Raw genomic sequence first — 60948 nt, 5'->3', positions numbered from 1 at the left:
ACCTCACAATAAGGGCTTTTGTAATGTAAGCATGAGGCAAGGCTTGTTGATTGCTTAGCAACGGTGGTTGGTACATAGTCAATGCTCAATATTGCAGTCATTATTAATACTTTAAAGAATAACCTTATAACCTAGAGAATTACTTGTTACATTGCCTAGATGGGATGAGATGCCCCTTTGTCTGGGTTTGAACCCAGACCCAGGCCTAAATTTGAACTAAACTGAACTTCTGGGTTTGGTGGCATGGCAACGGGGCGGGGTGGGGGCGAGTAGCAGGGTGGGAGGCTCTGGTGCAAGGTGTTGTGGCCATAGGAATATTAACTTCCATGTCAGCTTTCGGTTTAATTTGGCACCGACTGTTATTCAAACAAAGCAGCGCTGTGAGTGGCAGAGGAAGGGAGAGGAGGAAAATCAACACATTTTTGGAAATAAGATGTGGCTTTTGCTTTGACTATTTTGTTTTTTCTTCAGCCACAGAAGTATTTACTTGCTCTCAGGCTCACAATGAAAATCCCTTTCAGGACATGGTACAAACCTAAGCTTCAGATAAAACTCCCATTTAAGATGACAAGAATTTAGCAAGACTTCCCTTGATACTTTTTTGTTTTAATATGAGAACCCCTCAGATAGTGCTATTTAGTTTAGGGAGACAGCTTTAATTATACTTAGAGCCCCCCTCAACCTCATTTCCTGTAGCTATGGCATATGTGGTACTTTAAAAGTTGATGTCTGCTTTATGCCTGATGACCTTGGCTTAGTGTTTACAAGATGTATAGATGTATCATTTACCCATTCTCTCCAAGCATTTATGTGTTAGGCTTTTCTAATTTTAGGATAAGATTTTAGTATAAAGTGTGGCAGTGCAATAATTCTCCAGTAGTTGCTCTCTTGGACCTCAGACATCTGGCATGGTGCTATAGGAGCTGGTCCTAGGTCAATATTTGAAGCACAGGGAAGCTCTGTGTGACCAAGTTAATGGAACTTTCCTGTTTTCTGGTTCTGTGGTATATGTTTAAAGCAAGGTGTTTTTTTTTTTTTTTTTTTTTTTTTTTTTGCGGTACGCGGGCCTCTCACTGTTGTGGCCTCTCCCGCTGCGGAGCACAGGCTCCGGACGCGCAGGCTCAGCTGCCGTGGCTCACGGGCCCAGCCGCTCGGCGGCATGTGGGATCTTCCCGGACCGGGTCACGAACCCGTGTCCCCTGCATGGGCAGGCGGACTCTCTATCACTGCGCCACCAGGGAAGCCCTAAAGCAAGGTTTTGAGCAAAAAGTTTAGGTATCCATCTCTGCTTCACTAATGCAGGACTTATTGTCATAGCAATACAGTAAATGCCCATTTGTAATGTTAAGCTTGTGTCAATGATGATGTAAATTGGTTGGTTAGGAAACTGATACTGTCTTCTAATCCCACGCCTCTAGAAATAACACACACACACACACACACACACACACACACACACACACACACACGACACAGTTTCTTTCCTCAAAGAGCTTATACTTTAGTTGAGAAACCAGACCTTAATAGATTTAAAAAAAAAATCCCTCTCCTGAGGTTTCCAGTATTTAGGAGACCGTGAAGAGGGCTGTTTTTTTTTTTTTTATTCCACTTTATCCCAAAGTCTGACTTCGGGCTGCCTGTGGATATAAGGGACTGGAAACTTTCTGGTGATTCATTCTCATCCTGTTAGCAGTTTAAGTCCTTAGGAACACATGGTCTCAAGTTCTAGGAAGATCTAAGCAATTGGGAGAATTTCTTGGGGATAAGCAGACACCAAATACCATACACAGCTTGTATAATAGGGGAGATGATTGCAAAGCACAGTTATCTCTAGTTTTGGCTTTGCTATTAGTTGTATGACCTATGATTTCAGCCTCTTTGTGATCAGCTGGTTCTTGATCTGACAAACCAGAAGGCTGGCATAATACAGTGCCTTTCAGTTTTAACATTTAAAAGGGGGTCACATTTACCTTGTATTCTCTGTAGTGCCTTCCCTTTTTGAAGTTTGTAGCTAATAGCTGAACTTGCATTTCAGGATTAAGTACTTTAAAACACTTTTCCTCAACTCCCAAGTTACTCAGAGGATAAGGGAGGAGAGGGATAAAGGAGCTTGGCAAATTCTTGTAGAGAAATTCTAAAATTCATTATCTTTCATACCTACCTTTGGAATTCGTACAAGTGATTATTTCTTATTATTCTTATGCCCCCTCCCCACCTCATAAAACAATGTTCAAAAATCGAAAAGCACAAAACAGGAGAAAGAAATCAGCGTAATTCTACCATTCAGGTAAATTGCACTTTTCCTTTCGGTTTTTATCTAAAAACATGTGACTGGACGTATCGCTCTGCGATCTGCTTTTGTTTCTCTTTGGAAATATATATCTTGAGAGTATTTTGCTATGTCATAAAATATTCTTAGGTCACTTTAAACCTCTTTCCATTTCTGTTTCTCCTTCTAGGGTTCCAGGGGTCGGCGAGGCCGAATCTCAGAGCGCTGCTGGTGCTGCTGGTGCTAGAAACAATATGATAGTTATAAGGTCAGCGGGAGGGGTGGCGGGCGGGAAAGATTCCTTGAGCGAAAAAATGAAGCAAGCTCCCCTTTGAAGATCTAAGAAATTTCCGACACTAGAACCTTTTGTGTCGAGTTTTCGGCAACCTTCGGCAGGGGGCGCTCGGAAATTGCCGTCACTTTCCGGACAGCCTCCCGGACCTTGCCCTCTAGAAAACTGTACAGTGTTTCCGGCTCTTCTCAGTCGCAGACGCTCGTAACTTTTCGGCACTTTCCGGGGAGACTCGGGGGCTCCGCGCCTCGCTCACTCTGTTCCGATCGCCTGGCGCGGCGGGGCAGGGTCTTGGGCTAGTCATGGCGTCCCCGTCTCGGAGGCTGCAGACCAAACCGGTCATCACTTGTTTCAAGAGCGTCCTCTTGATCTACACATTCATCTTCTGGGTGAGACACGGAGACGCCCGGGGACGGGAGGGGATCCCGGGCTGGGGTCGTGCGGAAGGAGCTCGGATCGGGAGTGGGGAGGGGAGGCGCTGGTGGGGCTGGGGCGGCGGTCGCTGCTGGGACCCCGGCGCTGGTGACGACGTGCTGGGGCTCGAGCTCGGGTTCGGGCATCTCGCCCGCGCGGGTCGGGGTGTCGGGCGACGGCAGCCGAGAGGCTGAGCCGGGACCCAGACGTGCCTAGCTTTGGAATTCGATGCGGGGGGCGAGTAAGGGAGTGAATCCCCCCAGAGCAAACAGAGGGTGTCCCCGGACCATTGGAGAGGCAAGGCTTGCCCGGCCCCGGTGAGGGCTCGCTTGCATAATAGTCTTTTTCTTTCCACTGCTTCATAAGAGGGGAGTATTTCGCAGGTAAGTATGGTAATGGCTCCACTCCCGCCAGTCTGTCCTTGGGCTTGCTTTGTGTGCCATCCCGTTGTACCCTGTGCTCATCTCTGAACTGGGAGGAAGGGGAAAGTTTCTGGAACTCTTAGAAACACTCCCCCCGCCCCCCACCCCCACCTGCGGAAAGGTTTTCTTCCTAAGGCGGGTGTAAAACAGTTAAGTTTTGATCCCTAGGGCAAAAAAACAGATAAAGTTTAAGAATTTTGTCAAGGTGCCTTCTCTAGCTGCCCCTTGGTTTTGTCCTGGCCACAGTGATCCAGCGTGTGGATTTATCAAGGCCTGTTCTTGTGTACAGCCCCACCCTGCTTGTCTACCATATCCCAGCCACAGCTCTTTGGCCACAGACTGCTACATCAATTCTCACACCTATTGTTTCTTAAACACCTAGTGGTTTGTGGTTTGAAGATGTAGCTGTATACAGTGTGTAACTCTCAATTCTCTGATTTCCCACATAGATCACTGGTGTTATCCTTCTTGCTGTTGGCATTTGGGGCAAGGTGAGCCTAGAGAATTATTTTTCCCTTTTAAATGAAAAGGCCACCAATGTCCCCTTCGTGCTCATTGGCACTGGCACTGTCATTATTCTTTTGGGCACCTTCGGCTGTTTTGCTACCTGCCGAGCTTCTGCATGGATGCTAAAACTGGTGAGTCCTTGCTTTCTTAGAATTGGTTGTTGGTTTTTGAAAAGGCTTATATGTTGTAGGCTTTGTTTCTTGGAACTAGGCATGGCCCTTTTTGATTTTTCCTCTTCCTTATGAAAACTTAGCAAGTAACAGTGTAGCTGCCAATTCCCACCTTTGTGTTTTCCCTCCCCTTTTCCATAAAAATGTGAACATTGACTCCCTTTGCAGCTGTGATGTATAAACTGACTTGGACTTTTCTTTTTATCCTGCAGTATGCAATGTTTCTGACTCTCATTTTTTTGGTTGAACTGGTCGCTGCCATCGTAGGATTTGTTTTCAGACATGAGGTAAGCCTGAGTTTGGGAACCTTAATATGTGAAAATTTATCCTCTAAGAGATAAAGCTGGATAAATTTAAGTAATAGAGTTAAGCGACAGCTTTCACTAGTTTAAAAAATCACTTACAGCTGTGTTTAAAGCTGACCTTTTTCAACCTGTAGCTGACAGTAATGACTTTCTGGTAAAAAAAAAAAAAAAAAACCTAGCCCACTTTTTTGGTAAAGACTGACAGTCACCAGAAGAAAATTGAAGATACCCATAATTATTTGTATTTGCAGTCATTTTTCTGTGTATAAGTACCTATTAAAGTGTAGATAGTACAATTTATAACTTTAGTGATAGGAAACTATTTAAAGCACAAAATTGATAACAGAAAATTGATACCTTCTCCTCCACTCATCAAAACCTTAATAAATCTGGGGTTAGGAAGTCATTCAATGAATACTGAAGGCTCATCAATGAGAGTGGTAGTGCAAAGTGGTAGTGCATTCTCCCAGAGTGAGATTTTGTAGCTTAAAAATCCCATAGGCATCAAATGTGTACTCAATTGAAAGTGAAGAAAGATTGAGGGTGGGAGGAGATACAGCAGAAGGAAGCTGCCACTTGAATAAATATATGTTCCCACAGCACTTTGAACTTCTAGTCGTTATCATCTTTTACTGGAATGTTTTGCTTAGGAATCCCCTTAGCTAAGCTTACATTGCTTAGAAGACAGGATTGGACCATAGAAGTTAATTACCATACACATTGCTGCTATCAAAGATAGGACCATTTGGTCAGATGTGGGAATTTCTTATTTGACCTAGAAACCAAAAGAACATTCTAAAATCTTTGTTTACTGGCCTTGTGTTTCTTTGCTGTAGATTAAGAACAGTTTTAAGAATAATTATGGGAAAGCTTTAAAGCAATATAACGCTACGGGAGATTACAGAAGCAATGCAGTAGACAAGATTCAAACTACGGTAAGTGGTCATAGGTGGTGGCTTCTCAAGAGGGGAACATATTCCTTATTCCCTCAGAGAAGAGGATAGGGCCCTGCCTACCAGGCGTTGTCCATTTGTACTGTAGCAGTGAAAGTAAGGCTAGTCCCAAAGTGCTAATCTCATGAATTATAATGCCAATAGAGAACAGCTGCTTTAAAATATGTCTTAAGCTAGAGATCACCAAGTATAATCTAAGATGATGGTTTAATTGTTTGACTACAAAGTGGTAATATGAACTATAAATGATTCTGTTGGATTTTTTTCAGTTGCATTGTTGTGGTGTCACCGGCTATAGAGATTGGAAGGATACTAATTATTACTCAGAAAAAGGATTTCCCAAGAGCTGCTGTAAACTTGAAGGTTGTTCTCCTCAGAGAGATGCAGATAAAGTAAACAATGAAGTAAGGAGTAAAAAAAGAATTTAATTTTTACTCACAATACATGTAATCTGAAATAGGGTAGAGCAGGTATTATTCTCATTGAATAAATGAGGAAACTGAAGCTCAGAAAATTGGTGACTTGATTTCACACTTAAATGCATAATCCAAAAGGTGGAACCTGTGTTCCTCAAAGGAGACAGGATTTGTTATGAAAGAATAAATTTTAATAAAAGAACAATCAAAGGCTAAGGTAGCTCATCTTTCGCAGAGATGTGTGATCAAAGTATTTATTATGGTTTGAGCTGTACTTAATGTTTTTTTTTTCTCTTCCATTAGGGTTGTTTTATAAAGGTGATGACCGTTATAGAGTCAGAAATGGGAGTTGTTGCGGGAATTTCTTTTGGAGTTGCTTGCTTCCAGGTAAGTCCTTGTAGTTAGGAAATGTTTCATCACTCTTGTTAGGTATAAGCTACAAGATTTCCACTTTGAAGGCTTCAGTTTTGGCTTCACGGCCCTGGTTAGCAAGGGCATTTTTAGAGAAGTCATATTTTCACAAAACTCTCAGTTGCTCATCACAGTAGAGATGTAGTAGTTTTGCTCTTTTCATTCCAATTTTTGGTTGTCTTGCAACTTATGTTTTCCCACACTGTTTTCCACAACTACAGAGTTCTCTAAGACCTGCCCTGCTAGGTCTGTCTGAATCTGCACTAACAGCCGCTAGCCACCTTTCAAAAGTTATGTGGCTAGTGGCCACTGTGTTGGACAGAACAAGTATTACAGAATATTTTCATCATCACAGCATTGTTTTAGAATCCTCCAAGAGAATCTCTGCCTTGATAGATGGAGATTTTACTTGATGAGATGCATATTCTAAGCCATATCCTTTTTGCTCTGATAACTGAGAGGAAGAGTAAGGAAAGTTTCCCCAAACTTCAAGATTTTCCTGAGTGATTTTTGTCAGTGGTGGTTGTGAAATTCCAATCACAGTAGTAGTTAGACTTCACTTATATGCTTACTCTAGAAAAAAACTTAAGAAAATTGGTAGTGGATTAGAAGTGAAAGGAGAATATACCTGTATCCTGAGGTCTTTAAGCTTTGTATGTATATGTGTGTTTAATTTTGCTTGTATTTTGTTTCCAGCTGATTGGAATCTTTCTAGCCTACTGCCTCTCTCGTGCCATAACAAATAACCAGTATGAGATAGTGTAACCGGCATAACACGGGCCTGTTCCTCTCCAACTTTAAGGTATGTTCATTTTGATCCTCAGCTCTCTCAGTGTTAGTGTTTACTCCAGCCTATACATGTGATGGATGGACTGAGTTTGCCAAGAAGGTCACGTCCAGCAGTGCATTCAAATGTTATTGTTACTGTGTAACCCTGCATAGGCACTTGTGTCTCAGTACAAGTCATGGCCAAAAAGGACAGAAGGGCCTCTCTGGGTTTACCTGCACATGTCAGCCTAAAGATCCTAAGTGGTCCCCTTTCTAACAGATTTGGACCTAGTGTAGAGAAGTGAAGAATCCCAATAGTGACCTGGCAAGTACACTCTGCTCTTGGTCAGTATCGGCATTTTCCCCTGGTCTTTTACCTAATTCTCATTTATTGCAGTCCTCTGGTGGACTGTTACTAGAGCCATAAACTCATCTAGCTTAACTAGATTTTGGAGAAACATGTGCTTCAATAACTTCAGTATTTGAATGGTAAAACGTGAGAACTGTAGCTGGCAGAATTAATCCCTGGGGTGCCCTTCACATTTGAATTGAGCCACTGACTGGGAACACGTGAAGGTCTTCATTAGCAGACTAGATTAAAATGTGTGGAAAGGAATACAGATATTGAAATTTGGGTTATAAATAAATTAACTTTTTTCTTTAATTTTAGGATATTAACATCCCCACCCCCAACCCTGTGAATTACAAGATCGCCTGGATGGAAGACCGACATTTATTACAGATAGATTGAAAAACTATACCAGTAGTCTGATTCGATCAAGACATTTGCTTGATATGTTCGAAGTCCACCTTTTGTCCCATTCATGTTAGATAGTTGAAATCCCCATGTCACTCTGAAACACTGGAAGAGCTTAGTAAATTGTAAATGAAGCAATACTGTGTTCCTCTTGACTTTTTTTTTTTCTCAGTGTGTGGCTTTTGAAAGTCACTGTGAGTTTGCTGTCAATGTAGTGTGATCGAAAATTGATCCCTCCAAACTGGACCTTTTCCCAGCCGGGGTTATCTGGTGTGATTGTATAATTTGCATCAAGAAGTTAAAATGTTTTCATTAGTCTCTGTTCTGCTGATAGGCAGAGAGTCACATTGTGTAATTTAATTCCAGCCAGTAGTTGAATAACACCCATCATCAGAGTTGCCAAATGGTAGTAACGACAGTCTCCGTCCTCTAAGGCACCCAAGACTATAAAAGGCACTACCAGTCCTCTGTGATACACCAGGTTGCAACACAGTTAACACTTTACATTTCTTTGCCTCGAAATTTAGGTATTTGTACTAACATTTATATTTCCCCTATTGTTTGAAAAGTTCTAATTATTACTTAATGGTGCCAAGAGCTATTGTATTCTCCTTAGGAATTTAAAGCAACTCATCTTCATTAGCTTTAGCTGGTATTTCCTTACCAAGTTGATAAGAATTGTCAACATTAAGGTTAACTTTTAATAGTCTTAGTTTTGTTTTGTGCCTTTGATTAATAAATATAAATCTTTTACACAATAAATAGTGTTTTCCTCTAAAGTCATTGTGTTTAACTTTTGGAAAATCTGGGGTGATTGTTTTCCACTGAGAAAGCTAAGCCCCATATTTCTACTTGGAGTACAGTTTTAGATATGAAATATAAAACTGAGGTCTTGACTCATTTTTAAAAAGTCCCTGTTTACATAAACTATTCCCTGTGAAAGGATTACATTCCTTGCTATGAAATAGCATATGCTTAGCATTCTCCTAGAGATCAGACTCTTTGTTGTATAGTTTACATTAAGAAGTTGGATAGGGAGAGGTATAACTTGTACCTTCAGGCTAGTAAGGAAATTAATAATTAAAATTGGAGTTGGAATGGGGGAATTCTTTCTTTGGTTTTGAGTTTCTTTATATATCCATTAGTAGGACCTAGCTCATCTGATCGCCACACATTCACACAGTCCTTGAATTTGATAGTAAAGGGGGATCAATCACAGTTATAAGGAAAGTGGATAAAAACTACTAGTTGAAAAAGATTAATAATGAATTTTGGGGTACATGTTTTAAAGTACTTGGAGTTACTACAGAGAAAGGATATTCTCCATTAAAACATTTGATGGGTGACTTTTTTTATGTTTTATTTATCTTTGGCTGCGTTGGGTCTTCGTTGCTGTGCACGGGCTTTCTCTAGTTGTGGAGAGCGGGGGCTACTCTTCGTTGTGGTGTGCGGGCTTCTCACTGCGGTGGCTTCTCTTGCAGAGCATGGGCTCTAGACATGTGGGATCAGTAGTTGCAGTGCACGGGCTTAGTTGCTCCGCAACATGTGGGATCTTCCCGGACCAGGGCTCGAACCCGTGTCCCCTGCATTGGCAGGCGGATTCTTAACCACTGTGCCACGATGGAAACCCTGATGGGTAACTTTTGACATAAGGTATAGGGGTAAAACAATTGAAAACTAGTGGCTTTCCAAATGCAGTGAATCAGAGTTATTGAAATAAGTGAAGCTAAAGAAGGATTTAAAGGACAATCAGATTTATTTTAAGGATAATCAGCAATTTTCAAATAGCTGTTTTTCACTAGGGTGGCCTAGAAGAACCTTTTAAAGTTTTCTTCAGTTTTTTTAAAAGTTAAATATTTTTCCTCATTATTAAAAAGAAAAAAAACCCCAGCACATATGGAAAGTAGGAAGAGAAAAAACACACTGCCTTGCCCTTAAGGTGGGTTGGTGTATTTATTTTTGAGGTGGGTTTATTTTGGATGGCCAATTACAAAAGTCCCTTCTAGTTAAGGTGTGCATGTGCACACTGGGCTGTAAAATCCACCTCCACCTTTGCAGTGTGCCAAAGCTATCCTGTGGGTTGTCTCACTTCCAGGCACCAGGTTGCCCACTGCAAGGCGGCTCTGAGCTCCACTTTGAGAAGCAGAGCTTCACAGGGTATATTTTCTGAAAATGTGGAAAGCTTGGCAGCTTTGGCCTATTCCTGTAAGGGGGTGGGTTTACGTTGTAGGCATCAAACTTTTATGGAAAATAAATCCCTAATACAAGGTATAAATGCCATTTCTGTTTTTCCTCAGAGTTCACACAGGATTCTTTGAGATGATGTTTTTAACCTCCTGTCAGAATCCAAGTTGGTACTTTGACAGTGATGATGCCAGCCAGCCAAACTGATTTAATTATGAGAAGCAAAGCAGTGTATGCACTTTTGTGTGTGTGAAACTGAGGAAACTTTGGTTCCCTTGGGCTATTCTGTATGGCTTTTGTTTGTTATTTGTAGGAAAAAAATCTAACACAAGCTGTAACTACCATTCCTCATGCATACATAAGATACATTGAGATTTGATATTTTAAAAATTTGCTGCCCTTCAAGGTTGACACCTTGCCTGTGATGTGGCAAACCAATCTTTTTTAATTCAAAAAGGAAAACAAAAGGCGAATATATCAGAAAAGAATACATAAACTGAAACTTTCAGGGAAATGAGACTTTCATTTTTAAGCCATGGGTCTAAAGCTTCACCCAGATTCCTCATGAGAGAAAAGCCATTATGATTTAATTATGGCTTTTCTATTAGGTACCCCCTACCCTGTGGAGCTTAGTAGACTTTGGCACTTATGAGAGCACAGCAAATGCTAATGAAATGAATGAGGGAGTGAATCTAATTACAATGGCTTCTTAATGTTCTGTGTGAAATAAGTTGTTGATCTAAATATCTCATTCTATATAAGCCACCGTTTATATAATAGAAACCACCTGCCCAGTCAGAAACCACTTAACCTCGGAAACCACTGCTAACTTCCTCCCTGTCAAATCACTTTTTGCTGCTTTTCTTTTTTGAAGTCTTTGCTACATGCGAGGCCACCGAAGATTCTTGGTTTTTGTTTTGACCTTGTAATATCCTGCTTTTCTTCCCTTTTACTGCTGTTTCTGGTTTACTTTGCTGTTTTAATTTCCTCCTACTTTTCAAGTGTGGCTGCCCCCCAAAGCCTTGCATTTGGCTTTCTGCTCTTAGGTTATGCTGACCTTGGGGGAACTGAATGTAGATAACACTTCAGTTGTGTGTTGGTAATTGTGACTTGCTTGTATCCTCCTCTCCCTCCAACACCCCAAAGCTTAGCATTCTGAACATTAAAAAATTCAAAAACCCCTCCTATAACATGTAGTGCATGGATAGTAGGCACATTTGATGCTGACTGAACTGGTTCCTTCACCAGGAATAACACAGTTTATGGCAATCGAGGAAAATGGGCCAGTTGCTCTGAGAGTTATATCATTGGCTCTGCTACATGCATTCATCAGATGAACATGAGTTCTTTGGGTAAGACTGTTATACTTGATCTGGTGGTGCTCTCATTACCACGTCCTCAAAGTTTTTATTAAAAAAAAACTGAAGTAGTGACTTGTAAATATTTCTCTCTTCCAACAAGTTTTTCACCACCTTTGCTGCGAAAAGACAATCTCAGTAGCAACATCCTCAAAGCAAATCAAACTGGCATGTGCTTGCCTGGATATAGACAATCAATTCATGAATGGGTGCACACAGTATGTAAGTAGGTAATACAAATACTCAGAATCATCGTTGGAAAGGTATGGACACAGGGCAACACACCTGGGGTACAGATTAAGATTTTGAGAGGTGAGGGACTTGAGAGATTTTCTCTCTAAGTGCATGTCTTGACCTTCCTTAGAAGGAAAATGGCATCTAAGAGGAGGTAGACCCTTTCCAAAGAGTTATTTTTCCTACTCAGTTTCTTACTCCCCCCATCCCCAGCCACTGGAAGGTAAGATAACTAATGTTTACTGAGTACTTACTAATTGCCCAACACTTTGTAAGGTGCTTCAATAAACTACCCTGTGCAGGGAGGTAGACCTATACCCATTTTTCAGAAAAACCACCAAAAACCTGAAGATTAGGTTCAATAGCTTGTCCAAGGTCACACAGCTAGTAAGTGGCAGATCTAGGATCTGACCCTGAAGCCCATGCTTCTTTCATTGAATTATGCTGCACCTTAATAACAAAAAGGCTCTAGGGATTATGTGATGCTGGTCCATGGCCAGAGAACAGGAGTAAGAAAAGCAATTCTCCTCCAAGTATCATTTAATCAGTCTTTACTGAATATGAAATCTTTAAAAAGGAAAACTTCATGAAAAAGAGTATCCTATTTTCTCACAACATGCTCTTGTAGGGTGTTAGCATACAATAAGTACATATTAAAAACAAACACATTTGTAGTTACTCCCTGTCTCCACAACGTTATTGAATCAAAGAAATGACTACAAAGAGTTAATCACAGTCTAAACATTAACCCCTCCCATTGTCTTTTAAGCATCTTTTCATACCGCCAGAGGCTTCCTAAAGTGCAAAAGCTAATATTTCCCACTTTAGTAAAGATACTCCACAACACTCAGCTGCTTTCATAACATATTCTCTTGCAACTATCTTTAAACATTAAATGGAACCCCTCCCCCAAACCTCCGCTACACAGACACACACATGCTGGAGGCAGACTCACTCCCAACTCTGCAGGCAGAAATCCGAACCTTGCTTTTGGCAAATAGGTTTGTTTGCACATGCGCACATGCACGCGGATAATCTATCCCCCTACTGGACAGCAGCAATTTCCAAGACCGACAGGCCTCATGGTGCGCCCCAGGGCGTCTAGGGAGTTCAGAGCTGCACACCACAGCTCACTGCAGCCTTGAGTTCAGCCCAGTCGCAGTCTGACCCAAGCAGGGGAACAAGCAACACAGGCCCTTCTTTCATCGTCTTCCTCAGCCCCCACCCTGACCCTTCTTGGCCTTGAGCCCATGCTGGGCCTCTGACACTGGCAGAAGGAAACCTAACAGAAAGCATGCCATGGTAATTATTTGAGAACTTGGCCTGAAGGCCTGAAGACATACCCAGAAGAATTCAGAAAATATCAAAAAGTTTAGGGAAAATTAAAAATGTAAAAATTTGACAGATCAAAGATAACCAATGTTTTGATTTAAAAACAGATGTTTCTTATCTACCAACCGAATGCATGAATTATAAAATGTATAAAAAATTCAGAGTTCAAGTGGTATAAAGTAATAAATTTGTCTCCCTTTCCTGCCCACCCTCATTCCCACTTTTCAGAGTGGTAATTACTGATAAAATTTCCTTGTGGGAAGGAGACCATCAAGATGGCGGAGGAGTAAGACGTGGAGATCACCTTCCTCCTCACAAATACATCAGAAATACATCTACACGTGGAACAACTCCTACAGAACACCTGAACGTTGCCAGAAGACCTCAGACTTCCCAAAAGGCAAGAAACTCCCCATGTACCTGGGTAGGGCAAAAGAAAAAAGAATAAAGAGACAAAAGGACAGGGACGGGGACCTGCACCAGTGGGAGGGAGCTGTGAAGGAGGAAAAGCTTCCACAGACTAGGAAGCCCCTTCATGGGGGAGACGGGGGAGCGGTTGGTTGGGGGGAAGCTTCGGAGCCACGGAGGAGAGCGCAGCAATAAGGGTGCAGAGGGCAAAGCGGAGAGATTCCCGCACAGGGGATCGGTGCCGACCAGCACTCACAAGCCCGGAGGCTTGTCTGCTCACCCGCCGGACGGGCGGGGGCTGGGAGCTGAGGCTCGGGCTTTGGAGGTCAAATCCCGGGGAGAGGACTGGGGTTGGTGGCGTGAACACAGCCTGAAGGGGGCTAGTGCGCCACAGCTAGCCGGGAGGGAGTCCGGGAAAAAAGTCTGGACCTGCTGAAGAGGCAAGAGACTTTTTCTTTCCTCTTTGTTTTCCTGGTGCGTGAGGAGAGGGGATTAAGAGCGCCGCTTAAAGGAGCTCCAGACAGGGGTGCAAGCCGCAGCTATAGCGCAGACCCCAGAGACGGGCATGAGACGCTAAGGCTGCTGCTGCCACCACCAAGAAGCCTGTGTGCGAGCACAGGTCACTATCCACACCTCCCAGGGCCAACTTCCCTGGGAGAACATACGGTGAGCCTCAGGCTGGTACAATGGCACGTTGGCCTCTGCTGACACAGGCTCGCCTCACATTCTGTACCCCTCCCTCCCCGCGGCCTGAGTGAGCCAGAGCCCCCTAATCAGCTGCTCCTTTAACCCCGTCCTGTCTCAGCGAAGAACAGACGCCTTCCGGCGATCTACACACAGAGGCAGGGACAAATCCAAAGCTGAAACCCGGGAGCTGTGAGAACAAAGAGGAGAAAGGGAAATCTCTCCGAATAGCCTCAGGAGCAGCGGATTAAATCTCCGCAATCAACGTGATGTACCCTGCATCTGTGGAATATCTGAATAGCCAAGGAATCATCCCTAATTGAGGCGGTGGACTTTGGGAGCAATGATATATATGTTTTTTTCCTTCTTCTCTTTTTGTGAGTGTGTATGTGTATGCTTCTTTGTGTGATTTTGTCTGTATAGCTTCGATTTTACAATTCGTACTAGGGTTCTGTCTGTCCATTTGCTTGTTATTATTACTTTTTTAGTATACTGTTTAGCACTTGTTATCATTGGTGGATTTTTTTTTGGCTTGGTTGCTCTCTTCTTTCTTTTTTTTTTCTTTTTTTATTACTTTAAAATTTTTAAAATTTTAAATAATTATTTTGTATTTTAATAACTTTATTTTATTTTTTCTTTCTTTCTTTTTTTCTCCCTTTGTTCTGAGCCGTGTGGCTGACAGGGTCTTGGTGTTCTGACTGGGTGTCAGGCCTGTGCCTCTGAGGTGGGAGAGCCGAGTTCAGGACATTGGTCCACCAGAGACCTCCCAGGTCCAAGTAATATCAAATGGTGAAAGCTCTCCCAGAGATCTCTGTCTCAACGCTAACACCCACCTCCACTCAATGACCAGCAAGCTACAGTGCCAGACACCCTATGTCAAACAACCAGCAAGACAGGAACACAACCCCATCCATTAGCAGAGAGGCTGCCTAAATTCATAATAAGGCCACAGACACCCCAAAACACACCAGCAAACATGGTCCTGCCCACCAGAAAGACAAGATCCAGCCTCATCCACCAGAACACTGGCACTAGTTCCCTCCACCAGGAAGCCTACAAACCCCACTGAACAAAACTTAGCCACTGGGGACAGCCACCAAAAACAAGGGGAACTACAAACCTGCAGCCTGCGAAAAGGAGACCCCAAACACAGTAAGTAAAGCAAAATGAGAAGACAGAGAAACACACAGCAGATGAAGGAGCAAGGTAAAAACCCACCAGACCAAACTAATGAAGAGGAAATAGGCAGGCTACCTGAAAAAGAATTCAGAGTAATGATAGTAAAGATGATCCAAAATCTTGGAAATAGAATGTAGAAAATACAAGAAACATTTAACAAGGACCTAGAAGAACGAAAGAGCAAACAAACAATGATGAACAACACAACACAATAAATGAAATTAAAACTTTTTGAGAAGGAATCAATAGCAGAATAACTGAGGCAGAAAAACGGATAAGTGACCTGGAAGATAAAATAGTGGAAATAACTACTGCAGAGCAGAATAAAGAAAAAAGAATGAAAAGAATTGAGGACAGTCTCAGAGACCTCTGGGACAACATTAAATGCACCAACATTCGAATTATAGGGGTCCCAGAAGAAGAAGAGAAAAAGAAAGGGACTAAGAAAATATCTGAACACATTATAGCTGAAAACTTGCCTAATGTGGGAAAGGAAATAGTTAATCAAGTCCAGGAAATGCAGAGAGTCCCACACAAGATAAATCCAAGGAGAAACACGCCAAGACACATATTAATTAAACTACCAAAAATTCAATACAAAGAAAATATATTGAAAGCAGCAAGGGAAAAACAACAAATAACATGCAAGGGAATCCCCGTAAGGTTAACAGCTGATCTTTCAGCAGAAATGCTGCAAGCCAGAAGGGACTGGCAGGACATATTTAAAGTGATGAAAGGGAAAGACCTACAGCCAAGATTACTCTACCCAGCAAGGATCTCATTCAGATTTGATGGAGAAATTTAAAACTTTAGAGACAAGCAAAAGCTAAGAGAATTCAGCACCACCAACCCAACTTTACAACAAATGCTAAAGGAACTTCTCTAGGCAGGGCACACAAGAGAAGGAAAAGACCTACAATAACAGACCCAAAACAATTAAGAAAATGGTAATAGGAACGTATGTATCAATAAGTACCTTAAATGTAAATGGCTTAAATGCTCCAACCAAAAGACATAGACTGGCTCAATGGATACAAAAGCAAGACCCATATATATACTGTCTAGAAGAGACCCACTTCAGACCTAGGGACACATACAGACTGAAAATGAGGGGATGGAAAGAGATATTCCATACAAATAGAAATCAAAAGAAAGCTGGAGTAGCAATTCTCATATCAGACAAAATAGACTTTAAAATAAAGACTATTACAAGAGACAAAGAAGGACACTACATAATCATCAAGGGATCAATCCAAGAAGAAGATATAACAATTGTAAATATTTATGTACCCAACATAGGAGCACCTCAATACATAGGGCAAATGTTAACAGCCATAAAAGGGGAAAGCGACAGTAACACAATCATGGTGGGGGACTTTAACACCCCACTTTCACCAGTGGACAGATCATCCAAAATTAAAAAAATAAGGGAACACAAGCTTTAAATTATACATTAAACAAGATGGAGTTAATCGATATTTATAGGACATTCCATCCAAAAACAACAGAATACACTTTCTTCTCAAGTGGTCATGGATCAATCTCCAGGATAGGTCATATCTTGGATCACAAATCAAGCCTTGGTAAATTTAAGAAAATTGAAGTCATATCAAGTACCTTTTCTGGCAACAGCGCTATGAGATTAGGTATCAATTGCAGGAAAAAATCTGTAAAGGATACAAGCACACGGAGGCTAAACAATACACTCCTTAATAACCAAGAGATCACTGAAGAAATCAAAGAGGAAATCAAAAAATACCTAGAAACAAATGACAATGAAAACACGACGACCCAAAACCTATGGGATGCAGCAAAAGCAGTTCTGAGAAGGAAGTTTATAGCAATACAATCCTACCTTAAGAAACAGGAAGCATCTCAAATAAGCAACCTAACCTTACACCTAAAGCAATTGGAGAAAGAAGAACCAAAAAGCCCCAAAGTTAGCAGAAGGAAGGAAATCGTAAAGATCAGATCAGAAATAAATGAAAAAGAAATGAAGGAAATGATAGCAAAGATCAATAAAACTAAAAGCTTGTTCTTTGAGAAGATAAAGAAAATTGATAAACCATTGGCCAGACTCGTCCAGACAAAAAGGGAGAAGACTCAAATCAATAGAATTAGAAATACAAAGGGAGCAGTAACAACTGACACTGCAGAAATACAAAGGATCATGAGAGATTACTACAGGCAACTATACGCCAATAAAATGGATAACCTGGAAAAAATGGGTACATTCTTAGAAAAGCACAACCTTCCAAGACTGAACCAGGAAGGAATGGAAAATTTAAACAGACCGAACACAAGCACTGAAATTGAGACTGTGATTGAAAATCTTCCAACAGACAAAAGCCCAGGACCAGATGGCTTCACAGGCGACTTCTATCAAACATTTAGAGAAGAGCTACCACCTATCCTTCTCAAACTCTTCCAAAATATAGCAGAAGGAGGAAAACTTCCAAACTCATTCTTCGAGGCCACCATCACCCTGATACAAAAACCAGACAAAGGTGTCACAAGGAAAGAAAACTACAGGCCAATATCACTGATGAACATAGATGCAAAAATCCTCAAAAGAATGCTAGCAAACAGAATCCAACAGCACATTAGAAGGATCATACACCATGATCAAGAGGGGTTTATCCCAGGAATGCAAGGATTCCTCAATATACACAAATGAATCATTGTGATACACCATATTAACAAATTGAAGGATAAAAACCATTTGATCATCTCAATAGATGCAGAGAAAGCTTTTGAGAAAATTCAACACTTATTTATCATAAAACCCCTGCAAAGTAGGCATAGAGGGAACTTACCTCAACATAATAAAGGCCATATATGAGAAACCCACAGCCAACATCATTCTCAATGGTGAAAAACTGAAAGCATTTCCTCTAAGATCAGGAACAAGACAAGGTTGCCCACTCTCACCACTCTTATTCAACATAGTTTTGGAAGTTTTAGCCACAGCAATCAGAGAAGAAAAAGAAATAAAAGGAACCCAAATCGGAAAAGAAGAAGTAAAACTGTCACTGTTTGCAGATGACATGATACTATACATAGAAAATCCTAAAGACTCTACCAGAAAACTACTAGAGCTAATCAATGAATTTGGTAAAATAGCAGGATACAAAATTAATGCACATAAATCTCTTACATTCCTATACACTAATGATGAATAATCTGAAAGAGAAATTAAGGAAACACTCCCGTTTACCATTGCAACAAAAAGAATAAAATACCTAGGAATAAACCTACCTAGGGAGACAAAAGACCTGTATGCAGAAAACTATAAGACACTGATGAAAGAAATTAAAGATGATACCAACAGATGGAGAGGTATACCATGTTCTTGGATTGGAAGAATCAATACTGTGAAAATGACTATACTACCCAAAGCAATCTACAGATTCATTGCAATCCCTATCAAATTACCAATGGCAATTTTATTGAACTAGAACAAAAAATCTTAAAATTTGTATAGAGACACCCAAGACCCCGAATAGCCAAAGCAGTCTTGAGGGAAAAAAATGGAGCTGGAGGAATCAGACTCCCTGACTTCAGACTATACTACAAAGCTACAGTAATCAAGACAATATGGTACTGGCACAAAAACAGAAATCCAGATCAATGGAACAGGATAGAAAGCACAGAGATAAGCCCTCACACATATGGTTACCTTATTTTTGATAAAGGAGGCAAGAATATACAATGGAGAAAAGACAGCCTCTTCAGTAAATGGTGCTGGGAAAACTAGACAGCTACATTTAAAAGAATGAAATTAGAACACTCCCAAACACCACACACAAAAATAAATTCAAAGTGCATTAAAGACCTAAATGTAAGGCCAGACACTATCAAACTCTTAGAGGAAACTGAGACAGAACACTCTATGACATAAATCACAGCAAGATCCTTTGTGACCCACCTCCTAGAGAAATGGAAATAAAAAGAAAAATACACAAATGGGACCTAATGAAACTTAAAAGCTTTTTCACAGCAAAGGAAACCATAAACAAGGTGGAAAGACAACCCTCAGAACGGGAGAAAATATTTGCACATGACGCAACTGACAAAGGATTAATCTCCAAAATTTACAAGCAGGTCATGCAGCTCAATATCCAGAAGACAAACAACCCAAGCCAGAAATGGGCAGAAGACCTAAATAGACATTTCTCCAAAGAAGATCTACAGATAGCCAACAAACACATGAAAGAATGCTCAACGTCACTAATCATTAGAGAAATGCAAATCAAAACTCCAATGCGGTATCACCTCTTACCAGTCAGAATGGCCATCATCAAAAATCTACAAACAAGGGCTTCCCTGGTGGCACAGTGTTGAGAATCTGCCTGCTAATACAGGGGACACGGGTTCGAGCCCTGGTCTGGGAGGATCCCACATGCTGCGGAGCAACTAGGCCCGTGAGCCACAACTACTGAGCCTGCGCGTCTGGAGCCTGTGCTCTGCAACAAGAGAGGCTGCGATAGTGAGAGGCCCGTGCACCGCGATGAAGAGTGGCCCCCGCTTGCCACAACTAGAGAAAGCCCTCGCACAGAAACGAAAACCCAACACAGCAAAAATAAATTAATTAATTAATTAACTCCTAACCCAAACATCTTCTTTAAAAAAAAAATATCTACAAACAATAAATGCTGGAGAGACTGTGGAGGAAAGGGAACCCTCTTGCACTGTTGGTGGAATGTATATTGATACAGCCACTATGGAGAACAGTATGGAGGTTCCTTAAAAAACTAAAAATAGAACTACCATACGACCCAGGAATCTCACTACTGGGCATATACCCTGAGGAAACCATAATTCAAACAGCGTCATGTACCACAATGTTCATTGAGGCTCTATTTACAATAGACAGGAGATGGAAGCAACCATGTGTCCATCGACAGATGAATGGATAAAGAAGATGTGGCACATATATACAATGGAATATTACTCAGCCATAAAAAGAAAGGAAATTGAGTTATTTGTAGTGAGGTGGATGGACCTAGAGTCTGTCATACAGAGTGAAGTAAGTCAGAAAGAGAAAGACAAATACCATATGCTAACAAATATATATGGAATTTAAGGAAAAAAATGTCATGAAAAACCTAGGGGTAAGACGGGAATAAAGACACATACCTACTAGAGAATGGAGTTGAGGATACGGGGAGGGGGAAGGGTAAGCTGTGACAAAGTGAGAGAGTGGTGTGGACATATATACACTACCAAATATAAAATCGATAGCTAGTGGGAAGGAGCCGCATAGCACAGGGAGATCAGCTGGACGCTTTGTGACCACCTAGAGGGGTGGGAAAGGGAGGGTGGGAGGGAGACGCAAGAGGGAGGCGATATGGGGATATATGTATATGTATAGCTGACTCACTTTTTTTTTTTTTTTTTTTTTTTTGCGGTACGCGGGCGTCTCACCGCTGCGGCCTCTCCCGTTGTGGAGCACAGGCTCCGGACGCGTAGGCTCAGTGGCCATGGCTCACGGGCCCAGCCGCTCTGCAGCACGTGAGATCCTCCCGGACCGGGGCACGAACCCGCGTCCCCTGCATCGGCAGGTGGACTCCCAACCACTGCGCCACCAGGGAAGCCCTGACTCACTTTTTTATAAAGCAGAAACTCACACACCATTGTAAAGCAATTATACTCCAATGAAGATGTTAAAAAAAAGAAAAAGAAATTTCCTGGTGATTCCTTCCACATATTGCCTGCCATATACAAGTGTATCTGTATATTCTTTTTATTTCCCTCCCACAAATGGAAGCCATGGTTAAGACCACAGACTGTGGAGTCAGACTGGCGGTTTGGATCCCCAGCTCTACTAATTACTGGCTGTGTGCTCTTCAGCAAGTCACCTAATCTCTCATGCCTCAGTTTCCTAATTTAGGAAAGAGGGATAAATAATATTACTTACTGCATAGGGCTGTTATGAGAATTAAATGAGTTGCTAGATGCTAAGCACTTAACACAGTGTATGGTACATAGTAAATGCTATATAAATGTTAGTTTCAATTTTTTAAAATTTCATTGAGATATATTTTATGAATCATAAAATTCATCCATTTCAAGTGTATCCAGTGACTTAATCAATCATAGAACATTTTCATCCCCACAATGACGTCCTTCATGTTCATTTATAGTTAATCCCTGTTTCAACCCCTAACCCTAGGCAACTGTGAATATACTTTGTCTCCATAGATTTGCCTTTCCTAAGCGGAATCATACAATATATGGTCTATTGTTTCTGACTTGTTTCACTTCACAAAATGTTTTTGAGGTTCACCCATGATTTAACATGGATGTAGTATATTCCTTTTTATGGCTGAATTGTATTCCATTGTATGGATATACCATATTTGTCTATCCATTTGCCAGTTGGTGGACATTTAGATTGCTTCCAATTTTTGACTATTATGAAAAATGCTGCAGGAAACATTTCCATACAAGCCTCTGTGTGGACATATGTTTCCATTTCTCTTGAATAGATACCTAGGAGTGGAATTGCGGGGTTGTATGGTTGTTTTATGTCTAACATTTGACAAACTGCCAAACTGTTTCCAAAGTGGCTGTGCCATTTTACATCCCCATCAACATCCAGCGACGGACGGTTCCCACTTCTCCATATTCTCGCCAACATTTGGTATCGTCTGTCTTACAATCATTCTAGTGAGCACAAAATGGCATTTCACTGTGGTTTTAATTTGCATTTTCCTAATGATTGTTGATGTTAAGTATCTTTTCATGTGCTTATTAGCCATTCATAAATCTGCTTTGGTGAAAAGTCTGTTCATTTCTTTTGTCCATTTAAAAAACTGGGTTGTCTTCTTATTAACTTGTAAGAATTCTTTGTGTATTCTGGATACAAGTCCTTTATCAGATATGTGTTTCATAAATATTTTCTCCTAGATTTGTTTGCTTTTTCATTTTCTTAATGGTGTCTTTTGAAATACAAAATATTTGAATTTTGATGAGGTCCAATTTATCATATTTTTTTCTCTTATGGACCATAGTTTTGGTGTCACGTCTGAGAAATCTTTGCTTAACCTGAGGTCCCATAGATCCTCTTATATTTTCTTCTAAAACCGTCATATGTTTTTAGCTCTTACATTTAAGTCTGACAGGTTTAGAGTAAATTTTTGTGTATGGCCTGAGATAAGGCACTAAGATAATCTTTTTACGTGTGCATGTCCAGTTATCCCAGAACCATTTGTTGAACATTCTTTCCCCCAGTGAATTGCCTTGATACCTCTGTCAAAAGTCAGTTTACTTTAAGCATTAGGATTTGTTTCTGAACCCTTAATAATGTTTCATTGATCATTATGTTTATCCTTATGCCAGTACCACACTATCTTTCTTGATAACTATAGCTTTATGTTAACTTTTGAAATTGGAAAGTGAGGGTCCTCCAACTTTTTTCTTTTTCTCAAGATTATTTTAGATATTCTGGATTCCTTACATTTCCATATGAACTTTGAGCTCTCCTTGTTAATTTCTGCAAAATTCTGCTGTAATTTTGTCAGGGACTATATTGAATATATAAATCAATTTGGGGAGAATTACTGTCTTAACAATACTGAGTCTTCCAATTCAAGAACATGGAATGCCTGTCCATTTATTTAAATCTTCTTTAACTTCCCTCAGTAATGTTTTGTAATTACTAGTATACATGTCTTGTGCCTTGTTTGGTAAAGGTATTTCTAAGAATTTTATTCATTTGATGCTACTGTAAATAAAATTACATTCTTAATTTGAGTTTTGGATTGTTTGCTGCCTGTGCACAGAAATGCAGTTAATTTTCTTTACTGATCTTGTCTTCTGTGGCCTTAATGTACTTCTGCTTTGTTTTGTGTATTCCTTAGGATATTCTATATACAAGATTATGTCATATGAAATAGAGATAGTTGTACTTCTTTCTTGCCTTATTTCCTAGAACATCCAGTACAATGTTGAACAAAAGTGATGAGAAAAGATCTCTTTCCTGATCTTAGGGAGAATTTTCAGGCTTTTACAGCTAAGTATGATGTAATGCCCTTTATCAGGTTAAGAAAATTCCCGTCTATTCCTAGTTTGTTGAATGTTTTTATCATGAAAGGGTGTTGTATGCTGTCAAATGCCTTTTCTGCATCTACTCAGATGATCATGTGGTTTTTGTCTTTTTTTTCAACTGAGGTGATATCTTACATTGATTGATTTTCATGTGTTGAACCAACATTACATTCCTAGGTTAAATCCCACTTAGTCACGGTGTATAAACCTTTCTATATATTGCTGGATTCAGTTTGCTGGTATTTTATTGAGGATTTTTGTGCTATATTCACAAGTGATATTGGTCTGTGGTTTTCTTGTGAAGTCTTTGTCTGATTTGGGTAATACTCGTCTCAGAATTAGTTTTTCGGTGTTTTCTCCTATAAGTTTGTGAAAGGTTGGTATTAATTCTTCAAACGTTTGATAGAATTAACCAGTGAAGCCATCTGAACCTGGGTTTTTCTTTGTGGAAAGTTTATTGATTACTACTTCAGACTCTACTTTTTATAAATCTCTTTAGATTTTCTATTTCTTTTAAAGTCAGTTTTGGTAGTTTGTGTCTTTCCAGGAATTTGTCTATTTCATGTAGGTTATCTAATTTGATGTCATACAGTTGTTTATGGTATTCCCTTATTTATCATACTTTTTTCCTGTAAAGTTGATAGTATGTGTGGTCTTTCATTCCTGATTTTATTCATTTGAGTCTTCTCTCTTTTTTCCTTGGTCAGTCTAGCTAAATGTTTGTTAATTTGTTGATCTTTCCAAAAACCCAACTTTGGTTTTACTGATTTTCTCTATTGTTTTTCTATTATCTAAGGCAATTAGTTCCACACTAATCTTTTTTTCTTTTAAACAAAATTTTATTGGCATATAATTGTTTACAATGTTGTGTTAGTTTCAGGTGTACAGCAAAGTGAATCAGTTGTACATATACATATATCCACACTTCTTTAGATTCTTTTCCCATATGGGTCATTACAGAGTATTGAGTAGAGTTCCCTGCACTATACAGTAGGTCCTTATTAGTTATCTATTTTATATATAGTAGCGTGCACATGTCAATCCCAATCTCCCAATTTATCCCTCCCCACTTTCCCCCCCTGGTAGCCATAAGATTGTTTTCTACATCTGTAACTCTATTTCTGTTTTGTAAATAAGTTCATTTATACCATTTTTTTAGATTCCACATATAAGTGATATCATATGATATTTGTCTTTCTCTCTCTGACTTACTTCACTTAGTATGACAATCTCTAGGTCCATCCATGTTGATGCAAATGGCATTATTTCATTTCCTTTTATGGCTAAGTAATATTCATTGTATATATGTGCCACATCTTCTTTATCCATTCCTCTGTCGATGGACATTTAGGTTGCTTCCATGTCCTGGCTATTGTGAGTAGTGCTGCAATGAACATTGGGATGCATGTATCCTTTTGGATCGTGTTTTTCTCCAGATATATGCCCAGGAGCGGGATTGCTGGATCATATGGTAACTCTATTTTTAATTTTCTGAGGAACCTCCATATTGTTTTGCATAGTGGCTGCACCAATTTACATTCCCACCAACAGTGTAGGAAGGTTCTCTTTGATCCACACTGTCTCCAGCATTTATTTGTAGACTTTTTGAGGATGGCCATTCTGACCAGTGTGAGGTGATAACTCATTGTAGTTTTGATTTGCATTTCTCTAATAATTAGTGATATTGAGCATTTTGGCTATCTGTATGTCTTCTTTGGAGAAATGTCTATTTCAATCTTCCGCCCATTTAAAAATTTTTAAAATTTATTTTTGGCTGTGTTGTGTCTTCATTGCTGTGTGTGGGCTTTCTCTAGTTGCGTCGAGCAGGAGCTACTCTTTGTTTGCGTTGCATGTGCTTCTCATTGTGGTGGCTTCTCTTTTTGTGTAGCATGGGCTGTAGGCACATGGGCTTCAGTAGTTGTGGCACACCAGCTCAGTAGTTGTAGCTCGTGGGCTCTAGAGCTCAGGCTCAGTAGTTGTGGCACACAGGCTTAGTTACTCTGAAGCATGTTGGATCTTCCCAGACTGGGGTCAAACCCGTGTCCCCTGCATTGTCAGGAGGATTCTTAACCACTGCGCCGCCAGGGAAGTCCTTCTGCCCAGTTTTGATTTTTTTTTTTTTAAATTGAGCTGCATGAGCTGTTTGTATATTTTGGAGATTAATTCCTTGTCGGTCACTTCATTTGCAAATATTTTCTCCCATTCTGTGGGTTGTCTTTTCATTTTGTCTATGGTTTCCTTTGCTACACAAAAACTTTTAAGTTTAATTCAGTCCCATTTGTTTATTTTTGTTTATCATTTTCATTACTCTAGGAGGTGGGTCTAAAAAGATCTTGCTGTGATTTATGTCATAGAGTGTTCTGCCTATGTTTTCCTCTAAGAGTTTGATGGTGTCTGGCCTTACATTTAGGTCTTTAATCCATTTTGAGTTTATTTTTGTGTATGGTACTAGGGAGTGTTCTAATTTCATTCTTTTACATGTAGCTGTCCAGTTTTCCCAGCACCACTTATTGAACAGGCTGTCTTTTCTCCATTGTATATTCCTGCCTCCTTTATCATAGATTAGTTGACTATAGGTACATGGTTTATCTCTGGACTGTCTATCTTTTTTCATTGATCTATGTGTCTCTTTTTGGGCCAGTACCATACTGTTTTGATGATTGTAGCTTTGTAGTATAGTCTGAAGTCAGGGAACCTGATGCCTCCAGCTCCATTTTTCTTTCTCAAGATTGCTTTGGCTATTCGGAGTCTTTTGTGTTTCCATACAAATTGTAAAATTTTTGTTCTAATTCTGTGAAAAATGCCATTGGTAATTTGATAGGGATTGCATTGAGTCTGTAGGTTGCTTTGGGTAGTATAGTCATTTAAATCTTTGCAGTGTTATATCATTCCTTGGCTTGCTTTGGGTTTAGTTTGCTCTTCATTTTCTAGCTTGTTAACGTGAAAGTTTAGGTTATTGATGTGAGATCTTTCTTCTTTTTAAATTATAGGCATTTAAAGGTATAAATTTCCCTGTAAGCACTACTTTAGCTGCATCCCCTAAATTTTGATACTTGTGTTTTTATTTTAATTTAGATCAAAGTACTTTCTAGTTCCCTTGGAATTTCTTCTTTGACCCATGAGGTTTTTAGAAATGTGTTGTTTAATTACCAAATAGTGTTGATTTCCTTGATTTCCTTCTTTTGTTGATTTCTAATTTAACTCCATTTTGGTCACAGAACAGCCTTTGTATGATTTAACTCTTTTTAAGTTTGTTAATACTTGTTTTGTGGCCTAGCATAAGTCTATCCTGAACAATGTTCCATGTGCACTTGAAAAAATATGTATTCCACTGCTGTTAAGTACAGCGTTCTCTAGATTTCTGTTAGGCTGATTTGATTGATAGTGTTGTTAGTCTTCTATATCCTTGTTGATCTTCTGACTAGTTTTTCTACCCATTATCGAATGTGGGATATTAAAATATACAACGGTTATTGTTGCATTATCTACTTCTCCCTTCAGTTGTATGTTTTAGTGTCATGTATTTTGAGACTCTTTTGTTAAGTGCATGTTATCTCTTCCTGATGAATAGACCCTTTTATCATTATAAAATGTTTCTCTTTGATTCTAATTACAATTTTTGTCTTAAAAGCTCTTTTGTCTACTATTAATATAGCTATTCCAGTCTTCTTTTGTTTACTGTTTGCATATCTTTTTGCATTACTATTTGTATATATTTTTCCATCTTTTTACATTTAAACTATTTGGGTCTTTAAATATACTTGTAGACAGTATATAGTTGAATTATGTTTGTTTTTATCCATCCTGTCAATCTCTGTCTTTTAACTGGAAAGTTTACTTCATTTATGTTTAATTTAATTGCTGATAAGGAGGGGCTAACTTCTGCCATTTTGCTATTTGTTTTCTGTATGTCATATCTTTTTGTACCTCTGCTCTTCTGTTACTTCCTTCTTTTGTAATAAAAGGATATTTTCTAGTGTACCATTTAAATTACTTTGTTGTTTCTTTTACTATATGTCTTTCAAGTTATTTTCTTAGTGGTAGGTCTAAGGATTACAATTAATATCTTAAAACAATGTAGTTTAGATTAATACTAACCTAATTTCAAAACTATTCAGGAGCTTTGTCCAATATAGTTCCTTTCCTTTTGAGCTATTATTGTCATAGAAAGTACCTCTTTACACATTTTTAGTCTACCAACACAGTTTTATAATTACTTCTTTATGCAATTGTATTTTAAGTAGGGTAGGAGAGGACAAAATTTACCAAAAAGTACATTTATACTATCTTTTATATTTACCTATATAGTTACTTTTATTCGTGGTCTTTATTTATTTGTTTGGATTTGAGTCACTGCCTAGTCCTTTCATTTCAGACTGAAGGATTCCCTTTATTATTTACTGCATGTCATGTCTGCTGGTAAAAATTCTTTCAGTTTTTGTTCATCTAGAAATGTCTTAATTTTTCCTTCATTTTTGAAGAATAGCTTTGTCAAATATAGAGTTTTTGGTTGACAGTATTTTCCTTTCAGTTCTTTGGCTATGTCATCCCTCTGCATTCTGGCTTCCATGGTTTCTGATAAGAAGTCCATTGTTAATCTTACTGAGGATCGCTTGTACATGACGAGTCACTTCCCTCTTGCTGCTTTCAAAAATCTTTCTCTTTGTCTTTCAACAGTTTGACTATGATGTATCTGGGTGTATATCTTCTTGGGTTTATCTTAATTAGAGTTTGTTGAGATTACTGGATGTGTAGATTAAAGATTTTCATGAAATTTGGGGAGTTTGTGACCATTATTTCTTTAAATATTCTTTCTACCTCCTTCTCTGACCCCTCTTCTCCTGGAACTCCCATTATGTGTATGTTGGTGTGCTTGATAGTGTCTCACAGGTCGGTGAGGCTCTGTTCATTTTTCTTCATTCCTTTTATTTTCTCTTACTCAGACTGGATAATCTTAATTGACCTATCTTGGGTTCTCTGATTCTTTCTCCTGTCAGCTCAAATCTGCTGATGAACACTTCTAGTGAATTTTTCATTCAGTTATTGTACTTTTCAACTCCAGAATTTCTATTTGGGTTTAAAAAAAATCTCTCTTTTCATTGATATTCTATATTTGATGAGGCATCACTGTATTACTTGTCTTTAATTCTTTAGACATAGTTTCCCTTAGTTCTTTGAAAATATTTATAACAGCTTATTTGAAGACTTTGTCTAGTAAGTCCAATGTCTGAGATTCCTTAGGGAGAGTTTCTATTGACTGCTTTTTCCCCCTGTATATGGGCCATATTTTCCTGTTTCTTTGTGAGTCATACTTTTTGTTAAAACCTGGACATTTTAGATAATATAATTTGGCAGCTCTAGATCACAGTCTCTCCCACCCCAGGATTTTTTTGGTTGTCACTGTTTCCTTAGTCAGTTTGTTTTTGCTGTTCTTTTGTTTAGTGACTTTTCTTGACTACTTCTATTGTATTGCCTCTAGTGCGTGGCCATGCAATTCTCTACTCAGTTTAGCGATTAGATGATGATTCATCAAATATTTCCTTAAGTGTCTTGAATCAATAATTTGTCCGTCCTTTTCCTAGCAGGGCATGTTTGGGGTGGGGATCTGTACTGACTGGGGCATGCCTTCAACACTCAGGCAGGCAGTTTACAACTCTGCCTTAGTCTGTACTTCTGGCTTGCATAGAGCCTTAAGGTCAACCAGAGATGGGAGTTTGGTGTCCTCTCAGGTCTTTCCTAGGCATATACACTGTGCTGCACATACACACAGACTTCTAGATCCCCAGGATTATGTCAGAGCTCTTTAAAGGCCACTATTGGTCATATCCTTCTCTAGATCTTTTTTTTTTAATTAAAAAAATATTTGTTTTTACAAACCCTTGTGTTGAGGACTGACTTTTACCTAGATCATTTTTATTTTTATGTTTCTGGCGAGGCTCTTGGTTGCCCAAACTCTTATAGTTATCTCAGGCAGCTGTGATTAACCAATTGCTGCTGACTGCATTCAACAAATGCTCTGCAGATAGGGCTTGTCCTGTGGAGCAAGCTCTGAGTCAGGTCAAATAATGAAAACACTCTATGAATGGGACTTTCCAGGGAGCTGTGAGACAGGTTAAATAATGACAATATTCTGGGGATGGGAACTTCTGAAGAGCATCAAACCCAGTTTGCTCTCTCTGGTGGCTGTAATGCTGTTGTTGTTTTCTTTACAGCTACTCTGCTTGTGAGTTTGCTGTTTTTCAAGGCTACTGTGGAACTGGGACGAGGGAAATGGGAGTAGGTCAAGTTAAAAATGCCATAAAGTGTTCTTATAGAGGTTAAACAGTTTTTCTTGATTAAATGCCCCTCAGATTGCTTCAGGCCTTTGGGTAATTTCCAGATTTCTGAAAAAGTTGATTTTATAATTTTGCCAGTATTTTTGTTGCTTTTATGCTAGAGTGGATTTATAGAAGCCCTCACTTGGACATTCTAGAAGTCCTCACTCGGATGTTCTAGAAGTCCCACATGGTTAGCTATTATTTTATTATTCAAGCTTCTCCTGAGCTTTATTCCCATTTAATGATGCCTCTTGATTTTTCTATATCAGGTCATACAGACCTTCTGTATTGTTCAAGAGTAGGGATGAGACATATTTATTTAACGAGGCCCTATCACTGGACCATTTACTTTTTTTCCCCAGTACAATCAATGCCACAAATACTCTTTTGAATTATCTTTTATATATATTGCAAGTATATGTCTTTAGGTTAAATTCCCAACTGATATTGCCAAATTGCCCTCAAAATAGTTACACTAATTACACTATCTCTACTACTATATCGAAGTGCCTTTTTCACATATATGTGCCAACACTGAGATTCCTAATTTTCACTAATTCAATAGTTCAGAAAATAGTGCCTCATTTCATTAATTCACTTATTTATTTTTAAATTGGTTTTAATGTTATATATATGATTAAGCAGCTTAGTATAAGGCCGACTCTCTGCTTACCTCATACACATGGTTTGAAAGGTCCTTTGGATTGAAGCTTTGTTATAATGAGCAAGAGGAGAGGAAAAAAGTGTTGTAGATGTGGGAGCATCACAGAATATGCCTTATTACCAAGGTGGCTTTTCCAGTGGTTTTCAGAAGCTGTCTGGGGATAAAGCCATGAATCAAAACCTGCTTTTGCCATTGTTTCATGGATTTGGATAACTTTACACCATTAAAACGCATTGTGATTGTTGGAAAAACTGAAGTTCTACACCCTGGAATTTGGCAGAATGACGGTGAACGCAGCTCCCTCTTGTAAATTGTTATGAGGCACTGGTAAGCTCTGACTAGAACTTATAGCTGCTTGTGTACATTTAAACTAGCTACTGGTGACCTTTTTCTTCCACAGGTGCAACTAGAAAGAATTGCACATGCTTTGGGCTCACAAATGTTTTGTAGAGGATATGAAAAGAATATTATTATGTCCTGGTTGCTTTAAAAGTATTGTATGAGAAAAGTGTAGAGAAGGAAAGAGTGATGTTTAAAGTGAGGTTACAAAGACAGGGGAAAAAAAAATCAAAGGTCTACAATGGAAGGCCTGATATACCTAAATGCCAGGTAAAGTTCAGAGAGATTTATTATGACAACTGTAAAGAAAACATCTCCCTTGTCTAGGCTGATGTCTTCAATTATATTTATTGTCTTTTGGGCATTAGCATGGTTTCCAAAAGCCATGCCAAGTTTGGTTAATACATAGCTTATTCTTTTACATCTTCCATATATGGCCATTCCCAGACTATGGATATTGTGCTATGAAATCAGGTCAGTATGTAGAGGAACTGAGTTGGGAGCATGCAGGAATTAGGGGTGGAGGGGAAGATGGGCAGCCCTCACTATGCTACCACCATTAACTCTGTGGTGACCTTGGAAAATTTGCTTAATGTCTCAGTTTTCAAATCTCTTGAGTGATGCAAGGAATTAGCAGGGAATATGGAAGCATTATAAAAGCATTATGGTGGGTTTTACTATGATCACATACTCTTCAGGGAAATTGAACTTGATCAATTAAGCCTCTGATAAAGGGCTATACTTTAAACCTTTTTTCTCCTCACAATAATTCTGTAATTCTGTGCCTTAGTGAGTAAAATAAAAATCATATAATCACATAGAAAAAAAAAAGCTAGTACTTTCCCTTTTAAATGTAGATAGTTAATATAACATAGTGGTTTGGTGCATGGGCTTTGGAGCCAGACTGCCTGCCTTCATATCCTGGCTCTGTCACTTACAGAGTCTGTGACCTTGGGCAGTGTCTCAGTTTCTTCATTTGTAAAAGAAAAAAAAATAATAGTTCCTACTTCATACACAGGCTTAATGTGAGGATTAAATTACTTAATATAAGAAAAGCACTTAGTACTGGGCAGATAGAAAACACTCAGTAAATATTAGCTATTATTGTTATTATAACAATAAAATTCTCTCATTTGCCCAAGCATCTAACAAGAGCCAGGAAGGCAAGTAGAGGCAGAGAGTTGGTATGTATGGGAGCAACGAAACCAGAGGCATTCCTACAGTCATACTAGGGAGGTCACGGTTCTGATGATGATGTTGCTGACGTACAAGTCAGGAATTATTCATACTATCAGGGATATGTCAATGTTATTCAGAATGTGTTCCTTGAACCACTTGCATTAAAATCACTAAGGGAGGGAAGAACTGATAAAATGCAGATTCCAGAGCTTCATCCCAAACCTACAGAATCAGAATTTCTTGTCCTTAGAACCAAGACTACACATTTTAAACAGGTACCCCAGAAACTTCTGATGCAGGCTAAAGTTTGAGAACCACTGGATCAGGCTATATTTAGATATGGTTTGGTCAGAACACAGTAAGCAGCTAGTAACACTGACAATAATGTCAAATGGTAGTAATATTTGAATTCATATTGAGCTTGACCCAGGAGCTGCTCTGACTTCATTTGCTTCTGCTCTCAGGCTAATATTTTATGTAATTTTGGAACTCAGGTGGCAAGATATCCTGTTTCTGGGCATGATAAACAAATTTTTAATTCCTAGTTCTATAAGGCTTTTGTCAAATAAAAGTTTGGCTGCTGGCTGTAGCTCTCCATTTTACCAGTAGGGAGCACAGTCAGTCTATTGATCTTAGGCTTGGTGTAAAAAAGAAGTCTGAGATGGCCTCTTCTCTATTTTAGTATGGAAATCTTTTCCTGGGGGTTGGATAATAAGAGAAAAGGGCCATTTCTGTGTGGGGTAGGAATGTGACCCTCTGGGTGCAATTGTTCATTTTTCAAAGATGACACAGAATGAAACTTTTAAAATGAAAAGTTTTATATCTGAAAAATGTGGTCTCCTAGACATGCCACTCTATAAAATGAAATAGAGCCCTTCTTTCATGAGAAACATGTCTTCCAATTGAGTCCTTTGGAATAGGTGTGAAATGTAGAGAAATGTGTAAGAAAAATTATGAGATGTTGAATTCTTCTATTTTTGAAAACACCGTGCTTTGGCATGTAGAGTTAGACACCTGGAGGGAAATACTTGAAAGCTTGATGAAAGATAAATTTCAAATTTCTGTGGTTCGAGGTGTTTTTTCTCAGCTCCTACAGACCATTTAGTTATCACCTAAAAAGAAACTGTAATGACAAGGGTTTGGGGGCTTTGGGAAAAAGCTAAAACACAGATCAGCTTTCCCTCCCCTCCTCCCAATCCCCCAAAGTCAAAATATCTGAGACCATGGTAGCAAAACCCTCAAATGAAAACCTTTCTCACTGTTTTCTGTACAACTTCTCATAAACTCAAAGGGAAGGATTTATTCATTAATAAAACGTAGACACTAGGAAAACAAGTTTTAGGAAAAAATTGGACTGAAAATCAAGACAAGTAGAATTTCTGTGAAAAAAATCTCTCAAGACTTGAAGTGGGCTTCATTCTTGAGGTGGCTAAACATAACAGTGCGTCAGAACACTGGGGAATGTTGGTTAATATTTATTGAATGCCCACAATGAATGTGCTGTAGGGAATCAGTTTGTGTTGGTTGGCCTGAAGACTGTGAAGAAGTTTCAAACTAATAAATTATTTTCTTTATTTTTTCTCTGGTGGCCTAAATAGTCATCGTAGTTTCTCTGAATATAAAGGCTTATGCTCCTGGGACTGGTCTATAAATTGGTTACAGCCTTTTATATCTCCAAAGCCATATTCATTGGGATGATGGATGGGATCCACTGATGGGATAAAAAATGAAGATTCAGAAAAATAAGTGTGGATTATCGGCTACTTGAAAGCAAAGGGAAATTTCCCTGGGTGACAGTAAAATAGAACTTGTTTTTTCTGGCTTTAGACTCTCACATCTGCTCTGTATATGATGTGGCATGAAATTTACTCTGCTCTACTAGATACATTTTAATTCCCCAGAATGTAGAAGATGAACTTTCTCTAGTTAGTTTATCTGTCAAAACAAAACTTCTTTGATGAAAAATATTCATTATATAAAGTCCTTCCTCCAAAAACTGATGAGGAGTTTTGAAAAGAAAAACCTGTCCCCATGCTTTTCTTCAAAACAGTGCTCTATTTTGATCCCAAAATAAGAGCTATAGTGGTTTGAAAGTATTTTTCTTCTCTCCTCTTTCCAACCAGTTCTAAATCTCCTTGTACATCTCCTCCACACTTTTTCTGGTAAAAATGAAAAACAAATAAAAATCTTGCAAGAGATAATGGTAAATAGAATTATTGGCTTTGTGACATACTATCTTTGTTTATAATCTACAGGCTACAGCAAGTGCATTCCATTGTATCAACTTAGATATGTGGGGTTAGTCCTCAGCAAAATTGTGAAGTAAGCAAAACTGGTTTTGGCTCTCTCCCTACCCTCAGCCTTTTGACCTGTGGTGTCCTGTGGATGCTTTTTCTTAACATGTTCTTTTGTTTCCCCATTAATATTTTTGGTTCCCTTTACGTATGACCACATTCTTCAGAGAAATAAGTCTCATAGACTTGTTTGTGATCATATGGGAATGGGTCTTCATTTGTTAATGTTTTACCACTTTCTAAGTAATATTTTCATTTAGCAGAGATTTTGAGAGACAGCAACTTAATGCAAAAAGGATTACTTTAATAATAGGGATTCTAGATCCTGTAACAAATTACTTTGTGTGGCCAATATTGGCAACTGCCTCCCCCAGCATGACTTCTCACTTCTTTCTCAGTAACAGAATCATGATTTCATTTGGTGTGGTAATGTGCCCAGAACAAAGACTATTACGTCTCCTTTGAAGCTACATTTGGCCATGTGGCTAAGTTCAGGCTGACAACATGTAAGCTGAAATCTCCTTAAAAAGATAGAGGGTGGCTTTTTGTCCTGACCAGCTTCTTTGTGATGACAATCTGGAATGTAAACATGATGACTAGAACTGGAGTTAGCTCAGATCATGAGTTGTCCTTGAGGATGGAAACCATACACTGAGGATAGTACGTGGACTACCTACTTCTACCTTGTTTCAGTTATGTCATTTGGGGATTTTCTGTTATATGCAGCTGAACTTGATTTTAAGGGACAAACATCTTTTGGAAATCAGGGCTTTGTGGTATCTCTTAACAAAATCGGTAGGTTAATTCTGAGAAAAACCTCACTGTTGGCTTTTGAAAGAGATAAGTTCTCGGTCTCTGAGAGAATATGGAGAATTCTTGCTCTCCTGAATCCTTCCGAAAAAAAAAAAATCTGTCTTATACTTTCTTAATTGTTTAGAGGGCACAGATTTTTTTCATTCCAAATATATTGTGAATGAATAGACAAGAAAGAGGATAACCTATCTGCCATGGCACAGTATCTAGCAGAGTGAAATGCTGGGTTCTTCTTATCTTGTTGATCATATTAGTGTAACAGTTACCCTAGATTGACATGGCCCTGATAGAAAGACACTCTCACACAGGGAAGTAGTCTGGAGGAACAGGATATGATTTAGTATAACCCAAACATCAAAAGCTATTATTGGGAACATGGGGGACTTACATCACGGTGGTACACCAGACAGATACACAGGGCTAGAGCAACATTGCTGTGAAGAGGCAACCCCTACCCCAAGGGATGGATTTCAGTGGACACAGTGAATTTGTGGGTCAACATGCCACTTGGGCCCCTTTGCAAAATAAACAAGCTTAAGTCCCTGTGTTCTATTTGTAGCTAGTCACATTGCTGCTTTTCACTCTCTGCTTCAGCAACTCAACCATAACCAGGGCCTGGACTCTAAATCCCCTACCTTTGGCAAATGTCTTGTTCTTGGCTCACTGATGATTGATATGGGTATGAGCTTGAATTGTGTTTTAGTAGCCAACATCTCTGTAAGACCAGCAGAAACACTGCTGTCAGTGGAAAGTTCAGAATGGCAAATGATAGCACCAGCAGGGAAGGATAAATATAAACAATATATTCATATAACTGTTAGAGTTCATCTCAGCACTATGGACTCACTGGTGTTTATTTGTTTGTTTTGGTTGAGGGATTTATTGTGGCTTGGTTGGTTTCCCGTGGTTCAATGCGCCTCTATCTTTCTGAACCTCTTTAGCAAGGACAATAGGTTCGAGTGTCAAATAAGTGCATGGAAGAAAAAATAGGCAAATGGGACCCAAATATCAAAGCAGTAAGTATTCAAATGACTATTCACTCATTAGGCTACAAATGCCAGAGTTGATTATTGATCTGAATTGCAGTACTTGGGTAAGTAGCTTTCAGGCAAATTAATTAAAGATACCAGAAGAGACTTAGAAGCAGGATTTTTGAATGAGCCACGGACAATAATTTTTGTGTGTACATTCATACCTGGTTTTTAATATGGAACCACTTTTCTTTCTTGTTAGGGAACAGCATGTTTTCAGCAAAATTAAGCCATGGAATGAAACTTCTTCAAAAAAGGAAAGCCAAAATGAAATCGTTTTTTAAGGGTATAAATAAAATAGATCCACGCATTTCCTGACAGCCTGGATGAGAAGGTCCATATTTATCTCAGTAAGCTTTCAGCGTTAGACTTTAGGAGCCAAAGTGACAGTTTTGGGCTCAGCCAGACAGTGAGCCTTATATATAAAGACTCAAAATAGATTTCCTTTGCCCCTCATCCTGCCAAAGAGCCATTTTAGGTGTGCAGGAAGGCACTGAGCACAATAATGCGTAGTGACCTTCTGCTGAGTGGGAGCAATGGATAACTTCACCTCACCTGACTCATCTTGATTGGAATTTAGATTCCCAAAGAATCTAAAAGGTGATGTGATAGTTCCTGTGATTTCACAGCAGATGTGTTTTTTTTGCCTTTTTTTTTCTTTTTTATACATGGAGTCATTGAAAATTGAGAAGAAAATGCAAAAAGCCTGCATTTGTATAAAGGAAATAGATAATTGAGCTGTGGGCCATCACCGATGCTTTTGATCATTCTGGGATTAGAGGAATTCTTCATACTTGTAGAAAAAGACTGTGTCAAAAGATAAGAAGTACAAAAATGGATTTAAGTAAGATAAGAACTTTCATTCTGAATTTCAACAGAACTCAAGGCCAAGTTTTTGTAATGACATTCTGAAGAGTCTTATAGCTGTGCTCTCTTTTTCTTCTACCTTCTTCCCTCTCTTCTTTATCATTTCTTACTTTCAACTAAAAAATTAAAGACCACTTACATGCTTTTGATACTGTGCTGGGTTCTGAACAGAGCAAAATGGGAGAGAGTATGGGCCCTTTTTAGAAAAGAACTTGCAGGTTAAACTCATATGTAAATGGTATGTGCGTTGTGATATATTAACTTATATAGGCATAGAATAAAGTAGAGAAGACTGAGGTTTCATGTTTAGGTAAAAGGAAAATGGGATTTTTAAATCTCTTCCAATTAGTGAGAGAAAACTCTGTAAAGGAGGTGGGATGACTGCACAAATAGAGCATGAAGCTAATGTACCTGAGATAAGCAAAGGGAGAGGGTAGGGTAGTAGGAAGTTAAAAGGGATGTGGGATGGTGGTTAAGGGTGGTTTGAGGAAGGACTATTTGATTGCAGGTGAGGCCCGATCTTTAATGTAGTAAGTACCTATTATGGACTTTCAGGGAAGGAAATGGCATTCATAAAATCTATAAGTGAAAAATCAACTTTGTGTAAAAGCATTTATTCTCGTTTCAGTCTGTAGCCGGGGAACTTCAGCAGGGAGGAGGTTGTAACAGCTGTGCAAAGAAATAACCTGTGGCCTGGACCAGAGCATAAATTGAGGGGTGGTTTAAGAGGACAAGCTGGAAGTATTTGGTGAGCGACTGGAGTGGAAGACAGGGATACATTAAGACTGGGAGGGAGGGAGACGCAAGAGGGAAGAGATATGGGAACATATGTATATGTATAACTGATTCACTTTGTTGTAAAGCAGAAACTAACACACCATTGTAAAGCAATTATACTCCAATAAAGATGTTTAAAAAAAAAAGATCAGAGGAAAAAAAAAAAAAAACTACTGCAAGGTCTCTGGCCTGGGAGGTCGGAGCTCCTTTGGCATCATTCCTTGTGATGAGAGGCTGGCCTTAGGGAAGGGTGGTGGAAGGAACAGAGGAAACTCTAGCTTCAGTGGGGTTGGTCTGAGGGAAGTATAAGGCATGATATAAGGAGTCTATCTGCACATGCCTTGAATAAGGGGCAAAAGTCTATGATGGGAGAGCGATACCATACTTTCTTCTTGTCCAACCTGGCCTAGGCCTATATGAAGTGACAGACTCATGTGTTTGGGTTTGTTTGTTTGCTGTTTTGGTTTCTTTTTCCCTAAGTGTGAGATGATGTGATTTTTTTTTTTAGCATGTCCTTGTATTTTCTTTTGAAATTCATGGTCTACTTCATTAAGGGGATCCACATTTTCCCAGTGTGAGATTATGTGGAGGTCAAGGTATCGCATTTGAACAAGAAATGCTTCCTCAATTAATGTGAGTAGGAACCTTTAGCCCTCACGTGTGACATGAAAACTTCTATAATTCTTGTGTGTGTGTTTGTGCACACACACATGTATATAGCATGCCATATACAACTGCAGTTAGTTGTGTATAAGTTTCTGTATATGGGCTTGTATACTTGGGCATCTTATTTTTCTTGGGCAATAAGGAGTATGCCTTCTACTTCATTTGTATCCCCTACAGAGTGTAGTATATATAGTACAATGTAGACTGCATCAAATTGAGTGTCTCAGGAACTTAAAATTATTGGTCAATCTTAAAAATGAAAAATTTATTTAAAAATGATAGAGAACATTGTAAAGTCATGCAACATCAAATTAATCTCCTATCTTTTACATTTTTCTATCTGAACTACAAATTAATGCCCATTATGATAAATGAAGTATTCCAACATTTTCATATGTCTTCTAAATCATGAGTAAAGAAAGAAAATATTTTCAGTGACGTTGCATTGTTAGATATATTTTATTGTGCTCTCATCCTGTGAAAATTGGTAATCTAAGTATGGCATGTATGTTAATTATGAGTTAATGACTGGCTAATCTTAACTCAGCCTTGGGCAAATCTGCTTCTATTTGCTTCCTCAACTGTTCAGTGGGGGAAAATGACTCCTGCACCACAGGCATCTTGAAGATTTTACTCTTTGAAAATGGAAAGTGTCAGACAGATATTTTCATGACGCAATAACTTTGAAGTTGAGCAATGAAGGGGCTACCTTCCAATGAAACTAGAAGGGGTGACAGATGGGTATAACAAGAATTTTGAAACTAGAACTGGCTGGGACTCCAAGTTTAACATTACCATCTAACCACTTCTTCTCCTCTCTGCTTTGCCCCTTTTCCTATTCCCAAGCAAAGTATCAGGTGATCAAAAACTAGGCCTTACCCTTCTTTTAAGAAAGTGCCATACCGCTAGTTTCTTGTGGTTTTGGAGGAAAAACAAAATCCCGTTTGACTCCTCACTTCAGTAATGTCCTATAATGCCTGTTTCTGTGAATGATATTTATGGGTCCCCATTTTCCAGGTTATTGCCTTGGAAAGTTATGTAACCAGACACTGATCTAAAAGAGAAGTCATACCTGAAGTTTACAAAATATTGAATTTGTCCAAAGTTGAGTTCTTGTTCACAGGAGGAGAGCCTGGGACACTTTTTGTTAGGTTAGCTTTCTCCTTTGCTGAGTCTAAGCACTTGGAATATTTTAGTGTTGGCCTGCTGTGACTCACTGCCTGTCCAGTGGCTTAAGAGATGCTTAAGCAAGTCCACAATATGTCTCTCACATAATTAGATACTGGGGTATGCACAAAAGGACACATTTTTTTTATGCATCAGTTATGGGGTCATTTTGTCATCAGCCCCTATTTCCACTTTCTCAATACAGCCTAGTAAAATACAGTATTTGAGAATCCTTATGCTTTGCCCTTTTCTACTCCCCAAACCTGATGAAATGCAAGTTTTTATTGTTGTCTTCCGTGTGAGATGGATCTGCTCCATTTCAGTTGTAGGGAATATTCTTAACAAACACTTACCCAGTGTGTTCAGCAGCAATCAGGCCATTAATGATGATGTAGAAGTTTATTAGAACATGAAGAGAAGAATTACCTACAAGTAATTCCGGAGTGCTGGCTACCAGGAGCCAAAAGCCTCATAGGCAGAAATTCATTGAATAGCATGCATTTATTATATGTTGGCTGCCAGAAGTTTAAGCACTTGAGCTCAGACTTGCTATTAAACCCTCCCCAGCATGCGGGCCACCCACCAGTTGCAAGGCATGATGACACGACAGATAACCCGCCCTCCTTGGTAGCAGTATGGATACGGGTAGTAACCTAGTAAAGGTTCACAGACGCGGCGGCAGTAGCGGTTGCCTCGACGGCAGTAAATACAACAATAACCTCTCTCATCCAGCATGGGGTCGAATTCTATTCCATTTTCAGTCTGAAAGAAGAAGAAGCCAGTGTTGGAAGGGGCAGGTTCACTAGGAAGAGGTCTGCCAAGCTGGGGAGGAGTATAAGACTATAGGAGTTGGGGACTGGTGAGCAATTAAGTTCCTGAGCCTGATCTTGGAGATACATCAATGGATTAGATCAAGATTGATTTTATTTTTTTTAATTAACAAAATTTTAGAACAACTTTATTGAGGTATAGTTGATTTACAATGTTGTGTTAATTTTTGCTGTACAGCAAAGTGATTCAGTTATACATATATTCTTTTTCATATTCCTTTCCATTATTGTATATTACAGGAGATTGACAAGATTGATTTTGAACAAGTCTTCTAGGGATTCCAAGCTTCTTAAATATTTTTTTCTTAAAACAATGACCATTATCCTTTCAGTGACTTTGATCTGAGGGGTAGTGAGTTTTGTGAAGGCTCTTTGTTTTTCCCCTAACAAGAAAAACGTGAACAGAACTCACATAGTCATTGATTGGGAGTTCTTCCTCGCTTGCTGCTTGTCTGGTGTGACGGGTCTTCACCTTCATTTGAGGGACCACCCACTGCTCATTTTGTTCAATGCCTTTTTTTTCATTGGTAGGAAAGTGAAGGTCTTCACCATCCTCCTCAAAGTCTTGTAACTCTGAAACTAAGGTAATAAACACAAAGTTGTGACACAACTGCTTTCCTTGGGGAACTAGCATTTGGGGATAGAGATTTTCATTGTGTCTTCTCACTGCCATCATTTAGGCGTGAATGAACCACTTTTCCAAGCTCCTGCAGCTGATATCTTATGGAGATCTTCTAAAAGAAATTTGACCATTCCCATGTACATAGACTTCTTTGCTCATTTGGCATCACTTACTGCTTTGCCTTATTAGCATATTAAATTAAAAACTGAGGGCAGGGGACTTTGGTGTCTCCCACAATGATTTTACCCACGGCAGATGCTCAGTAAATATTTTTTTGGTTGCCTGGTTTGATTCAGTGCCCTCTGTCCTCCTTCCTCATCCCTTCTCTTTCCTGTCTTAAAAAATTTTAAACTTGGTATTTAGAAATTATCTTAGATTTACAGAAGAGTTGCAAAGATAGTACAGAGTTTCTGTATACCTTTCACCCAATTTCCCCTAATGTTAGCATCTTACATAACCATGGTACAATGATCAAAACTAAGAAATTAGCATTGGTACAATACAATTAACTAAACTACAGACTTTATTCAGATTTCATCATGATTACCACTAACGTCCTTTAGGAGAAGAATGTTGAAGCAGAAGTTGTAGTAATTGCACTTAGTTGCTTTTTTTTTGCTGGTTGTGTCTCTGTTGCTGCGAGTGGGCTTTCTCTAGTTGTGGGGAGCGGGGGCTACTCTTCCTTGCAGTGCATGGGCTTCTCATTGCGGTGGCTTCTCTTGTTGAGGAGCACGGGCTCTAGGCGCATGGGTTTCAGTAGTTGCAGCACTAGGGCTCAGTAGTTGTGGCTCGCGGGTTTAGTTGCTCTGTGGCATGTGGGATCTTCCCGGACCAGGGATCAAACCTGTGTCCCCTGCATTGTCAGGCGGATTCTTAACCACTGCACCACCAGTGAAGTCCCTAGTTGCCCTTTTTTAATGCCAAAGAGTACCAATAGATGCCCGCATTGGTTAGAGCATTCTTTCTTGGGAAATGTAGTAATCTATGCTGTCCAGAATGAGGGAGGCCAAATTCTATACTAGGTGGGCAGAATAAGATGTCCAGGGACTTTGCCCTCTCTATGGGCTGACTGGAAGTTGAGAGCTGGAGTCTTTTACTCTGGACCTTTAGCACCCAATTACTTTTATACTGGTTCCTAAAATAGCCACAAAGAAATTTGTATTGCAGTGACTGTCCTATCATCCGAGGAGGATGCCACCATTTGACATAGAAAATCCTTCTTGAGACAACAGAGCATTGTTTTGGCTCTTCTCTCCTCTGTTCTTGGGTTGGGTACACAGTGGTTTGAGCCATAGTCTGGTAGCCCGACTGCAATGAATATAGATGTGCAAAGAGAGACAGATTAGCTTTTCACTATCACTACTCACATTAAGGTGGCGTTACCTTTGCTGGGATATTTAAAAGCCTGTCAGCATTAATTTATCTGATTTATAACTTGGCTGTGAAAAATTCCCTCCTCACTGGCAGTCAGCATATACAGTTTCATGTAAGAAGATATAAGCTGATCATTTGTTTTCCTAGAAGTGTAGTCTCTGAATGCTGGAAATGTTACTGACTTTGGAAGACAGAGGAGGAGGAGGAGAAGGAGGCCATACCTGCTATTAGAGTGGGATTGATCCAATACATGGTCACATTATCACAAATCTCCAGAATTTTGGAATTTTTGAGAAAGTCTCGGTTTTCAATAGGCTTTTCTGCTGGGACCCAAATCACTGACTGTTCAAAGAAAGTTGTGGTAATTTCTTCATTCTGAGAGAAGAAAGTAGTTCAGGGTGGGGATAGGCAGAGAAATTAATAAAATGAGTGAGACATTATGGGATCCTGGAAAATACCATATTTCGAGTCTGAATAATAATTCCAGTCCCAGAGCTCCCAGTGAAGTAGATGCCCTTGGGAGAGTTAACAACTGGTCCCTCCCTCTCCCATCTAACAGTAGGGCTGCTCACTGAAACAGGAGCCTTCTCGGCTACCATTTCCCTTAAAGTCAGGAAGGCTTTCCATCATTTTCTGGGCCTCCCACTGGGCCATGTATGTTTTAATTTGGGCTTCTGGAACCCTGAGTGATTTACATTTGTTTTCTTTCTTTTAAATGGATGTTGTGAGTGCCTGCCTTGTTTTAGGTTTATGACTAGGATTGCAAGCTGAATTTGATCTCAAGCTGAAAAACACTCCTATAATCCAAATTGGTGAAATCACTTAAGTAGCAACAGAACCTAATATTTTGGTTTTACAAGACTGTGTGTTAATGGTATAGTTGTAGTACCAAAGATACTTTCTTTCAAAGTCAGGTCTAACTTGTGACTTCACTGGCCTTACTACTATTTTACTCCTTTCATTCTAGGTGCTTAGAATTTGTCTCACAGAATGTTTTTTGTTTAGGCAGCCTCTCTTATATTGTCAAGAATGCCCCCTTCTCTTCTGTTTCTAGTGTTGGAAGTAGTTGTCTTGTGTACCTAGCTCTTAATCATTTGTCTCCTGGGCTTTGACATTTTTTTCCCCTACTTTTAATAAGGTTTTTCCTTTTCTCTTTTGTTTCTTTCTAGCTTTATGATTTCAGTGTTTTTATTCTTTGAAATATGGCTTTGTATAATTTTTCTCCTAGTCACTTAAAAGTCTCATCTTAGCTCCTTTGCCCTTGAGTCTGTAAAGACTTGGGATGCATTGAAAGGGACTGTATAAAATGAGGTTGGTACGTTGACTAGATTTGTTAGCAAAATCAGGGCTATTTATATACCTGCTCTGCATCTTTAACATGTACAAAGTATGGATACAGTGGTGAGGGAAGTGCAGAATAAGAGGGTTTTTGTCATTCAGGACCACAAATTTGTCTCATAAAAAAAATCTGTAGCCTGAATAAAAAAAATAGGATTTTCTTGAAGATAAAGCAAGATGAATACTTGTGGTATTTAGACAATCTGACAATATTAACTGAAGAATAAATTGGGCCAAAATGAGTTTAACTTTTTTTTTTTTTTTTGCCATGCCGCATGTGGGATCTTAGTCCCCCTGCAGTGGAAGCACGGAGTCTTAACCACTGGACTGCCATGGAAGTCCCAGCCTTTAACTTTTTCAGAAAAATAAATCTTGTTGTATCAGTTTGGGAAGTCATTGCTGGCTGGCCCTACTCTCTCAAATGCTTACATTATTTTCTGTAAAAAGCAGCATATGATATTGGGTATAATAGCTTTTTATCTTCTTGATTCTCCTTTCATCTTACTTTTGCCCCTAATATCCTGGAAGTTGTTCTGTTCCTCAGATGCATCCAAATTAGGCTTATTAAAAAAAATCTCCAAAACTTTTCACTTGCCATAGACCTTGGGAGCAGAGCATCGTCTTTGGGGGAAATCTTCTTTTTCTTAGAAATTCTAGGAACCAGGGTCTGTAACTTCTCTGGACATGAGGAGACTAATATCATGTCTGTGGGAGCCAGTGACAACCCTGAGACTTGGGTAATGGAAAGAAAAAAGTGATCCCCACACCACCTCACCCCCCAGAATAAGAAAAGTAAAAGAAAAAGATAAATGGGTAGATGAAAATTAACATGGAAAGAGCTGGGCAGGAGAAAAGTGAAAAAGAACCTGGGAGAGACAGAAGAAAATGAAAGAGGTATTTACAGTATATAGAGTGGCCACTGTGCCATTGGCATAATCTCAGTTTAGATTTGCCAGTTAAACACTAAAACAAATCAACCCAACCCAATATTTGTTTCTTCTGGCTACAGTGGAGGTAGGCTGTCATAGATAGCAGCATACCATAATTACAGTCAGGATATTCAGGGAACAATTAAGTCTCCTGGGCCTTACCGATGGCTGTATTTTAGGCAATAATCCTCCATCTCCCACTAGGCCTATAGCGGCCATTCAGCAATTGCATTGGTGTCCTAGGTCAGGGGTCCCCAACCCCTGGGCCTGTTAGGAACCTGGCTGCACAGCAGGAGGTGAGCGGGGGGCAAGCGAGTGAAGCTTCATCTGCTGCTCCCCATGGCTCCCATCGCTCGCATTACCGCCTGAACAATGCCCTGTCCCCAGTCCGTGGAAAAATTGTCTTCCATGAAACCGGTCCCTGGTGCCAAAAATGTTGCAGACCGCTGCCCTAGGTTACCTCACCATGGCCTGGGAGTGTGCTTTCAGAGAATTTGTATTATACTGTAGTTCTCACCTTCTTTACTTTTGTCTTTCCTAGTGATGTGTTAAAGGTGGATTATTCTATTAGCAGCCCAGCATAAAATGGTAAGGTGAATGAACTGAAATCTTTTTTCATTTAATTTTTTATTGAAGTATAGTTGATTTACAATGTTGCGTTCGTTTCAGGTATACAGCAAAGTGATTCAGTTATATTATATATATATATATATATATATGTATATATATATTTTCTTTTTCAGATTCTTTTTCCCTATAGGTTATTACAAGATATTGAGTAGAGTTCCCTGTGCTATACAGTAGGTCCTTGTTGGTCATCTATTTTATATATAGTAGTGTTGAATTAAAATCTTTAGAATAGGTGAATGTCACAGTGTGACAAAAGTGGCAAGGATCCAGGTGGCCTTGGGACTTTTTTTCAGGACTTTATCTTTGGCAGGATTGGTTTTGTTCCTCCGGCTCACCCCTTTTACCATAAATCTTTGGTTTGGAAGCAAATGTACATAATGGTTACCCGGGTATAAAAGTACAGCGTTGGACTTAAAAGCATGAACTTTAGGTTTGTTGAAAGGCCTGAGTTCAAGATCCCAATCTGCTCTGCACTAGCTGTGTAACCTTGGACAAGTCACTTTTTGGTCTGCATCTGAAAATGGGGATGATAATAGTACCTGTCTATAGGGTTGTTGTGAGAATCAAATGAGGGTAAAGCATTTAGTACAATGTCTGACACAGAGTTAGCCCCCAATAAATTATGGCTTTTACTATTACTATTATTTTTCTTACATACCTCATCTATTTCTTCCTCTGGTTCAGAAAATTCAGGAATCACTTTAATCTGAGTTTTGATGAAGCATTTTTGAAGACCTACAAAGTAAATGCCAGTGTATCCCTATAAAACAGACAAAAAATAACAAAACTTCCTGAAATAGCCACAATTAATGAGTTTCATGGTTTGTCAGGGGCCCAGGCTGGCAAAATTTGAATTCAAAGGGAAAGCTTTGTCTTATAAATTAAATGGAGGCTACAGGCTATTTTTAACTTGACTCAAATGTTCTAATATTTTAAATGGGAAGCTTTAGACGGAAAATATCCAACTTACATTTTTAAAGTCATGTACTTCCAATGTTTCATCAGTGCCATTTCCACTTCTGAATATTTCAGTTCTGGTCACGGGATCAATTTCCATGTAAATCTTCTTCTTCTCTCCATTGCTGTAGAAAGTGTGCTCCATGTCATATGTCTGGGAGAACAGAGGAAAACAAGCTCTAAGATACTCAGTATGTCCCTTCATAAGACACTTTAATTGGGTAATATCTGGAGCACCTTCTTTTTCCAGAGCCTTTGCAGAGAGGTACCATCTCAGCAGCTTGCCGTTGGGAATTCTCTGAGACTCGAGATTAAAGTGAGGTGTTTCTTGGCACTGGAGCTGATATGGGGATCCCTTCAGAGCCAGTATTTTGTATTCAAGCCAAGTTGCTGAACTAATTACTAAGAATTCCTACAGTTTTCTTGGCAGCCTTGACTAAATAGCAAATGATATTTTGCAAGCAGCCTGTAAGGTGTTTTCCACTTGTGGTAAGCAGAGGAATCACCAAAAACCTATACTGCTTCTTTAAGCTACCACTTCCCTTTCTAAGTACTCAGTAGTCACCCACTCACGCGCTGTGAAATTCACTAGGGCTGAGAAAGAGATTTGAACAGATTTAGAATGCTTAGGCATTGCTCTTTATCTTATCCATCCAGGCATTTAATATTGTCTCAAGAGTCTTGGATCTGTACTTTTTAGACTCTGAAAACTCTGAAGACCATTCTCCTTGGTGAACATTAGATAATCGTCTTACCCTGACCTCAATGGCTTCCTTTTGTCCTTTAAGCTCCAGGAAACATTTACTGCCTTCCCCTAACCTTTTCTGTTATGGGCTAACCAAATTCATTCGGTTGATTCCTGATTTTTCTTTTCCAAACCCGATTCAGCTGACTTCGAGTTCTCCAGATTCTCCTGCATATAGAATTCAACAGCTGTGAATTGTAATATGCACTATGTAATATGGAGTCTCCCAAGAAGATCGCCTTGGCAAAGCTGCATATCAGGTTGCTTTTGAGTGGTTGAAACAAAACCCCAGACTCTCTCCTACCCTCTAAAAAAGACAATTTTTCTAAGGGCCAAAAGGACCAGTCCCATAGAGTATCCCAGTCTATTAATAAGCCCATTACTTATAACTGAGGACATGTTTATAGCTAGAAGCAAATAAGTAACCTAAAGGAATTTGTTACCTGTCACAAACCAGGCCAGACCTGATGGTGCCATGTGGAAGTCTATCTTATCCCTGTTGTTAAGAGGCCTTTGGCTATCGAGTTTTTTCATTCTCATTTTTCCTTATGAAAAACATTTGGTAAACTAAAAACCTGAAAAAGCAAGTCATCTACAGGGTCATTGTTGCTTTCTAATGATACTGTTCCCAGTGGCAGTCTTGTATTGCTTGTGCTGGGTTGGGTTGTTTTTAAATGTCTGCCGGTATCTGTGACTGAATGTTAGTATAACCTGGTCAAATTTTCCCCACCTCAAGTCGAAAAACAAATTGGAACGGTTTGTAGAAGCAATATTACTTCAAGTGTGAAAAGTTGATGTAGTCGCTGAATAGGAAAACAAGAGACAATGTCATTTACCTTTTTGCTGCCCTACAGTGCCTTGGACATGGTTAGAGCTGAAGTATATATTGAACACCTTTTCCCCACCAATAGCAAATTCTCATCTTCCTAAAGAGAGGTTTTGAGCATTGGCAAGGTCTTTTAAGAGACCATATTTTTAAAGGGGAAGGAAAACAGTATTTAGAACTTTCCAGCAACTGCAGAGTTAACACAGCAAGTCTGGCCTGCTTTGTGACAGGTAGAAAATTCCTTTAGACTTGCTATTTGCTTCTAGTTATAAATTTGTCCTCAGTTCCAGCTCTGCAGCCAGCTTGAGAAACTTCTACCTATGGCAACAAATTGAGCTCTCAGTGGGCCTGACCTAAGTAGAGGAGAGAGGCATCTATTTCAGATCCAGCCTTGTCAGATCTCCCAACAGGGGGGAATTTCTTTAGAAATACTATCCATTGTTGAGACAAATGTCGACACCACTAGTCATTGGGGGTGGGGTGGGGTGTTTGTTTCATCAGTAGCACAACTGATGGATTATTGCACGGAAAAATGAGGTTAGAGACTAGGGGAAGTTGGAACACTGCCTACCTGGGCAAAAGGGAAAATACAGGCTGTATTTTCAATCATTGGTAGAAGACTATGGAACCATACTGGTGACATTTAGGATTTCAGTGTACTTCTGTGGAATGAGTTTTCCTGCACTGTTGGCAATGCACTTCACTTGGACACCTTGCTAGATGAAAACTATTGGAAACTGCCAAGCTCAGCAGATCTTGATTATTTTCAGCATTCTTTCAAAGAGGTGTTTTTTTTTTTTTTTTTTTTTTGGTAGGGGAGGAGGGGTCCATTCTGATTGTATTCATTCACTAGCATGTTGCCTTTCTGGCTGTAATGGTAGTGGGCTCAGAATGACTTCATTTATATGTAAAATCTGGGTGGGGGGTAGGGAGCTATATATTCACTCAGATGGAATTCACTATCAAAGGTGCCCTTTTGGAACAGACTGTCCTTTGTCTAGGAAGATGATGCTGGTGGCCCACTTTGGACTGCTTAGGGATGGGTTTGAGCAAATCCAGACATACTGTCTCGTCCGGGTCCCTGTGGAGCACATTGCCTGGGTAATGGCTATGCAAGCTTCACTGGCCCATATGAAGACTGAACTCATGCCTTTGGCTTCAGAAGTACTTTTCTGTCTACTAAGCTCATTGGCTCAGGGGCTGAGGGTCTTTCTGGAGATGAGGGAATAAATGGTTTTGTCCACTCCAGGTGCAAACTAAAGCAGAGAAGGATGACCGGTCTGTGAGAAGTGTGAGTGGGCTCCCAGTAGTTCATCTCAGACTGCCTCCAACTCAGCTTTATTCCAGGAAGGACAGAGTATGATGAGAAGTACACTTCCACCAAACCGGCACATTAGGGCAAGTTAATCTTTGGTGCTTCTAGCTTCCCTTTTCTGTTCTTTTTATATCCTGCCCTCTTTGTACCTTCGTAGCCCTTCCTCCTCTTTCCATCTCCCTCTATTCCTCTGTCTCCTATCTAGACATCTAGGAATCTCATGGTGCTTCAGGTACCTTATATCAAAGAAGAAATCAATCTGACAACTGATCTCACACTAAGGTATTAGTGATGGGTGTTTGTCTGTTAAAAAAAATGAGTGCAATACTTAACTCAAAGGAATGAATTACTAATGGTGGTTTTTAAGCACAATGGCACCAGGAATAAGAGATATATTAAGGGCAAGGGCATCTTTGCAGCAGCACTCAAATGGGTTCCCAGTCCATCCACACATAAGGCTGGTCTCAACTATGAAGGTCCAGAACACTGGCGTTGGACAGGTAAACCAATGGGTGGAATATGACTCAGAAGTAAAACGAGATAGATACGTGGTGAACCCCAAGGAGTGAGGGATGTAAGAAGACCACACTGACAAAACGTGGAGAGAACACAAACTCATTTCTCTTCCCTGCTCAGGAATTCTTTCCTCAGTCCAGTTAAATTCTCCACTCAGGCAGCAAATGAGCCCTAACATCCTCCTTTCACAGTTTGCTGTGTTTTCTGGCCTCAATTTGTGACCATCTCTGAGATCAGAAAAGAAAGATTTTTATAAACAGTAAAGCTGCCTCTGACCTCAGTGTGATGGATCTGTTTCGGGGCAGGTAGCTTTAGCTTGTCCTGAAAGGGATTTGAGGATATTTGGCTTAGGTTTGTTTTTTGAAGCCTATGATTAATCTAGATGTTCTTCTCTCCACCTTCATTTCTTACTATCTGTTTATGAGGTACACTCTCCAAAGGTGAAATACATGCTCAGAAGAGCTGGCTAGCAGGTGTTAGGCTGGAAGGAAAGGAAGGGAATGCATTGTATTATATTATTACCAACCTAGCCTGTGGGAATTAAAGGGCCTCTGGGTATTTCTTTAACCAACACAGAGCAGACACATTGTTTCTTATGCAAAGTTGGACTCCTGCATCTTCAGTCACCAGTTCTCAGTCCTGAAAAAGAACTGGCATAGGCAGCACAGACATTCCTCTTTTTCAAAAAGAAAAAGAACCCATTTCTTTCATGTCGAACAGCAGTCCCCAACCTTTTTGGCACCAGGGACCGGTTTCGTGGAAGACAATTTTTCCACAGACCGGGGGTGGGGGGAGGATGGTCCAGGCGGTAATTCAACTCCTGCTGTACCACCCGGTGCCACAGACCAGTACCTGCTGGGGGTTGGGGAGCCCTGATCTAGATCCTCAAGCTGGCTTGGAAGTTTCTCCCTACCCACTACCCTCACCACTCCTTATTCTTAAATGCAGCTGAAGAATAGTGAAAAGACTCTCTAGACCAGGTTCTAGTCTTAGCCTCAACTCTGCCACTTACAAGCTGTGTGACTTTGGACAAGTCACCAAGTGTCTCTGGAGGCTCAGTTCCCATCTTTATCTCTCACCCATTGCCAAATGCAATGTTGAATAGTTGACAAAATCAATTTTTAAAAAAATTGAAATGTAGTTGATTTACAATGTTGTATTAGTTTCTGGTGTACAGCAAAGTGATTCAGTTATCCATATATATAATATATATAATAATATATATGTATTCTTTTTCAGATTATTTTCCCTTATAAGTTATTATAAGATATTGAATATAGTTCCCTGTACTATACAGTAGGTCCTTGTTGTTTATTTATTTTATATATAGTAGTTTGACCAAATCAATTCTGTTCAGATTTGGCTAACACCTGTCAGGTTGAACCGTTGGACTGCTACTACCTGTTGATTTCCTGGGCCGCTTTCCCTACAGTAGCCCCAATCCCACTCTCAGCCACTGAAGGACAGCTCCCTTTGAAGACCTAGGTTTTTTCTGGCTGGTACCAAGTAAGTTGCCCAGCAAATGCCTTAGGAGAATGAAGAGACTGAATACGAATGTGCCCCTAGTAGCCGGAGTCCTACTCTACATAATCGATGCTGCCCCTTGGCAGCTGAGACCAAGAGCTAACCCGTGACAGTGGCTGGACAAGGGTGGACTTTGCTCTTGAAATGGTTTGAGAGGAAAATAAAATGAAGTCTTTTTAAAAACGCTGACGTGGCACCATCTGGTGAAGCTCAGTCTCCCTGCTAAAGAGGTTTCAGCTCCATCTCCGTCTCTTCCCTTGAGGGAATGAAGTGCTTCTCCAGACCCACATTTTACCTATCAAACTGCTGTGTAGGAAAGCCCAGGGAACTCGGGGAAGAAAGTTGTATCTTTGTGAAGAAAGATAAGTGAAGATAAGTGAAAAGATAAGTGAAGATAAGTGAAGAGAGTTGGTCTCTGGCCAACTTAAAGAAATAGGCACAGGAAAGCCCAATCCAGACTTAGCAAGAAAGTGCTTTTTCTGAGCAAAAGATTTTCAGCCTAGAGTGCTGTTGGGCTTGCAGTCTTGAGTAAAACTCTTTTAATGGTCATCTGCAGTTGAGGTGAGGGGGAGGCCAGATGGATGCCCACATATCCTACCCCTTCTCATCTCATCCTGGTAGTATGCAGAAGTTGAGGAGACATCCCCAGGAATCTGTGGATTGCTGTGTGGGCTTTAGGACTTAGCCTTTCAAAATAGCCCTAAAGTCACCAGGCGGTTCCTATATATGGCAGGAAGTGCAGCATTTCATTAATTTAGTTTATTATTCTTCTGCCTCATTCTACAAAGGATTGGAAGGGATAGGGTACAAGGTCTGTGTTACATCTATCAACTATTGGTTTAAAGGCTGGAATTTTTCTGACTTGTTTTCTCTATGTTGGATGAATTAGCTGGGGAGTTGATTTCTGATTGTTTCAGGTTTAATGTGTAATACAGGGAGCTTTAAGCAAGAATGTTTCCCTTGGGAATCTGCTTCAAAGATGTCTGGGCAGTCACTGCCTGAAAGTGAAGTCTTGTGATGCTCTCTCAAAATCTCTGGGACTGAATATGTCCTCTGCTTGGTTGAGAAAGCTGAATACAGAACTCGATGGACTGGCTTTCATTCAGCTCAAGTGGCTTCTGTATGTGGCTGTGGGTTGGGGATCTGTAGCCTGTAAGGGAGTGAAACAGCTCTCCCAAAGTTAGTCTTCCTTGTTTCATTTTATTTTCATCTCTCTCTCTCTCTCTCTCTCTCTCTCCCTCTCTCCCCCCGCCCCCGTTTTAGATCAAGAATCTGGATATTTTAGGGCTTCCCCGGTGGCGGAATGGTTGAGAGTCCACCTGCCAATGCAGGGGACGCGGATTCGTGCCCCGGTCCGGGAAGATCCCACATGCCGCAGAGCGGCTGGGCTAGTGAGCCATGGCCGCTGAGCCTGCGCGTCCGGAGCCTGTGCTCCGCAATGGGGGAGGCCACAACAGTGAGGGGCCTGCGTACCGAAAAAGAAAAAAAAGAGAGAATCTGGATATTTTGTCCCCACCAAGGTGGGAGGTAATAGAAGGAAGAGGGGGGAAATTACTGGCATGGAAATGTCAACACCAGATGTGGAATGTTAAATAAACACTTAATTATAAACAGATGTCAAAAGCAAACTAAAAAGGATGTGTGGCGGAGGCTAGAGGAGCAAATGCTAAGAACTTGGAGAAAGTCAAGGGATGCCAAACACATCACTGTCATCCATAAGCACAGCAGTATCACCGGTTCTCTCCACCAAGGGCCCCAAGAGTCCCCACAGGTCCCACAGGCTTGTAAAGGAAAGTCCAGAAGAGCCTGGGTTTTAATCTGCTAACTGCTGTTTCTTGCCAGGCCATACTCTTTAGGGGAGCCTCTTTAATTTGTGCAAGATGCCTGGATCCTTTTCCTCTGCAAATCTTCTTCCAAGACCAATCTGACTACTCTTCACTTCCCAGCAATCATAAGTCAGCTCTGAGGCAGGCTTATTGGCAGCCCTAGCCATTGGAAACAACAGATGTTCCCTGGGGCTTTTTGTCTGGGAACTAAAGGTAGTGGGCTTAGTGGAGCATCCACATCTCCAGCTGGTTCCTCAGTTTGCAATGGACCCAGCCTGGTCTTGTGGGGAAGGCCAGGACTTAAATATCAAAGGCAGTAAATTGTAACTCCCCATTGGAACAGAGAACAAACAACCTTTGTTTATGGTGGAAAAACTTGCCCCAGGAGACACCTATTTATCGTCTTTTACCAGATTACTTTGTAATGATTTTGTTCATTTCTGAGAATCCCTTTGCTAAAAATCACATCCTAAAATGGATTACTTCTTGAGAGATTTGGTTCTTGATAAACTTTATTTGGTAGCGTACTTCACCTCTTCTGTGCATGCAGTGACTCATTTTTACATTTGGTTTGAGGAATCACAGGGTTGCTCCTTATAATGCATTAAAAAGTGAACTGGAGTGAGAATCAAAGACGATATAATACAGAAGCAGAGGTGACCATGGGCTCTGTTAGTGAGCTTGGCACCTTGCTAGATAAAAGCAAGGTCCCCACCTAGTCATTTATAGTTGCACCGAGACAAATAGCATTGTAAGTTTAGAAAAACACATAAACTTTTTCAAAATAGAATTTGCAATTCCAATGGCTAAAATAAAACTAGAAAAACCATCTGGCCCCTTGTTCAGGCAAACATGTATGGGTGGTCAGAAGGGCTAGCTACCTACTACACCCAGCTAAGAACATTATGGCCATGGAGGATGAAAGGGTTTATTCTCCTCTAACCCATCTGTAATTGTCAAGAGGATCCAAGATTCAATTTGTGGGACAGCATGTTACCTTGGGAATTAGCTAAGTAACAGCAGAATTGGATTGGTATGCATCTTGGCACTCTTAGTCATTTGCTGTTTCTTTCCTGATCTCAATTACTTTGCCCACCTTGCTAGTCTGAATATAGGTGGCTTCTCTAGAAAGATATGTGAACAGTAAGCAGTTCAGAAGCAGAAAGCAGTGGGAGAGATAAGAGAAAGGGCTAACTATAGGCATTGGATGATGCGTGAAATCCTTTCTGGAACAAGGTATAAATAAAAAAGCAAGTAAACAAAGTTTGCTATTCATTCTCCTTCTGACTTAAACTTGATAAGGTAGTCTCTAGTACTAAATGAAAGTGGGTATGGTAGCAGAGGTGAAGAATCCACAGGTGGCTATGCCTTACTTCTCTGTTTTCTTTTGGACACTTGTCCACTTGATTTTCTATTTTCTACACTTCCTCACCCCCTGCCTCTCCTTCCTCATTGATCCATATTCTTTCCTCTCTGCTCCTATCACTCCTTTGACTCCTAATGGTTCATACCAATCCATTATCTTCTTGCATTTTATCCTCCCTCCTGGATTTTTGCCTTTCCCTTCCTACGTCTGTTATCGAATAGAAATGAGCAACCCATGACAACAAATTAATAATAATGGTAGCAACAACAACATCCCACATGCAGAGAGAAAAATGTAGCAAAGCCAGAAAACCATCTTAACCGTTTATAGCTTGTACATTTATTAATTCTCTTTCAAATGGAAATTGTTGGCATGAAGGGACTATGATTTTCTTTGGGTCACATCTAAACTTAGCCACTGTGTGTGAGCCCGGGAGTAACAATAACACTAAGGTACACTAATATCAACTACAATGCAGCCAAGCTTCACCAAATAACCATAGTATCAGAAGCATGATATCTGTGATTAATGACTTGGTGTCACTTTTCTACCTTGTAGCAGTACTATTTCAGTGGGACACCAACGACTGTGGCTCGTGAGAAGCTGAAAAGCTCTAGATTTTTTGGTTCTCTTTTTTGAGTCACAAATAAACATGAATTCAGGTATGAGAATTGCTTCTTCTGAAAAGGAGTTTGCTGCCTGTCCTCACAGCAGATTCATTAAGTCAGAAACATAATCCCTGAAAATCCTTTGCTACCATTTCTCATGGTTTCTTCTTATGTGGTAGTATAATTACTTTTCCATCAGTTTCTGCCCAGATAATTGAAAGAAAGATGGAAAGTATTTTTTCTTACAGTAAAAATTTTGCTTCTGTGAGGAATCTTAACTCCTTATAAAACATAATAAAAGAATGGGTAATTCTACATCTTATCATTACTAACCAAAATGCAGAAAACATATTTTTCCTTTACCAAAATAATTAGGCAAAAAAGAGAGAGCAAGCCTTGACTGAGTTTTTCATACTACCAAAAAATATACACAAAAAGAACTTAATGACTTTCATTTTCAGAGTAATATATATGTCAATCACTAATTAAATTCAATCAAACTCAAAACAGAAACACTGGATAATAATGTTCATTTACTCACTTTTTTTGGTGTCTCAGGCCAGAACTGCTTGCCCCCACAAAACAGGACAATTAGAGTTAGGGCGAGGATACCAAACACCAGTCCACAAATCTTAAGTGATTTACATATCTTCTTGGATTTAGAAGCTTCTGCCTAAGCAAAGAACAGAGAGAATAAAACAATACACAATAGCCCTTAAAATTGCAAGCCATAATTCAAAGTCACTTGATTTCACTTTTTAATGTTCATACTGCAATATGATAAATCTGTGAAGCCATGCTTCTGCTCAAAAGGGAATAAAAATATGAATCAACTTACATTTAGAATGTGACAGTCCTCACAGTTCTCTGGAGGATTCCTTGCCATGGTCTCTCAGCACACAGCACTCTTTCCCTGCTTTGAGAGGACTAAGAGACCACTGCTGAGGTGGAGTTGCAAGTGAGTCGGCTAACAGATGCCAGAGGAGAAGCTGAATTTATATGGCTCAAATATGTCATACCAGAGCCTGAGGGAGCCCAGGGGGCTCCTGTGCTGCAATTTGTTACATAGATATACCCATATATGTATATAACTTCTGTGCACAGAATTCCATCCAGAATGGCAAAGACAGAAGGTTATAATGAAAACTATTGTCCTGGGGGTTGGTTTGGAAGGGGACCAAGCCTAGGACACATTGAAATTATTTTTCACTATGAACTTAAAATATCAGTGGCAACACACACTGCACACTCCAGAAATAAGCAAACAAAACAAAAAAAGAGGAATGAAGTTCTAATTTCAATTCCATTTGCTCTAACAAATATTTATTGCAGGCACTGTGCTTGGTGTAGGAGATTCAGGAATGAATAAGGTAGTGCCTTCTTCACTATGTTAAAGCTCTTTGAGGACCGAGATCAATAGGTAGTCAACTAATTATAATCAGAAACAAGATTTAAAAGGTTAATTATACGTTTTCTGTCTCTCTTCATTCTCTCTCTCTGTTTATTTTCCTTTCCTAGGCTCTCTTCCTCAATCTGTTCCTTAATGTTGATAATCCTTATGGTTCTATCTTTGATGATCTTCTCATTCTATATATACACTTCTTGGATGATCTCATCCACTCTCACAATTTAAAATATCACCTATATAACAATGATTTCCAAATCTGTATCTATAATTCCACTGTCTTTCGAATTTCAAAGCCATTTGAATATCTCTGCCTCGATGGACCTCAGGAATCTCAAAACTCAACATGTCCCACATCAAACCCTTCTTCTTTTCACAACCCCTTCCCCCAACCTACTTTCTTTCCCATGTTCTTAATCTTGCTTGGTGGCTGAATTAGTTTGCTAGGGCTTCCATAACACAACAGAAATTTATATTCTCACAGCTCTGGAGGCTAGAAGTCCAAGATCAGGGTTGGTTTCTTCTGAGGCCTCTCTCCTTGCCTTGTAGATGGCTTTCCTCATGTTCACATGGTATTCCCCTTCTATGCATGTATATGCCCTAATCTCCTCTTCTTATAAGGGCACCAGTCATATTGGATTAGGGCCTATCTGTACGACTTTATTTTTCCTTAATTACCCCTCTAATGGCCCTATCTCCAAATACGGTCACATTAAAAAATAATGGGCATTAGGACTTCAACATATGAATTTGGGTGGGTGGGAAGGGCACAATTCAGTCCGTAACAGTGGAACCATTACTCTCCCAGTCTCCAAAACCAGAAACCTGTGGTTTGTCCTAGACTCTCCTCTCTTTGTCACACTCCCTTATCCAATCAGTGACCAGGTAGTTTTGATTCTAAATTATTACATCTATCAAAGCCATTCTTTTCTCCCTATATTGACTTTTAAAAACTTAGTTTAGGTTGTCATCTTCTCTGATGAGTCTCAAGTCCATATCTCTAACCCAGGCTGCTCTTAGGGCTCCAGACCCATGGGTCTATCTAACCTGCTAGACATCCCCATTTGGATATCCTAGAGGTACCTCAAATACCACATGTTCCAAATGGAATTAATTATCTCTCCTTCCAAATATACTCTTCTTTCTACATTATCTCTCTCACTAAATGGCATGATGATCAGTTTCTAGAATAGAAACCGCCAAATGATCCTTGATTTCTTCTTCTCTTGCCTATTTAGGCCTCCATGCCTAATCAATTATTAAATCCAGTCAATTTTGCCTCTGAATTATCTTCCCAATCTTATTCTCTCTATCCTCAAGTTCCACTGTCTTAGTTGAGGTTCTCATAGTTACTTTTAGTGTTGCAATAGAGTCCTAACAGGTTTTCTTGCCTCCAATCCACTTCCTTCAAGATGATCTTTTCTAGGGCTCAAATCTGAGGATAATCTCTCCCCTGATTAAAATCCTCTGTGTCTATTCATTGTCTATTAAATCAAAGCTACTTATGGTGATCTCATAGGCACTTCATGGTCTTGACTCTGCCTAATCCCTCCAAGCCTTGATTTTGGACAATTTCCTCCATAGATGGAGCCAACTGGGTATCTTACCTGGGCAGAGTCATGGAGCATGTATGTGGGGCTTCATCCACATCCTAATATCTTGAAGAAAAATAATTTTCTAACTGTTGCTGACATGTTCATGCATGAAGTTGATTATGGAAGTTATAAAATATAAATCATGGTTCTATTTGTTCTACAATTCTTTGGCCAACCTTAAAAAAAGAAAAAGAAAGCTATGAGAGCAGTCTTATGAAGAAACCCATGTTTCTTGTGTTAGATGGTACCTCCTCAACAATGTTACACTATGCTTCCAATGCCTTCCTTACACCTTATGCTTTAGTGATTCTGAGAACCCTCTGCTATTTTACTCTACAGGGCATTTTCACATGCTATATTCTTTGCTTGTGTTTCCCTTCCTCCCCTTGTCTACCTGAAAATTCTCATTTAGCCTTCAAAATACTGCCTAGATATTAGCAGCTCCTGAAAGACTTCCCTGATCTCATCTCTGCCGTGTTTTTCTTCTGAGAAGACTTTGAGATCCTTTAAAACATGGCTCATTTGTTAAAAAGATTAAATTAAAATAGAGGTCAAATCAATATGCCATGGACGCATAGAAGGAGGAGTGATTAAATCTGTTTCAGGAGAGCAGGGAAAATGGCAGAAAGCACTCAAAATTTCAGTAGATTGTTCATTTATTAGCAATCTATGTGGCAAGCACTTTTATAGGGGCTAGATATGTATTTAGTAGTGGAGAAGACCAGCACAGTCCCTGATATTATAGAGCTCAGAGTCTAGTTGGGGAGACAGAAGTTAAACTAAAAGGAAAAAATCTTGTAAATAAATAAAAAAATATAAATTATGAAACATCGTAAGAAGGAAATGTTTAAGGTGTTATGAAAGCACCTAAATTGGATTGGTGGAGGAAGTGGTCAGGGCAGTCCATGCTAAGGAGATGTCCCTTAAGCTCAGACCTAAATAATGAGTAGAAGTTAGCTGGTGTAGAGTGGGAAAAGATTATTCCAGGCAGAGGGACCAGCACGTGCAAATACCCTGAAGCAGAAAAGAGGTTGTGTTTGGAGAGTAAAAGGAAAGTCAGTGTGGTGATAATATAGTGAATGAGGAGGAGAGTTGCTTGAGATAAGGCTGAAGAGGTAGGCAGGGACCATATCATACAAGATTGTATCTATTAGGACTGTTTTGGGCTGCATGTAACAGAAACCAAGTTATGGTGATTTAACAAAATAAGAGGTTTATTTTTCTGACATAAAGGAGCCTCAGTGTCAGCAGTTCAGGACTCATACAAGTTTCAGGACCCAAGCATCCATCTTTTTGTTCTATGATCCTTTGAGCATGGCTTCCATCTTTATGCTTCCAAGATGGCTGTTTTACCTCCAGGCAGCAAAAGGAGAGAATGAAAAGGGCAAAAGACATGTGACAGCTAAGTCTGTCTCTTTCCATCAGGAAAGTAATAGTTTTCCTGGAAGCCCTATCCTGCAGATTTCCGCTTATCTATTAGTTAGAACTGGGTTGTATGGCTGCCCCTAGCTATAATGTAGTATGAGGAGGTTTTATTTTCAACTCAGCCTATTACTACTCCTAAAAGAATCCTGGTTTTATTATAGAAGGGGAAACATATTGGGTAGGTAGTTTGCAGTTTCTGCCACAAAGGGTGAGGGGTTTCTTAGTTTATTCTAAGAACAGAGGGAATTCATTGAAGGGTTTTAAGCAGGGGAGATACACAATTCCTTTTATGTTTATTAACATCTCTCTGGCTGTTGTGAGAAGGGTGAATTGTAAGGGAGCAAGAATTTTTAAAGGTTGACCAGTTAGAAGGTAATTGCAAGAGATTATGGTGGCTTGGATTAAGGAAGTGGTAGTGGAGATGGAGAGAAGTAGACAGATTTCGGAGGTATACTTTAGAGGTAGCATGTACTTGGTGATAAATTGGATACACAGGGTGAGAGAAAGGGAGGAATAAAAAAATGATTCATGTATTTCTGGTTTGTGCATTTGGGTGGAGAGTGGTGCTGTTCACTGGGATTAGGAAACATGGAAGACCAGTTTGGGGTGATGAGTTGAATTTGTTGAATTTGAGCTGTTTATGAAGCATACAAGAGGAGATGTCTTGTTGGCAGTTGAACCTATGTGTCTGGAACTCAGAAGACAGGCCCTGGAGTGGATATAGAGATTTGGGAGCCATTTGCCTGTGGATGGTATTCAAAGCTATGGGAGTTGATGATATGGTCTAGAGAATGAGTGCAGAATAGAAGGAGAAAAAAGCTCAAGACTGACAATTGGGGAATCTTCAAGAGTTATTTATTTAAAAATATACTTTTAGAATGGTTTTCACATTTTTATTAAAAAATACATACTTATTATAAAATAAGCAAGCAATATAGAGAAGTGAAAAAAAGAGGGAGAAAATACCTCCAAACCTGTACTAACCAGAAATAACCATTATTGTGCCTTAATTTCCTTATCTGAATAAAGGAGGATAAAAATAGTAACTATAAGATTGCTGTGATAACTTACTGAGATAATCCATTTAAAGTGCTTACTTGCAATCTTGCAGATATTAACAGTTCATAAACATTAATTACTAAGATTAATGAACATTATTCTGGACATCACTTTTATTATAAAGGATTGAGAAATGGATAGATATAAAATTTTAATAGAAATAGTATACATGCTCTTTTAAAAAGTATGAAATTGGGCTTCCCTGGTGGCGCAGTGGTTGAGAGTCCGCCTGCCGATGCAGGGGACGCAGGTTCGTGCCCCGGTCTGGGAAGATCCCACATGCCGCAGAGCGGTTAGGCCCGTGAGCCATGGCTGCTGAGCCTGCGCGTCCGGAGCCTGTGCTCCGCAGCGGGAGAGGCCACAACAGTGAGAGGCCCGTGTACCGCAAAAAAAAAAGTATGAAATTGAACAAAAGAAAAATAAATCAGAGTGAAAGTAAAGAAGTTGATAAACTTCAGATAAATGCTTCTCCCCCCCTCAAGAAACAGTAGTCTCTGAAAGGCTATTTTAAAGTTAAAATCAAAGATTTGGAAAATATAAAGAGGTTATAGTTATTATATTTTTATCTCCATGTTTTAATTTTTGATAGTGTTAGACTGATTCCGTGGGTAGTTGGTTAAGAACCTGGGTTCTGAAGACAGCCTGCTTGGATTAAGATCAGTTCTGCCACTTACTAGCTATAAGGTGGGCAAATTATTTAATCTCTATGTGCCTCATTTTTAGAATGGGGATTAAAAAGTGCCTACTTCATTGGGTTGTGAGGAATAAAAGAGGAGTTAATACATATAAAATACTTGACACAGTGCCTGGTACATAATAAACTATTATT

At 39.6% G+C, this 60948-nt stretch overlaps 2 protein-coding genes across 4 annotated transcripts; one reads left to right on the top strand and one right to left on the bottom strand.

Annotated features, from left to right (window-relative positions):
* The first annotated feature begins 2672 nt into the window (after nt 1-2672).
* On the top strand, nt 2673-8446 carry TSPAN6 (tetraspanin 6). Of its 3 annotated transcripts, none has more exons than XM_032620976.1 (8): nt 2673-2950; nt 3847-4035; nt 4287-4361; nt 5216-5314; nt 5602-5736; nt 6052-6135; nt 6856-6961; nt 7598-8446. In XM_032620976.1, exons 1-7 carry the CDS (start codon nt 2864-2866, stop codon nt 6922-6924), a joined length of 738 nt encoding a protein of 245 aa, XP_032476867.1. In that variant the 5' UTR covers nt 2673-2863; the 3' UTR covers nt 6925-6961; nt 7598-8446. The 3 variants fall into 3 exon arrangements, with proteins under 3 accessions (XP_032476867.1, XP_032476870.1, XP_032476869.1); XM_032620978.1 differs by having other exon boundaries at nt 2741-2950; nt 3847-3888; nt 7598-8437; XM_032620979.1 differs by lacking the exon at nt 3847-4035 and having other exon boundaries at nt 2736-2950; nt 7598-8437.
* Nucleotides 8447-39612: 31166 nt separating this feature from the next.
* TNMD (tenomodulin) lies at nt 39613-55604 on the bottom strand. Its single transcript, XM_032620132.1, has 7 exons — nt 55474-55604; nt 55177-55308; nt 45923-46063; nt 45611-45712; nt 42277-42430; nt 40472-40638; nt 39613-39991 (listed from the first exon to the last, which is right to left on the bottom strand). Exons 1-7 carry the CDS (start codon nt 55519-55521, stop codon nt 39782-39784), a joined length of 954 nt encoding a protein of 317 aa, XP_032476023.1. The 5' UTR covers nt 55522-55604; the 3' UTR covers nt 39613-39781.
* Between the last annotated feature and the right edge of the window lie 5344 nt (nt 55605-60948).

The sequence above is a fragment of the Phocoena sinus genome, chromosome X, assembly GCF_008692025.1.
Source record: "Phocoena sinus isolate mPhoSin1 chromosome X, mPhoSin1.pri, whole genome shotgun sequence".
Taxonomy (NCBI): Eukaryota; Metazoa; Chordata; class Mammalia; order Artiodactyla; family Phocoenidae; genus Phocoena; species Phocoena sinus.
The sequence above is the reverse complement of the archived record's forward strand: the minus strand, read 5'-3'. Positions and strand labels throughout refer to the sequence as shown.

What these genes read in the sequence shown, in the direction of transcription:
- TSPAN6 (XM_032620976.1), top strand. Translation starts at nt 2,864, where the DNA reads ATGGCGTCCCCGTCTCGGAGGCTGCAGACCAAACCGGTCATCACTTGT. An exon ending in TCTACACATTCATCTTCTGG is followed by an intron (nt 2,951 to 3,846) that starts GTGAGACACGGA and finishes TTTCCCACATAG; the next exon opens with ATCACTGGTGTTATCCTTCT. An exon ending in CAGATAAAGTAAACAATGAA is followed by an intron (nt 5,737 to 6,051) that starts GTAAGGAGTAAA and finishes CTCTTCCATTAG; the next exon opens with GGTTGTTTTATAAAGGTGAT.
- TNMD (XM_032620132.1), bottom strand. Translation starts at nt 55,521, where the DNA reads ATGGCAAGGAATCCTCCAGAGAACTGTGAGGACTGTCACATTCTAAAT. An exon ending in AGGACTGTCACATTCTAAAT is followed by an intron (nt 55,309 to 55,473) that starts GTAAGTTGATTC and finishes TTCTTTGCTTAG; the next exon opens with GCAGAAGCTTCTAAATCCAA. An exon ending in GGCCTGAGACACCAAAAAAA is followed by an intron (nt 46,064 to 55,176) that starts GTGAGTAAATGA and finishes CTGTTCTCCCAG; the next exon opens with ACATATGACATGGAGCACAC.